This window comes from Stegodyphus dumicola, chromosome 5, assembly GCF_044657685.1.
Source record: "Stegodyphus dumicola isolate Sdum_Otavi_A_Nest chromosome 5, ASM4465768v1".
Lineage (NCBI taxonomy): Eukaryota > Metazoa > Arthropoda > Arachnida > Araneae > Eresidae > Stegodyphus > Stegodyphus dumicola.
In genome coordinates this window covers 230,946,873-231,018,961 of record NC_140772.1, presented here as the reverse complement: position 1 = coordinate 231,018,961, position 72,089 = coordinate 230,946,873, and the positions used below count along the sequence as shown (strand labels likewise).

The following is a 72,089-nucleotide window of genomic DNA, read 5'->3' as shown; positions in this document are numbered from 1 at the left end:
ATGCCGAAACGAAACATTCCAAATTCCTGTCGTTAAATGTTACAAATTCTTAGATTTTTAAGTACCATAGTTCCGTGTGGTAGCGCGAAATCCACACGGAACATGTTTTTATTGTTCACATCGGCAATCAAATTTTGTTTTACACAAACGAAAACAACCCGCAGAAAAGAAAAGTAACATAAAGTTAAAATATGAAATTAAAATAAAAATAAAATCTCATTTTATTGCTTAGAAAATATAAAACATGCAAAATCGCAAGCGTATAATTAACAACTTTTATTTAAGATTAAATTAAAAATATTCAGAAATATATTCAATTAATTCAGTTCTCACTTCGCGGCAAGGCAAAAATACATAACACCTCAAAATATCTTCATTAAAAATTGAAAAATATAGAAAAAAGCACCATTAAAGCAATTTAAAAAACAATTTTTACAATTAAAATTAGAACTTCTACGCAAAAACAAGCAGTTCCGCTCACAGGCAAGAAGGCAGATTTTTCGCTGCGCAAAGCTGAGTTTCCTTTTCGTCCCGCTTCTGGAAAAAGACACTGATGGTGCAAAAACTGACTTCATTCACTATTCTGCTCAGTTTCAAATATGAGGAAATACGACTGCTATGGTTTAAAAAAAAAAAGAAAAAGAAAAAGAAAAAAAAAGAAAAAGAAACTTAGGCTTAGCCGCACTTTAACAACTCTTAAATGGTTGATAATTCTACAACTATTGCATGCAGATTAACTAAGGCATAAAAACCTTAACCGGAACATACTAGCAACATAATTCAATCATTTGTAATGATTGAATATTGTTGCTAGTAATAATGATTGAATTTAAGTTAACAATGATTGAATTTTTAATGTAATTCAAAAATGCACAATTTACCAACATGTAGGAATATAAAAAATCTGAGCTCTCCGAGCGGATTAATAGAGTGGGTATATCTATCTAGCTCTCTCTCTCTATATATATATATAACTTTTGATGCGGCAGATTGCAACCAAAAAGGAAAGTTCTCTGAGCTTTGAATTGCGTTTTATTTGATGTTTTAGTAGTTTAAAATGTAACTACTGCGTGATATTGTACCCATATCTAAGAGAAAAAATTCAATATTGTGTTTTATTTCTTGTCATAAAAATAAATATTGGCGCCCCCTGGCCCAGGCGCCCTTGTGCGGTGAACAATTTTCCCACCCCCGCGTGGCGGCCCTGAAGAGCACAGCTCCCGACCTGGTTCGGACGTTCTCAGAGCTAAAAACACCCAAGATAAAACTCGATGATGCACTAACTCGCGATACACTAAAAGACTCTCTGGATGCACTCGATGACCAACTCGGCGCTAGACTTCGAGACATTAGCTCAGACTGACCGACTATCAACTCGCTAAACGAGACACTAAATGACTCTTCGCGTACCAGGAGTATTTATATAGCTTTTGACTTGTGTTCGAGAACATTGTGGGCTAAACCAGTAAGAATTCTCACCAGAAGGTTCTCCATCCGTCTATTGCATATCGCCGATTTTGTCGTTGTTTTTTTACTTCCTTGTACGAAATAAAAAGGAAGTAATGTAATCGCGAAAAGTTTCAGGCAGCATATTTCAACGAAAATATCCATTTTGACCGCTATCGAATACAATTTAACGACGTTTTTGCGTGATATCTGTACGTAAGAACAGAATAAAATACTCTTTTCCTTAAAAAAAAATTATAAAACTGCTTTAAAATTAATTCTGAAGATAATTTTTCCTGTCGTCTGTAAGAACGTATGTACGTACGTACGTATCTCGCATAACTCAAAAACGAGTAGCCTCAGAACGTTGAAATTTTGTATATAGGACTGCTATAACATGTAGATGTGCACCTCGTATTTTGGTTGCAATCGGCCGCACCAAACGTATATAAATATATTTATATATATATCCACTCTATTACCCGGCTCAGTGATCTCAGTTTCTTTACTCTTATATGTTTGTAAATTGCACATTTTTTTCTTTAAAAATGATTAAATTATATTGTTTTTATCTTCCGGTTAAGGATTTTATGCCTTTAGTAAATCTGTGTGCAATATTTTTAGAATTAATCAGCAATTTTAAAGTTGTTTAATTGTCGCTAAGTCTGTTTTTAATGGCGGCCATTGATGTTTACATTTGAAACAGGAGACTAGTGGATTTGTTGCCAATCTAAAGAAACTTAGTTTCGCAACAACAAAGATAACGCATTCATTTATTATTGCCAATTAAATCATGCTTAATTCTTTCTGGAATTTTTTCGAGGAAATAAGTGTTTAAGATTTACTTCGTAATTTTTAATATTAATATTTTGAGTTTTTATGTATTTTTGCCTTCTCGCGAAGTGAGAACTGAATTAATTAAATGAGAAATAGTCAATCGTCTGTGAAAAATTGTTTCTTTTTTGTTTTGTTTTCTTAATTTCTTTTATACATCATTCTAGCTTTATTATAGTATTTGAATAGGGCATGTGGCAACGATTAGATAATTCTATTCTTGAAATGATATAAATTTTGTGCATTATGAGTTATAATATGAACGAAATCTATAAGTTAACTGTTATATAATTATTGGATTATATAACAGTTAACTTAGTTTCCGTTATATAATTATTATATAAATTAACTGTTATATAATTATTAATACTATTAAGTGAATCTAGCGCCAGAGTGTCGCTATGGTAAACAAATACTAGAGTGAATTTTAAAGAATGCATTTATTCTATTGTGGTTTATGCGCTGTCGGCGAAGTAGATTTAATTCAATCCAATAAGTTTAAATGAAATGAAATTTGAATTTCCGATACACAGTCTCGCGCGCTGGAGATATTTTCTTTTCTTTTCTTTTTTTCCCCTTGCGATGTTGCCTGTGCTCGCTTTGAAATCGTTGAGTTTCTTAATCAAAACCTCATAAATGCTTTACAGAATATGAAATAGATAATAAAACAAATTCCAAATTAGGGCTTCCAGATGCCGATATTCTTACGGAGGCCTACGTTATTCAAAATTTGATAGCTCTAGGTACCATTGTTCTACCACACATTAATGCAGATTCTTCATTATTTGATTTCTTTAAATATAATACAGGGCTGTAATATTTGGTGGCAACAATTTAAAAAGTGGTTCACCCTTTATAATGAATCAACTCAAAATGCCATAACGAAATTAATAGCCCTTCTGGGCAAATTGCCCCTTTGGGCTATTAAACTGTTACAATGGTAAATAAGCTCGAAACATCTTGTAATTATTCGATCATCTCTAAATATTTTGTTTATTTCAACTTTTTAATTAATAAGCACTAGAAGGAAGCATATAGTTTATTGTACTGTTATGGTTTCTCAAATAAATGTCAATCGCTTTTCATGTAGAATTTTTGAAATTTTTAAAAAAATCCTCTTTATATTTTCTAATTAACATGTTAACATTTTTGTAAAAATTTAACACTTTTGTAAAATAAAATTACTTTTCTCAAATACCGATAATTTATCTTTAATGTTTACGAAAATTAAAGCAAAAAATGTGATTTGTACATTACGTTTTTTTTAAGGTGCTTGGAATGTATTTGAATACCTTAAAATGAGGTATGCTTATAGATAAACATCTTAATTAGAAACTTAACCCTCTGCTTACTACGTAACAATAATCCTGACGTGATTTGTAGTAAGCGACAAAACAAAGAAACAGTTTTAGGAAGCTCTTTTGAAAGCAACTTTTCAGTTTTCAGTTTCAGTTTTGAATGATTGCATAATAATATCGTAAAGATTATGGATTTCGAACCGGATGCATATGTCAGTTATCTTCATAAAATGCAACCTTCTGTGTCGACGTCAAAATACGCATCTGTTCAACATCTGCTACTTCCAAGTATCGAGGTTTCCTAAACGACTTTTATGCTTTCCGAATGTTAAGTCTAGCCGCAAAAAACATTAGGGCAGCTTTCTTATGTTATAATAATTACCATTTATTAAGGTAACTTGGAACATATTAAACGCAATATTTTTATGTATTTATTAGCCAAAAGGGACAATTGCCCAGGAAGGCTATTAATTTCGTTTTAGCATTTTGCGTCGTCCATTATAAAACAGCTTTTCACTTTTCAAATTGTTGCCACCCAATATTAGAGCCCTGCGTTTCATTTTAAGAAATTAAATAATGAAGAATCTGCATCAATGTATGTATGTTTCATGCACTGGGAAAAACAACGGTACCTAGAGAAGTCATATTTTGAGTAACGTAGTCCTCAACTCGAAAATGGGAAGAATATGGGCAACTGAAAGCGAAATTTGTCGTATTATCTATTGCATGTTTTATGAAACTCTAACGAAGTTTTAATTAACAAACTCAACGATGTCAAGCGAGAATTGGCAACACTGTTCGGGAAAAAAATTATCTTTAGCACTCGACAATGTGTATAGGAAATTCTAAAGATATGCTCTTTTTAAATATTTTGTAATATTGCTGTTAATTTCGTTGAATTTTATGGTTTAAATGAGAGGAACATGACATTTAATAAATAATGGTAACACACAAAAAATTTTTAAAAACGCCCCTTTGGTTTAATATAAAATCTGAGAGTTTTTTTTTTTTTTTTTTTTTTTAATTAGCCCAAAGAGCGTTAGCCCAGAAGGGCTATTAATTTCGTTTTGGCATTATGTGGCGTTTCATTATAAGTGTCGGTTCACTTTACAGATTGTTGCCACCCAAAATTAGAGCCCTGCATTATATTTAAAAATGTTAAATAATGAAGAATCTACATGAATGTATGAATGTTTCTGGCACTGTGAAAAAACGACGGTACCTAGAGCCATCCAATTTTGAATAACCTCCGTCTCCACCTTAATATGGGCATCTGAAAGCCCAAATTTGGAACTTATTTTATTATCTAATTCTATTTTGTAAAGCATTTATGAGTTCATTGTGTTATAACCAAATAGTTATGACACAAAGGACGCATTTGGATGACATTTTACGTGGTAGAATTATTGGCCGTCTGGAATGTGGGCGTACCCAACTGGAAGTATCAGAGGAACTTGGAATTGCCCAGAGTGTCATCTCCAGGCTTTGGCAAAGATCCCAAGATGATGGTAATGTGAGTAGACGTTACAGCACAGGTCGCCGCAGAGTTACAACGCCGAATGAGGACGGGGTTTGGCAGTTACTGCCAAAAGAAACAGGCGGAGCACAGCCTCAGACCTGTCTCGTCAGCTCTCTTCAGCCACTGGTACGACAATTTCAAGGCAGACCGTGTACAGACGCTTAGAGCAGATTGGTCTATATGCTCGTAGACCTGTCAGATGCGTTCCACTTACTACTGTCGCCTGCGATTAGCCTGGAGTAGAGAGCATGCATTGTGGACACCGCAACAGTGTGCTTGTGTGATGTTTTCCGACGAGTCCAGGTTTAGTCTGCAGTCTGATTCTCGCCGGACATTCAAATGGAGAGCTCCAGGTACCCGTTACCACCAAGAAAACATCCTTGAACGACACCGTTACGGTGATGCAGAAGAGCTCATTTGGGATGGAATTATTCTGGGTTCCAGAACTGACCTGCATGTTCAAATTGGAACCATGACAAGCCAAATCTATCGGGACGTCATTCTGGAACAACATGTAGGTTTGTTTCGGGGCGCCATGGGCGCACAATTTGTGTTTATGGATGACAACGGCCGTCCTCACCGTGCAAACATCGTAAGCGAATGCCTTCAGTCGAAGGATATCATCCGTATGGACTGGCCAGCATTCTCACCGGACTTGAATCCAGTAGAGCACGTGTGGGACATGCTTGGCCGACGAGTTGCAGCTCGTCAACCTCCTCCTACATGTCTACCGGAACTTCGGAGAGCATTGCTTTTTGAGTGATGTAATATCCCCCAAGATCAGATGGATAATTTGATACTCAGCATGCCTAGGCGTTGTACGGACTGTACTGCATCGTCTGGGAGACATACAATGTATTAACAATCATACCAACCATGTAATATTGGTTTTTTTGTAAATAGTTTTTTTTTTTTTTTTTTTTTTTTGTAATTTGCTCCTGGGAGAAAAAATCGCTAATTTTTTTAATAATATCAAACATATAGCATCTTTTTTTGCTCTTTACCTTTTGTTTAATAAATAAGCTTTACAAATAAGTCAAATTTGTTTTGCTTCTAACTCTTGCTATGCCTGATTTTGCATTATCCTTAATTTATGGACAGAAGTGTATTTTGGGATATTGCTGTTGAGTTGAATTTTATGGTTTAAGTGCGAAGAACATGATATTTAATAAATATAGGTAACACATAAAACATTAAAAAATCCCTCCTTTGGGCTTAATATAAGATGTGAAAATTTCAGATCTTTTTATTATTTTTATTTATATATATTTAAAAGTTTAAAACTTCCAATGAACAAAAGTGTTGAAATAACAAAGAGAATCTGAAATATCTATGATGTCAAATTATAGTTAAAATTGAGCTATATCTGATATCTAAAATGAACTGTGATAAAAATTTCGCTGGAATAAACAGAGTAATGTTACGTCATCAGGTATAAAAGCTACTTTTTGTATCAAACATTTTGATAACAGATTAACTTGTAACGGATTTCTGGCTTTTTATATAGCTGTATATCCCAAAAACAAAAGTGTTTGTCTTTCATAATATGAAAGTTCTATGAAAGTAAAAGGTCAAAACAGAGGTTTTCAATTTTTTCTGGATCACCGCCCACTTTCGAAAAGAAGTTCCAATACTCTTTCTTCCATTTAACCAAATATTAAAATATTGGCTGCGTGTTATATATATGCCTGTGTCCATTATTTCTCAGTAGTGTGCACCAAGCTCTTAAATAAGAGAGCTCCAGCACTTAATTTATGAACTGAAGCCCAATTTTAGCAGAAATTTTTATTTTTATTTTGTGAAAATTTCATTTATATTTTTACGAAAATTTTATTTTAATAATAAAGCCTGCCTTAAAAATCGTTTCTAACATCTGAATGGTTTCTCTGAGAAACTGATCAAGACTAGAAAAGCCCCTTCTGCATGTCAAAGGACTTTTATTCATGAAGTGCAATGAATTTAGGAGAGCCGGTTTTCAGTTCCCGAAAATGCTAGAACTGGAACTTTTAGAAGGATGTAATTAAATAAAAGGGTGAATATAATAGTGAACTAACAAATATATATATATATATATTTCGGATTTTAAATTACGTTCAAAGGGGTGTTTTTTTTAAATATCTTTGCACTTAAACAATAAAATTCAGTTCAACAGCAATGTGGCAAAATAATTTTAAAATGATCACATCCTTAGAATTTCCGATACACAGTTCTGCGCTCTGGAGATAAGAAGTAGATTTCGTAGAGTGCCGCCATTGCTCGCTTTTAAATCGTTGAGTTTGTTGATTCAAAATTCGTTAAAGTTTTACAAAATATGAAATAGATAATAAAACAAATTCCAAACTTGCTCTTCCAGATGCCCATACTACGAAAACCAGCAATAACAGGATCAAACCCAATTCGAACTCCTTGTATTCAACACTTTTAACCACTTGGCCACTGGTGGAATAATAATAATAAATAAAACAAATTCCAAATTAGGGCTTCCAGATGCCCATATTCAGTGGAAACGTACGTTATTCAAAACTGGATGGCTCTAGGTAGCGTTGTTTGATCACAATGCGAGAAACATACATTTATACAGATTCTTCATTATTTAATTTCTTTAAATCGAATACAGGGCGATCATATTGGGTGGCAACAGTTTGGAAAATGAATCGGACATTTATAGTGAACCATCGCAAAATGCCAAAATGAAAATAATAGTCCAGAGTAAATTGGCCCTTTGGACTAAAAAACACAGAGTTAAGAATTTACAAAACAATGCGTGTAAATTAATCTATAATTGAAACGTCTGAAACATTCGAATTTCTTTCAGATTTGTTAATTAATTTAGTCACAGAAAGCGAAGAAAATTTCCCATTGGACGTTCGTTAAACTTTTTTCTACCGCGAAATATCAGATTTATGCTTGTCTCAGACAACAACAACAACAACAAAAAAAAAAAAAAAAAAAAAAAAAAAAATAGAAAGAAAGAAAGAAAGAAGGAGACGAGAAATTTGCAGAGAGTAGCATGTTGATAACAATTGACGCAATAAGGAGATAAACAATACTACGAGTTTTATTTTTGTCTTGAATTCATCTCGTCGGAAAGTATTACTGCGACGATATAAAACAAAGACAGTATTGATTATCACGCTTATGCAAAGACAGACAGCATCGATTATTACATTTATGCAAAGACAGACAGCATTGACTATCATATTTATGCGACATGATAATCAATTGTCTGCATTAAACCTTTCTAATAAGCTTGTCGTCTAAAATTTCACAACATATTTCGTGATAGCAGCGAAGGATTTATGTTGACACTTTTAATTTATTTCCTTTTCCCTTCTGTTGTTGTTTTCGCTAATGCTCACTTGTCTGACCTATAGTCAGCCCAAGCTCACGAAATTCCTCGTCGCAAGTTAACGCCTGTCGTTGGCAACAGCCTTCAGCACCTTACAGGTGATAGTGCAATTTGGCTTAGTTCCGCACCCCAATTTTGATGGAGAGCACCCCGGCAGGCGGATCAGCACCTCCTAACAGAATTTCGCACTCCTTTTCCCCTACCATCAACCTCTCGAGAGGACTTTCGGCTCGTCGCATATTTACAGTGCCCCCATTCTGCACGGATACTATACACTTGCAATTCATGCCATCTTCGGGATTCGAGCCCGGGCCCTTCGGCACGGCAGTCAGCGACGCTAATCACTATATCGGTTGGACGGCCCCTCCTTCCGTAATATACTCGTAGAGTAGAACCTCAATTATCCAAAATAAACCAAAGTGGCAAAGGCAATCGCTTTCTTTGGCTGCAGACATTTGGACGGTGCTCGGCTAAGTTTACCTCAACAGCTACGACACTGCAGTGAAGCGACAAAATGTGAAATACCAAAATATTGGTCTATATCATTAAACGTTGTTGTTATGAAAGCGATTTTTTAACACACACTTATGTAAAATCTTAAGCAGAAAATCCAAGTTTCTAAAGAAGTGAAAACACTTTTAACTGATTATTAAGGAAGTGGATTTAAAAGCGCGCAGTGGTTAAGAATAGAATTAGATGTCGAACCTGCAGTCTAAACTAAACCATTCAAATTCGACAAAAGAAACGAATGCTCGATAATAAATATCCGGATGAAGCTGCATTAAATCTGCCATCAAGCACGTCAGTGAAAGAATATTTTGAGCAACTCAAACAAGGGGGATATACACTGATTTATATTATTATTATTTACGTGTTCCGCACAACACGGAAGGGAGGTATGCCTTCGTGGAGGACTTTCTAAGGCAACTGGCTCTTATTAACACGTTTATACATCTTATTAAACCACGAAAACGCCCATGCAGCCAGCCCGTTCGCGGGGTTCGAACCTCGGACCCAACTACCAGTGTTCAGGACTTTACCGCTCGGCCGCTGGTGGACCACACTGATCTATATGACCTTGAAAAATAAAATAGGAATTAAGTAGTTGAAAAATCAACTTGTTTTAAAACAAACGGCCGACCAGCAGCCGAGCCGTCGGAGTTACCGAACACTGCCACTTCGACCAGGGTTCGTATCCCGGTGGATGGGCTGGCTGCATTTTTTATTTTCGTGGTTTTTCTCATGTGTATTGTGAATCAAAGCCAGTTTCCCTTAAAACTCCCTCTACGAAGTCCTCCCTCGTCACAGTCAGAAAGACCTCAGTTCGCTTTCCCTTAATCAATTAACCTAACTTAACCGTAAAAAACGATAACCGAAGGAAGAATAAGTAGTCATTAATTAGCGCTGAAGAGATAACCACGGAATTGTATAACTTGAAGTTCCATGGTTGTATAGAACGGAAATGGGATTCTACAAGAATCCCATATCCACAGCAGCACAGTTACCAAAAGAACTGCCTTTCTAACTTCACATACACATCTATATGTACGTGTACGTACTACACTTTCTTTAATTAAAAACATTTAAAAAAAACTTTTCAAACTTAAAATTAAATTACATTAACTTTACTTCAAAAAAATCTTTTCGAACTTTATTTCAAAAAAATTTTTGATTTTTTACAATCCTTAATAGTTTGCAACTCTATTTTCACATTACCGTAACAGTTAGCAATTTTTAAAGTTTTTTACACATTTTTATAATGCTGCACAGTTAGCAACATTTTTGTACGCAGAACACACATTTTATATTACTTAAGAGTTTACAGAATAGGTTTTTACAGTATATCTTACAGGTAGCAGCTTAACACTCAGCTTTAACTTCTATTAGCGCCCTCTATTTATACAGTTAGCAGAAACAAACTACCCAACCTCACTTAGTTTAGCAAATGCTGCTCTACTTTCCAAAAATACAAGTATAATTTGTAAGTTAAATTAAAACTTACTATTTACTTGCCTTTTTAGTATTATTTATGTACTTTTTATTTTTGATTTACATGCATAAACAGGTAAAGGTTTCTAAATTATTTTGGTTTTCTACTCTTTTTACATTGGCAATTTACATTTAATTATTATTTTGATTCTTTGTCAATTTGCTTTCTAAATTTCTCAAAATTCCTTTTGTTAACATTTTTTAGTAATTCACTCCATTTGATTTACTTTTGGTTTTACATTACCATACCCATTCCTATATGGATGAACAAACACGAATTGAGTAATTGAGGAGTTAGGTTTGGAGGCAACTCCCCCTTGATAAGATCTGTCTCCTGCCTGCTCAACAATTATTCACTATGCAAATTAATTTAGTCTTAGAATTTTTTATAAAATTTTTTAGGATTAATTTTTTGGAATATTATATATTTATTCATGGATTTAGATACTTGCACTTAATTTACATATGCTCTCAGAATTTAAATGATATTGCAGATTAGTTCGCAGGAATAATTAATCATTTATTTGTATGCAATTAAAATTTCATAATTTAAAATTAAATTTTAATTAACTTTAAATTTGCTTTTTACGAATAGAAAATGTTTGTTAAATTTAAATATATATATATACACACACATATATATATATATATATACCCACTCTATCACTCCGCTCCGTGAGCTCAGTTTTTTTTCTTATATGTTGATATTTTTTTTTTTTTTTTTTTTTTTTTTTTTTTCAGAATTCGAACCTCCGACCGATCTACTAGTGTTCAGCGACTTTATCGGTGGGTCGCTGATAGGCCTTCAATGAAATCTAGACAGAGTGGGATTTTTGTGCCTTTTTAAAGTTGCTGTTTCAAAGTTGTCACTTTTCTGATGTAGTCAGCCCAAGCTTACGAAAGTCCTCGTGGCAAGAAGCGCAAGATTACGCTTGTTGTTGGCAACAGCCTCGAGCACCTAACAAGTGACAGTGCGATTTGGCTCAATTGCGCCCCCAGTTTTGGTGAAGAGCATCCCAGAGGGACGGATCCTAAGGTCTCCCACCTCTCTCTCCTTCTACCAAACCACAAGAAAGGACTTTCGGCTCGCCGCATATTTAGAGTGCCGCCATGCCGCACCGACACTATACATTGGCAAACGTCCATGCCTTCTCCGGAATTCGAACACGGGCCCTTCGGCAAGGCATTCAGCGACGGTAACCACTGTAGTATATATTAAGAACCTCACCAGTCGTATTTATTATTTTGTTCCGTTTCATTTTACTAACTGTTTTGTTACTCGGTGCCGGAGATTTGTTTCTCGGATTCTTTCGATATTATTTAATTGATTTTTACCTTTTAGTGTTTGGGATTTTTAGCTTTTTTTTTTTTTTTTTTTTTTTTTTAGTTTAGGAATGGTCGGAATACTGACGAATCCTGAGTCTTTTGTTGTTAGACGGGAAGGCCCTTCACTGCTTTATGGCCTTTTTTTAAATTGGCTCGGTGAGCCTCTGGCTTCGCCCTCGCGATTACCGGTTAGGTGGCGCGTTTTTTAAAGTATTTCTGTAAACCTTCAGTGCTGACAGCTACTTAAGAATACGGCTGAAGTAACCTCCATCTCGTCCGATATGAATAAACAGCTGATTATATATTCAAATATACACTCTTTTGAAAAAAAAAAAAAAGAAAAGAAAAGAAAAGAAAAAATAAATAAAAAATTGAAGCACCAAGAAGGGTTTTCGCGATCGTGACGAAATTTGATAAGCAAAAACATATTGATCGAACATGCAAATGATCAAAGTTTCAAGGCAAATGAACAGGAAATGCGATTATACAGCGCATTTCTAGTGCTCAATTCGCAAAGTATAACAGAGGCGGAAAATTTATCTTTTTTCGTTGCAGCCATTGTAATTCCATAAAGAAGCAAATAAAGATGCTATTAGGACGATATCGAAGACCTCAGAGACAACTAAACGACTTCGAACGTGGTCGCATTGTAGGGTTGCGGAAAGCTGGGTGGTTACACCGGGCAATAGGCTGCCAACTGCAGCGTACAGACACTGCTGTGCAAAGATGTTGGCAGCAATGGTTGTTACAAGGAAACTGCCGACTAAATGAAGGCTCTGGAAGGCCAAGGAGCACAAATACGAGACAAGATAGGATGATTGTTCGCCAGGCCCGAACCGACCCAGTCGTATCATTGTCGACTATTCAACCCACTACAGCCACGTCTATAGCTTTGGTACCTTCCACCATCTCACGGCACTTGTCTGAGGCGTGGTTACGCTCACAGAGGCCTTTAAGATGTTTGTCTTTGACCCTACAACATCATCGGAGTCGTCTGGAGTAGTGCCATCAGACTGGCATCGTATAGTGTTCAGCGATGAATCCCGCTTCACTCTTGAAGCAGATAACCACCGTGTTCGTATCTGGAGAGGGCGGGAACAGCATTTCCAATCAGCCTTTGTTTTACAAAGGCATACATCCATAACCCCTGGTGTGAAGATTTGGGGCGCTATTTTTTATGACAGCAGGTCATCTTTAGTCATTCCTCTGTACATCTTTAACAGCTCAATGTCATTTATTTGTTTGCAATTAAATTTCATTAACTTTTAATTTGCATTTTATGAATAGAGAATGTTTGTTAAATTGAACAGCTGAACAATATGTTGATACCTTCGTGCGGCCGGTTGCATTACCCTTCATGGCACGCTATTCTGGGGCCAATTTCCAACAAGATAATGCCAGGCCACATACCGCTCGCATATCTCTGGACTGTCTCCGTGCAGTTGATACTCTTCCTTGGCTAGCAAGGTCATAAGCCCTTTCACCAATCGAGCATGTCTGGAACATGGTAGGCCGCCAGATTCGGGCACTGCAAAATATCGCAGATCTGGAGCGACAACTGATGAATGCCTAGCAGAATGTGTGGAACCTATACTGTCTGTCTGTGGTAAGAACAGCTCTCGCCAATTTGTCTGCATTGTCTGTTGCCGTAGAAACGAGCCCTGACCCATTTTTCGTAGGGGTGTCTTCCAGATTTACTTCTCCCTTTGCCACCTTGGCGCATTCAAAGATGATTTGGCGATATTCACATTTTGTTTTAGTTTCAAGTAAAATGCTCGTTGACCCTTTGCGTCGACCCCAGCATACAATTTCCGAAAATGAAAATTCGATGGCGTAGATAAAGCTTTTGCAGTCAAGAAGTCTTTGATTTTTCCATGTGAGGTACAAGTCGCTGAATTTGCCATCCTTCTAGATGTACAATGAGTAAAAATATATCAAAATAACTTGTAGAGAAATAAATTTAAAATACCGTGCTTATTTTTGAAGAAAAATTTTAATTTTTACATTTAAAAAAAATCATGCTATTATTTTGCTTCTTTTTTTGTTTATTTGTTTGCTTGCAAAATCCTAGATGACATCTTAGAAATCTAATTGATTGCCCTATTCTCTGTAATATAGTATAGACGCACTTCATAAATGTAAAATAAATTAAATTATTATAGTTCTCCCCTCTAGCTAATCTACTGTGAACATTCAAAGCAATTTCTTCCGTCTTTAAATGACGTTCTGCTATGTTTTTATTTCAAAATTTTCTGTTAATTTATTGCTTGTGCTTTAATAATGACTAAAAATTTCATCATTAAATGTATATGGAATCATCTGAAAATAAAAGCGTTTATTTACATACGCATGCTCTCAATAAATATTTTTTGCGAACATTTCTTCTTTTCCCATACCTTCAAATTAAACCAAAAGCTGGTCAATTTAATGGCGAAATTAAGCGAAGGTGAATTAAAATCAAAACTGCTTTTTCCTTAATTACCAGTGGTTTGGGTTGGTTTATATAATTACGGAAAGCCTCCAGAGTTAAATGCCTAAGAAGAGGGATGCCTTCGTGGAGCGCTTGCTAAGAGAAACTGGCTCGTATACACGTTACACAGGCGGAAAACGCTCATGCAGCCAGCCCGTTCACGGGATTCAAACCTCGGACCGAACTACCAGTGTTCAGTGACTTTACCGATCGGCCGCTGCTGAGCCCCTTAATTACCAGCGCCCATTTATGTATTATGCTGCTTTTTATAGACACTGTAATAGCCAGTAGCATAATAAAATGTTAAAATCAGAACAAAATTAAGGCCTCTTAAATTATTCAGTTACCTATTTTATATTTAAAATTATACGAAATTTATATAATTATACAAAATTTGGCTTTTATAACTTCAGTGAGCTTTGTTGCATTAACATAATTATGTATTAATATTTTCATAATAAAACGAAACTTTTTTAATTTTCATTAAAGATTAAAAATTATTTGTTAAGCAAATTATACCGTAGCTTGTGGGTTCCCAAGAACACAGTAATGAGAAATGGAGCAACCGTTCAGGGTTCTTTATTATCCACAAGGGAGTTTCGTTTCTGCCGAAGGCTCATTGTTGCCCACTTTTGGTAATCTTTCATTTACATAGTGGCAAAGAAAATACTGAACCTATAAATATCCTCATAACTTGACAGAGCTATCAAATGAAGAAGAAGGATGCCTTCGTGGAGGACTTTTATAGAGGTATAACATCTGAAAAGTCGTCTGAATCACTGTCGCAAAATTCCGTTTCTTCTGAATCAGAATCGCTGCTGCCAGTTTGAATTATTAATTCGTCCACTATCTCTTCTAGAAGTTCGTCCTTGTCCCAGTAAGAATTTTCAAGTTTTTCTACGTGGTTGCAGTGCGCCTGCCATTCTTGAGAAGTGACTTCATCCAAAGCTTTTTGTGTTAAATTTTTCAAATTTTCCAAGCTTAAGTCTCCAGTCACATTCCTTTCCCTGATCAGTCTTTTAACTGATGACCAACTTACCACTGTGTTTAGATTACAGTGGTAAGGAGGGAGACGCACAACATGATGCCCATTTTCATTTATGATGTTGTCAATTTTATAAATTACTTTTTTAGGACGATTGCATTCTATTAAGTTAAACAGTTCCGCTTTTCGCATTTTGGGATTGCAGCATATCGTCTTCTTCATTAGCCAATTAACCATTGTTTGCTTTGTAGCATATTTCGTGGGTGTTGGATCTTCAATTTTTGTGTGATACGGGGCATTTATCCATGCATGCCACACTTTGTCGTCGTAAATTTAAAAGAAGCTTTTCCAACACCCATTTTTCAAAATTCCCATAGTTCATTTGCCCATGGTAATCCCCGCTTTGAGCTGATGCTTTATGTACAAGTTGGGCACCTGGAATAAATTCAGCGTTAGAGCCAGCATGGATAACAATCCGTCTATTTTTTTTTTAACTGACATTTATTTGTGCGCCCAAAACCGAATCATGCTGTCAACATTTCTTAAAGGTTGAATTGCTGTCAATCCATGTTTCATCGATGTAAACGATGTGGCGTCCACTTGCTCTGAGTTTCCTCATTTCGCGTAAATAATTGTTCCTCCAAAATACAATGTGAGGTCTTTCAATAAGAATTTTTCTTTTGTTAACGCATGTCTTGCAGCGAATGAGAACATCGCATTAAACGCAAATTCATGAATTTCATTGAACCAACCTACTTGCATTGAACGCAAAACTTTGCACAAAGAGTCTTTTTGCCACAGGAAGTCTATTTTTTGCCTCAAGACAGGCAGTAGTTTCCGCACAGATGGCACTTTCTTTTCTTTTGATGTAAAGGTCTTGTATTGTCTGCCGTATAACGCATTTGTCAAAATCGTCAATTTCGCACTTATGATTAGCAGGTCTTTTACGTTTGTTTCCAAGTGTATTTAGAAGTTTATTTTCACCCATTATTGATACTTCGCGCTTCATTTTTTTAATTGTATACTCCGACACTCCAATAGCTTGCGATGTTCTCTTCAAAACTTGAGGAAGAGGAACTACTAAAGAGTTCGCCGAAGTTTCAGAAGCGTAAAATTCTGCGACATTGTGCATGATTTTACGATAACTTTCTTCATTTTAATTTTCAATTCATAATTTTAACACACTCTTGAGATTAAATTTATTCACTGTTATGTTTCAAAAAATTAATAGCACAGACTTAATTTTTTTTACATCTTCTCCTATGCTTAATTATTATGTATTATGCTTACATGCTTAATTTTTTCCTAGTAGGCTGAAATGTTTAGTATTGTCTGCAAAACAGGACGTAAGTCTATTTATGTTTCTTATTCGGTATTTTATCATTAAAAGCACCTGTTGGCTGTAGAGGATTTTGATCTTTTACACTGTGCTTTTCAAGAGAAGAGGATGTGAGATATCAGATGCAGTAAACTGTTGAACTGAAGAGTATGATCCACGATTATTCACCTATCATTCAGTCATTTTTAGGGACTGTGTTTACATGGGCGCTCACCGCTGCTGGAGCGGCTTTGGTATTCTGCTTTTCGACAAAACAGGTATAATTAATTTTTTGAAGAAGAAAATTTGTTTATGAAACATTAGTTTAGTACCGTATACTACCTTTGTGGAAGTCGTGTATACGGGTTACTTAATATTTCACAGAAATTGTATTATTGTTTTTCGCAATGTAGTTTATGTGTTGATTCTGTTATTTATAACGGAATAAAAATTATGGAACTAGAATTATAAATGAAATATTTATAATTATAAATAATTATTTTATATTATATTGCTTGCAGTTACTTTTTTTTACCCCCCCCCCCTTGGCGGTCCTTAGCCGACTTAGGTTTGCCCGCTACCAAGGTCGAAAGTATGGAAGTATTTTATTATGAAAGCACCTAATAGATAGGTCACCGTTATTTCCTATGAAGGTACAGACAATTACAGCCATGCCTTCTCCGGGATTCGAACCCGGGCCTTTCGGTATCTCATTAGGCTCCCTTATCCACTATAGTGTCTGGGTATTTTAAAATCCTGCATTTCGCACATCATTGTATATTCTCTGGAAAGAAACAATGGAAGGGAACAAGTTATCTTAATCTGGTTAAGAATAAGTCATTGTCGACTGACTCGCAATTATCTGCTGAAAGGCTAAAAGAACCCCATTGCGCAAACTGTAATGCAGATCTGACAGCCCGCTGTATTTTATTTGAATGTCGTAGTTTTAATTATTTTCGCCAAAAACATTTTAATTGTTTTAAATTAGATTTACAAAACTTTAGGGAAAAACCATCATTACAATTTGTTGCAGTTTTTAAAAGATATTGACTTTTATTTTAAACTGCATTCTGTTTTTAGTCTGTTTTTTACTTCATCTAAAATATATAGTAATTGTCATGAAACTTCTTTTAATTACTTTGTAATTGCTGTTTTTACTGTTTGTTTAATGCAGATAACCTTAGATAGATATGGTTTTGTACCAGAAATTACAATAAATCAATGAATAATAAATGCTACAAAATGTATTTTCTTACATACATTGTTAGAATAATGAATTAAAGCCCGCTGAAATTCCTTTAAAGTTATAATTCTTTTATTCTCCAAGTTTTCTTGTTAGAAAGTTTTATAAATATATGTATATATTTTCTTATAAGTCTTCCTCTTTCAGCATAAACTTCTGGATGGCAGTCTGGGTTTTGCAGCTGGGGTAAGTTTTGAAATTTTTTTCTAAATAAGCATTTCTAATTGTGTTGCATTTAGATATCTACCAACTTTCATGCATTCTATGTAAAATAGTAGGGAAACGTGTCACAATATTTTACATATTTGCTGTTGAATATATGTATGTTTGTATATATGAAATCAAGATTTTAGTATTCATATGTGACTGAAATCTATAAAAATGTAAAACTACCTTTTCCAAATTTAATTTTTCTGCCTTAAAAATGAAAGTAAGCATAAAATTTACCATTGCATGGGATATTTAGAATTTGTTTAATAATGTTTTAAGAGCTGATCATTGCTTAGGAAGAACTGGTTTATGTAAAATTGTGCTGCAGTTCAAAAAAAAAAAAAAGTTTCTGCAGAGAGGGCTATTGTGTAATAAGTTATGTTGACAGTGCACAGTGAAAGTGCTAAAATTTTACTGATGCATCATCTTCTTTGGGGTCAAGTTGACAAATATGCATTAAAATTATGCAATTTACTGGCTATTTATCATGTTTGATTAATCAGATGAAAAATTTTGTGGTATATGTAAAAATGATAAATGCTTTTAAGTATATACACAAAAAAGGAGACATTTTCGAAAGTACCAACTACAGGGTAATCTGTCTCCTTTGTGTTTCCTACAAACTATTTTACAATATACTTTCTAGTAGAGTAGTAACTTATACAGAAAGTACTGTAGGTGATTACCAATGTGGTTTCCGCAAAGGAAGATCTACAGCAGAACAAATCTTTAACATTAGGCAAATTTTGGAAAAAACTAAATGTGGCATTGCAACGCACCACCTTTTTGTTGATTTTAAGACTGCCTACGATTCAGTTAACAGAAAATATAGTTGATCTTTGGATTATGATAACTTGGCGATGTTTTTGGTGAAAATTTGGTGACCAACTCTACTACAGCAACCCTCTATTTGTTTTTCGCCGCCATTTTGTCTTCACGAAGTAAAGACATGTTTCTTTTCTTTTTATTTACTGACCACTTTTTCCAACAATCTACTAGCCAAATTACACTTATGCTAGAAATTTTATGTAACAAAACTGCTTAATCATGACAAATATTAACTGCAAAATTGGGAAAAAGTGCACAATACCATACTCCTTACGCGTTTTTCAAAATAACACATACGCATAAACCATGTACACGCCGACTTATTTTTACTTAAAAAAACATCCCAGAATTGCACAAAAATGGCATTGCACACACTCTTAACTTTATCCATCTACACTGCTATTTTCTCATAAATTAGAAAAATTTCACGAAAATGCATGAAAATTTTGTGAATCTTTAAATCTGTTAAAAAGAACATATATGAAATTACCTGATCGCAAAAAGTATATACCCTTTCCAAAGATGAACATTTCCACGTATAAAATAAATAAAATATCCAAAAACTTTTACCTCTAAATTATCTATTATATTATAAACGTCACCAACGAATTCATACCGCAAACATTACAAATGGTTACAAATACTTAGTGTCAAATATTTAAATTACTTCCATGCACATTTACTTCAACTGAAACGTATACCAAATTCCTACAAACATAAAATTCACAAAATAACTATCATTTAATTAAAATATCACTAAACCATGTACACGTCGACTTATTTTTACTTAAAAAACATCCCAGAATTGCACAAAAATGGCATTGCGCACACACTTCACTATATCCATGTACACAGCTTTTTTCTCATAAATTAGAAAAATTTCACGAAAATGCATGAAAATACTCAACGTATTCTACTCAAACGTATTCCAAAATACTACAAACATATATAACTCACAAAATCACGATCATTAAATTAAAAAACACTATTTAAAATATAAATAAGCACATACATTAAATTAATAAAAATTAGATTACAATCCTAATTACTTTAAACTAAATCATTGCTAATAATAATTTTCCAATAATACCATATAAATTTATTTACTCCTTACATTTAGAACACTGCATAAAAATAATATCCTCAAATGATTAAAAATACTAACTTACCTAATCTTCAGAATCTTCGTTACGTGGCACGCACACTTCTACTATTTCACACAACACACAATAAAGCTTAATACAAAATAATATAGTACTACAGTTTTCCAAGTTACCCCCCCTTTTCCGATTAAAGAACTGTAATTCGTCCATTAATGTCACATGACATATCTCATGATCTCTCATTTCCCTCACACAAAATAATGCGTAATCGGAACTGAGTACTTCTCACGTTATTATGAAAGTCCTAGGTAGTAACCTTTATCACCTCCAAAATGTCGCCAAACTACCAGTTACCATATTCCAAAGATCAGCCAAAAATATTTAATTGAAGCTATGAGAGAATTCGCAATGCCTGAAAAACTTGTAAATTTTGTCATCATTACTCTTATTGAAACAAAACTTAGGGTTAAAATCCGGAATAATCTTTCTGAGCCTATTGTTGTTTCAAGTGGGCTCAGACAGGGTGATGCACTGGTCTTCTTACTTTTTAACCTTGCCCTCCAAAAAATCATAAAAGATTCCAACATTAATGCCCGTGGAACTATCTTTAACAAGTCTGTTCAGATTTTTGCATTTGCTGACGATATTAACATAGTCGCACGAGTCCCGAGTCACTTAGAGATTCTTTTATGTCTCTAGAGGCTGCAGCCAGCAAAATGCATCTAGCAATCAACCAAAATAAAACTAAATACATGCCATGTGGTAATAACAACAGCCCCTATTTTTAAATTGGGAATTACAAATTTGAAACTGTTAGCAAATTTAAATATTTAGGATCAGAAGTTAATACTCTCAATGATTTAATGCTCGAGATCCGTAGTAGAGTCACAGATGCTAACAAAGTTTTTTGGTCTAAAAAAATACTTGAAGTCTAACTTCACTAGCAGAAAAACTAAGATTTTAATTTACTAAAGTTTAATCAGACCCATTCTTACATACTCTGCTGACACCTGGACAATGACAGAAAAAGCTAAAAGTATCATTTCTGTCTTTGAAAGAAACATTTTGAGAAGTATTTTTGGTGGCATAAAATGTAACAATATCTGGAGAAGAAGAACTAACTCAGAACTCTATAAAACCATTAAAGAAATAGATATACAGTACAAAGTCTTTAATCCGGACTCGCTGATTCCGTATTAGGGGTTTTTCAGGATTATAGATCACCAGTTTAAATCTGGTAAGATGGCATGCAGAAATTATAAAATTAAAAATATGAAACTCAAATTTATGAAATAAAGAGCAATTATGATTTAAAGGGTATCAAAATTTACAAAAAAAAAAAAAAAAAAAAAAAAAAACTTAATATTTATTTTTTTTACTTTATTAAACATTTCTTTCAATGTAAGTTGTTTAAATTGCTTCGTTGTGCTAATACTTTCTCTGTAATTCTATAAACAGACATAATTTCTTGTTCAGTTCCTGTAATTGCTGTGTCGAGAATACCGACTAACTTGTCAATTGAAATTTTTTCGTTTCCAATAACCTCTCTGTCACTTTCTTCACTATCAGAAACGGTACATCGAAACATGATTTCACTTTGTAGGTCCTTTGGCAGCTCCAGAATCGGAAACTCTTTTTGACATAATCGAAAGTTCAAGCTTACTTTTTATAAAATTGCTCTAACAGTCTGCAAAAAATAATAAGCCAGATCCAATTAGAAGATTAAGGAACAACACAATCTGCAACATTAACTGAAATAGATAATTTTAGCCTTGCTTATACCATCCGTTATACATTAAACGTGCATGCGTAAACACATATGCACATGCGTAAAGGTATTATGCATATTCGTAAATGCATATGTGCATGCTTAAACGCATTATGCATTTATGCATACGCAGAAAGTTTGTAGCTTTGAGGTCCGGATTATAGATCATTCCAGATTATGGATGTCCGGATTAAAGACTTTGTACTGTAGTAAAATATATAAGGATTCAGGGAATTAAATGGGCAGGATACCTGTGCAGAATGGATGAAAATCTAGTAACTAAAAAGATCGGTTGATCTTTACATTATGGTAACTTGGCGATTTTTTGGCAAAAATTTGGCAACCAACTCTCCTACAGCAACCCTCTATTTTTTTTCCCCACCACCATTTTGTCTTCACGAAGTAAAGACATGTTTCTTTTTTTTTTACCTACTGAACACTTCTTCCAACAATCTAGTAGCCGAATTACACTTATGCTAGAAATTTTATCAAACAAAACTGCTGAATCATGACAAATATTCACTGCAAAATTGGGAAAAAGTGCACAATACCATACTCCTTACGCGTTTTTCAAAATAACACATACGCATAAACCATGTACACGTCGACTTATTTTTACTTAAAAAAACATCCCAGAATTGCACAAAAATGGCATTGCGCACACTCTTCACTATATCCATGTACACTGCTTTTTTCTCATAAATTAGAAAAATTTCACAAAAATACATGACAATTTTCTCAATCTTTAAACCCGGTAAAAAGAACATATATGAAATTACCTGATTGCGAAAAAGTATTTACCCTTTACAAATATGAACGTTTCCACATATAAAATAAATAAAATATCCAAAAACTTTTACCTCTAAATCATCTATTACATTATACACGTCACCAACGAATTCATACCGCAAGCATTACAAATACTTAGTATCAAATATTTAAATTATTTCCATGCACGTTTATTTCAACTTAAACGTATACCAAATTCCTACAAACATAAAATTCACAAAATAACTATCATTTCATTAAAATATAATTAAATTCAAAATCACTACTTAAAATATAAATGAGCACATACATTAAATTAATAAAAATTACCTTACAATCCTAATTACTTTAAACTAAATCATTGCTAATAACAATTTTCCCAATAATACCAAATTCCTTTCCACCTTACATTTAGAACAATGCATAAAAATAATATCCTCAAATAATTAAAAATACTAACTTACCTAATCTTCTTCAGAATCTTGATTACGTGGCGGATACACTTTTCTAATTCATTCAATAAAATTATTGAAAGATTTTTTCTGTGAATTTTTCCTCCATACTTCCTCCGCTAAATAAAAAGCAAACTTCTCTTTACCACAATGCCTAAATACCCATTTCGAATTCACTTTAGTTAGGGCCATGGGATCCAAAAATTAAACAACACTGTTTCACACAACACAGAATAAAGCTAAATACAAAATTTCCACATTTTTTCCCGATTTCCCCCCTTTTCCGATTAAAGAACCATAATTCGTCCATTAATATCACATGACATATCCCATGATCTCTCATTTCCCTCACGCAAAATAATGCGTAATCGGAACTGAATACTGCTCACATTATTACCAAAGTCCCAGGTAGTAACCTTTATCGCCTCCAAAAAGTCGCCAAACTACCAGTTACCATATTATAAAGATCAACCAAAAGATCTTCTCGGCCTGACCGTTTGGCACCCGAAAAAGAGAGAGACCTAAAGTTAGGTGGCTTGACTGTTTGGAAACAGACTTAAGAATTTAAAAAATAACCAAGTGGATGTCCATGGCCAGGGATGTAAGAGCTTGGAATTCGAGTCTGAGGAAGGCAAGGGCTAATCCTGTGCTATCTGGCCATTGAAGAAGAAGAACTTTTTAAGTATAAGTTTTGTGAAAAATTGAAATTTAAAGTAACTTTATGTGACTGTCTCTTCCCGGCCCAGTTTTAGCTGTTTGGCAAGTACAGTTGATGGCTTTATGTAAAAAATATACCTTTATTTAGTTGTCATTCATGATAACAACATACCTCATCAGAAGCCAAGTTGTAAAGTACAATGTTAAGCCAGGGTGGTACTACTGCACTGTGGTAGCTCGGTCTGAGTTTGAAAATACCCATGCAGCCAGCCCATTTGCCATGATTCATAGGTTTTCACATTAACTTGAATATAAACCAGTTTCCCATAAAGACATACTATACTATTAACCTTTTCGGTTCTAATGGGCACATCCATCCCAGAGATTAGGTTTCATACCCTCTATTGGGTAAATAAAACCCACTTTTAAATGGGTTTTTACATTTGCAGTGTTTTTAAGGAATAAGGTAACAAATATATGACTAAAGAAACCTGCCAACACTTTTAGATTGCAAATGGCTCACTTATATTTTTTAGCATGCCAACAATTACTTAAGCTTCAATTTGTCTATTTTTTTAAATTACAATTATACAGAAATACAATTATATAAGTATAATTATGTTTAAGGCATATTTAGTATGAAATAGTTCTTATTTAGTAGTAATTTAACATTTTTAATGTCAGGTATAAGAAATTTTGAATAAATTCTTTTTATGGGATATATTGTCTCAATCATATTTAACAGTGAGCTAATATGTCCTACCAGTGATCAAATTACTACATGCTGATATATTATATTATGTTTGCGTTTATGAAACGTATATGACACTTTCTGTCGGATATAAACTAGTGCATGTGATGGAGTTTATGTTTTGTAATATTCATATATATTACCTACATTATATATTTATTATACCTTACATTATATATTATTAATATATTACCTTAAATTTTAGTTTTGTTTTTTGAGAAAGTGTAATATCCTAGACTATGGTTTCTTAAACTTTTTTCAGTCACGATCCCCTTTTATCAGTGAGATTTTTTCGTGACCCCAAAACCCCAATTACATTTACAAAAATTTTGTGGGACCACATAAGTATTGTGCAAATCCGAGACACACGCGAGTGAAACTGTCAAATTTTTACTTGTACTGTAATATCCTATTGCATTTTAGGTCATTAACTTTAATTTCTAATTTTAAGACATAGAACAATGTGAAAATTTTAAAAAAGTAACAGGCGAAATGACAGCGTCACGTGCAAAGAAAGTAAAATGAACGTTTATGTTATAAAAAGAATGCGTTGAAACTTTTTTTTTTGTCTGTATTGCCTAATCTTTATCTGTTTTCAAATAGATTGTGTAAAAATAGTTGGTAATTATAAAATTATTATAATAAGTTAAAGAAATACCCAAACTGCTAAAATTTTTGGCGACCCCCTGCTGCAGGTCCCGCGGCCCCCAAGGGGGTCGTGACCCACAGTTTAAGAAACCCTGTCCTAGACGATTGGAACAAATAGTCCCAGTTGATTTTGGATTTTGATTTTGGTGGATTTGGGAACTTTTGATTTGCTTCTTTAATTTGAAGAAGTCTGCCATTGAGATGCTTTACTTGTAGAAGAAAAAAGACAAGAAAGACAAGAACTTGTAAAAGACAAGAAGGGAGTGGGAGGATGAAAGTGTACAAAGACATGGAATTGGAAGCATTATTGAATGAAAATTCGTGTGAAACACAAGTAGAACTTGCATTTACATTAGGAGTGACTCAACAAACAATTTCACATTGTTTAAAATCATTGGAAATTATTCAAAAGCAAGGAAACTAGGTTCCATGTGAACTGAAGTGGAGAAACGTTGAATGCCAATTTTTACATATGAAATGCTGCTTGCCAGGCATAAACAAAAGGGTCTTTTTACATTCTGTAGTCACTGATGATGAAAAATGGTTCAAAGAAGATACAATAGTCCAAAGAAGAAAAAATCATGGGGACCACCTGGCCATACTTTAGCATCAACAGCCAAGCCAAATAGTCAATGGGAAAAAAAATCATGTTGTGTATATGCTGTAAATAACCTGGTATCATGTATTACGAATTGCTCAAACCATTGTCAAACACAGTTGATGAGACTGAGCCCCGAGTGCTCAGAGAAAAATGCGCCCATTACTACTCCAGACATGACAGAATTATTCTCCTGCATGATAACACTCATCCACATGTTGCAGTGCTGGTCAAAATCTATTTGGAAACACTCAAATGAGAAGTTTTTATCCTCACGCTGTATTCACTAGACATTGCTCCTTTTGATTACTACTTGTTCTGATTGATGACACATGGCATGTCTGAGAACTTCACATCATACGAAGATACCAAAAATTGAGTTGATTTGTGTATAGCTTTGAAATGTACCTTTGTGTATACACTCTTCTGATGTGGTATCCATATGCTACCAGAAAGATGGGAAAAAGTAGTGGCTAGCTATGGACAGTGCTTTGAATAAAGCATAACATACCATTCTTTCACAATAAATACCCGATTTCACAATTAATTTTTGATAATAAAATGTAGACTTATTTTTACTTCTGATATTTTCAGCTAAAGCATAGCCAGATTTTAAATTGGAGTATAAAAATCGTAATAAAAAAATTATTTAATTCTGGACTCTTCAATAATTAGCATATGTTATTTTTCTAATTTGTAAAAATTATTGTTTTAAATTAAATATTATTTTCATTGTAAAACATATATTTAACAAGCACTGTAAAACATATTTATAAATTTTATCATTTTGACTGTGAATAATACATGTTATTATCAGTTTTAAAAAGTAGTTTTGTAATAATGTTATGCTAATCCTTGACAAATTTTTATTTATTACTGATTGTTATAACTTGATTGTAAAACTGATAATCATTATATTATAATCCTGCTAAAAAAAGAAGCAGTTAATGGTCTTTCACTTTTTGTGAAAATGACTGGCCTTAAGTTTAGAATTCTTAAAAAATAGGTAGCAATGTTTATGGAGTAACCTTCAAATTTTTGCATCAAAGTGAAGTAAATGCACTGTGTAATATTTTGACTAAAATTAGCAGTTAACTGAAATGTTATTTCTAGAAGAAATTTTTATAAATTTAAATTTTTACTAATCAGTATTTTGTGTTCAAAATAGATACATTATAATTTAAATAATTTTGTCACATTACTAAAAAAATAATTTGATTTATTTCAGGTTATGATGGCTGCATCATACTGGTCCCTCTTAAAACCAGCTATAGAAATTGCCACCGAATCTCAAAATTATGGTGCCGAGGGCGAATTTGTAGTTATTCCCATTGGATTTGGTTTTCTAATGGGTGCATTGTTTGTGTTTTTGGCTGACTTATATTTACCATGTTGTGTAAGTAACTTTTTAAATTTTTAATACTTTCAAATTTTATTTGTTTTTTATATACATGCATGATTTACTTATTCAACAGCTTAGGGGCCATAGCACCGTCAAAAACTGGAAATTATTAAATGGTAAAAAGTCATTTTAACAGCCGAATGCATTTTGGTTTCCAAGAAATATACTTAAGTCATTACTATAAATGTATTAAGTAACGTACTTTGGTACTTTTCTGTTTCACTGCCACAAATCTCGCCAAGCAGACTTTATTGGCGACAACATACAGTATACACATAAAAAATGTTAACAAATGTTAGTTCTTAACAATTTTTATTTTGAAGGCATAAACATCTTAATATCGTTTAAAATTTTGTAAAAAGCCAATAAATAAAGACAATAAATTTGTAAAAATACATGAATTTGAGAATTTACTATGGTTTTATGGTTCAACATACTGATTCAACGGTTCATATTAAGTGACCCCAAGTGATCTCATCTCACGTAAACTATGCTACAAAAGTATAATTCTCTGAGTTATTATCTACATTAATTTCAAGTTAAATCTTAATTTGGAATACAAGTTTAAATGAAAAAATTATTTCAATTCGTACGAATTACTTACTCAGAAACTATGTAAAACTGCAGTGCTTTACTTTGCTCGTGCATTCTCATTAGAATTGATGAATTTAACCCTTGACTTTGCCTTTTCTATATTTTTACCTTCGGGTGAGCAGTATGATTGCATCCTAATTGACTTAATTACCACAAATTGCTTTAAGGCATAAAATTGAACTATCTGGTAAAAATGCTATGTAATTGTATGCCAGTATTGAAAGAAATAATCAATCTGATAAGAAATATCTGTGACTTGTTTTGAAAATGAGGTGTAAAAGATTACCAGCGAAAATATTCCATTTGTTTGGCATCAGCTGTACTATTATTGGCAGCGCCGGCAAAATGGAAAAGCACCCATACTTTTTGTGTATATAAAAGTGTGGTAAAATGAACAAAAGGATATCTTTAAGTTTCCAAAACAGAAGATATTTATGCATTATTTCAATTAAACAGTTGTTTATAATTTCAGCCTTTACTAGAACTTTTCCTTTCCATTTTCCCCACCGGAATATAAATGAGTTAAGCTAGTATTTAAATCGAGGTTTTTGCATTTGAAGACAGCTTGTTTCTGGACTGCACATGCAGCTACATTTAGTTCCTGCTAGCTTTGATACAGTACAAAGTTGGTAATCCGGACTCGTTGGGACTTCGGCGATTCCGGATTATGGATCATCAATTTAAATCTGGTAAGAGGGCATGCAGAAATTATACAATTAAAAATATGAAACCGTAATTTATGAAATAAAGAGCAATTATAATCTGAAGGGTATCAAAATTTACAAAAAAAAAAAACAAAAAAAAAAAAAACTTAATATTTATTGGTTTACTTAATTAAACATTTCTTTCAATGTAAGCTTTTTAAGTTGCTTCGTTTTTTAAACGCACATGCATAAACATTAAAGGCGCATGCGTAAATGCATTATGCGCATCCGTAAGTTTGTGGCTTTGAGGTCCGGATTATAGATCATTCCGGACAATGGACGTCCGGATTACTGACTTTGTACTGCAGTTTTTATTATTTGCTTTGTGTTGTCTTGCTGCTGACAAATTGATTTTGATGCTGTGGTTGGAATTACTGAGCCAGCATAGAGCAGATTTAAATTGCATTGTCTGTGGCTGCTATTTATGTCTTAACTTGAATTTGACTATTCTTTTAGTTGCATCACGATGAGCTGTAGTTGATTTTGTTAGCACAAAACTGAGCATTTATATTCTAATTTCTGTTTAGTGAAAAAGGTTATTGAAACTTTTTCATGGCATGTAATTACTTTCAGGCATAGAGATTATTTGCTTCATGTCTGATGGTGTTAATAGTTCCATGTCAAGTAAAACCTCATTATTATGACAATATTTAGAATTTATTAAATTTGTTTATAGTACAGAGTTCGAAATCCGGATAAGTTCTAAAGCTTTTGCCTGAAATTTTGTTGCTTAATGCTTAATTAAATTCTAAAAATTTGGTCACACTGTCTCTGGTGCCAGTTTTGACCTTATATGATTTCATATTTATTCTCTATACTCATATTATTAAAGAAATAAAATTAGCAGTTTCTTCTATACATTCTAAGTACAAGCAGTTCTTTAGAATATCAAAAATCTTTAATTAATTCTGAAATGAAGAGGAAATTCATTCAAAAAGAAATTGATTTTATAAAGAGAGAGAAAAATATTCTTCAAAGGTGCATTGTTGAAGCACTAACAAATTAGAAGATGAAATGGAGATTAATGGGAACATAGATTTGTTTATTGAAACAGACAGACTTAGAAAAGATGCCTAAGAGAAGGAAACTGGTGTAAAGTAGCTAAAATATCTGCAAACTTTCAAATTAAAAAGACACATAAATATTTTATTATTTGTTGTTGCTACAAAACATTTATGTTTTGTAGATTTTAATGTATAGTTATACTAATATAATTTTAGAATGAATCAATATCATAAATTGTAACTGCTGTTCTTAGTGCTTTTTTAATGGGTATTTTTTAAAAACAAGCAAATAAAATGTAACCATGTAAATCTATCAGTAAGAGAATCTAACTATATAATTTAATTATTTGTAACTAACTGCTCACCCTTAGAAGTAATGTCTAGATTTTAAGGTGTGTTATCTCCATTCCTTAATTCTTAATGTGAATGCAAGATACAACACAAAAGTGTAAAAATTAACATAAAACATTAACATTATTCCTTACAGCTAATGAGACTTAAAACAAAACAACTTATCATCTCTGGTGCTTCAGCGTCTTATTAGAACTTTATGTTAAATACTGTATATTAACTGTGTTATAACTCCAGCAGATCTACTTGAAATTACAATACTACCTGTGTTAGACAAAGTGCAGCTAACTTTCAACACTTGCTACCATACCAATGTCAGGTGTTTACATTTGTTCTGATCAGCCATTCTCTAAGCTGTGGTAGCTACAGTCAAGCTTCTGTTATGAGTCATGCTGATTATTATTTTACCTTTTAGTTTAACTTATGCCATTTGATATGAAATTTGCATATACCTCTGGACTTAGTGAGTATACATGCAAAATGAGGCATTAAAGAAAGAATCAGTATAAAGCTAACTGTTAATAAAATTTAAATGAAAAACCACTAATCTTCTTTAAAATATGTGGGACTATTACAAGTGTAAAGTAATATAAATGTTTCAAGAAATTTTATTATTTAATGTTAATTACTTGAAAAAATTTATTAATTTTATTCTTGTATTTGTTTTACAAATAAGTTAAATATTAGATTATGTTTAATAATAATGCATCCTACTTACAGGTTTATTTTATGCTTACAAATTACATAAATTATAAATAATGTTACAAAAGTGGAGTTCAGGTGTAGGTAATTGCTTGAGTTTATTCAGTTCGTATTTCCTTGATAAGTCCATTATGTTTATCAGTTATGGTTCTTAAAAGTCCTTAATTTCCATCTGCAGAAGTGTATATGAATCCTGTTAATTACAACACCTCATGTCATTTTGATTTTGATAAAACTACCTTCATCACTAGTTGTAGCTCCTCGTCAGTCAATCTGCCTCCCCCCAACCCCAAAAGGGCAATTTGCCAAGTAAGGCTATTTAACTCATTTTGGTATTTTCTGATTCAATATAAACAGTGAATCACTTTTTAAATTGTTTCCATCAAATTTTGAATTACAAATTTAAAATAATTGAAATTTTGAATTGAAATTTTGAATCATATGTCTTCACTTGAATATGGGCATCTGAAAGCCCAAATTTGCAATTTTATTATCTATTTCTTATTTTGTAAAACATTTATGATTTTTTTTATTAAGAAACTCGATGATTTCAAAACAAGCAATGACAATACTGTACGAAGGGGATTATCTCCAGCGCGTGAGACTGTGTATCAGAAATTCAAAAGATATGCTCTTTTAAATATTTTGTGATATTGTTGTTGAATTATTTTTATGGTTTAAGTGCAAAGAACATGATATTTAATATATAAAGGTAACACACAAAACATTTAAAGAAAAAAAAAACTTTAGGTTTAATATAAAATCTGAAAGCTTTTTTTTTAATAGCTATTAATATTTAATGTCAGAAAAAACTATTCACATATAAAGATATTCCCAAACAAAGTGATTTTTTTTTATTGCAAAAATGTGTAACTGAGAATACTTAGCTTTTTATAAATATGGAAAAAGGTTAATCATAGTCTATATCTTCAAATCTTTGAATAAGATTTACATCACAGTATAAATAATAAGCTCCATTTGTAGATTATCTGGGGTGTTACCCACATTCCCTTTTTTATTATGAGGAAAATAGTCTAAAATTGGACACTAGTTCACTAAAATATTAAAGTTTTCTTCAAATTCTTCTCAGAATAGTACTAATTATTAGGAAATTTGTTCACAGGCTGCGTAAAATTGCTTTGAGGGATGCATTGTAGCCCAAAGGCTACCAATTTGAAGCTACTTCTGTGCAGGATATATTGTTAGTTGCTATGACCAGATTAGCCTTCATGTGGTGATGATGTATCAGAATCAACATGAATTAATTTCTTACATAACAGATGATGTTTTCATAATTTTTTGTAGAGATTCTTCCATTGTGTTAACATCATTGATGTATTATATCAGTAAGAGAAGATTTTCTCTGAATCTCAAATCTTATTCTTAAAATAATAATAAATAAAAATTTTTAAAAAGTGAGGTGTTTGGTACTAATACAGCTGAAAAACAATTTGAAACTTTAGTCTGCTATTAAAATTTCTTGTAAATCAGTACAGTATGTGCTATTAGACAAGCTAATCAGATTAAGTTTTTTTTTTCCTTCCTCCAATGGCAGATTGTGAACAATTACAAATGTAACCCAGTCCATTAATCTATACAAGGCCAGATGTGGTGGTCTCTTTATTATGGAGGCACCTAATAGGTGGGCCATCACCTCCTTTAATCAGATTAAGTAGTCTTGTTAAAAAAAGGCTAAGATGAGTAATGAGCATATAGTATAATGTAAAGTTCATAGTAGAAAATTCCGTTACAAATTATAAAAATCTGCTATTTACATTTAGATCTTTTTACTGTACTCGTTTTTTATTCTTGAGAACAAAATTTGTTGCTCTTGCCTTAAATATTACATTTTATTAACTTGAACATTTTTTTTAAATATTTTGCTTTAATATTGCTGATCGTTATCAATCAATATGTATCAGAGTTTTCCAGTCCCCCCCCCCCCCGTGGCTAAAAAATCTAAAACATCTAGTGTCAAAATATTCTCAAATTTATTTTGATAAATGTACAAATTTTAATTTAAAAACATTAATTATTATTGCATTAAGTTATGTATTGAAAAATATTTTCTATTTATAAAATTTACATTGCTGATGATGCATATGAAATTATAAAGCAGGAAAATTTAAGTATTCCCATTAATATTCCCATTAAAATGCTATTTAAATTAATATTAAAACATTTATCAACTACATAGGTTTGAATGCCCATTTTTTATGTAAAAATTTGAAATTACCATATATAAAAATCAAAACCAACTGAAGAAGATTTCTCTACTATTCTTGATATAAAGTAGGATTCTTTTTTTCTTCTTCTTCTTCTTTTTTTTTTTTTTTTTGTGTGTGTGTGTGTGTGTGTGTGTGTACATTGTTCAAAATGAAAATTACTATCCTGCATGTCTCTTTTATAAATCAACTTAAAGAGAAAAGAAGTAGTCAACGAGTTGAGAAAAAAGTATGCTAGTACTAAAAGAATAAATTAGCGCAAAGTGCTAAAGTGCTGCTAAATTATAATTTAAGTTTAAAAGTGTTGTTAGATCTAACTCTATGTATTAAAAAAGTTTAAGATGAGTAATGAACATTTATAATTTGTTCACATTTTATTCTCAAGAATAAAAAAATGAGCACAGTAAAAAGATCTAAATGTAAATAGTGGATTTTTAATTTGTAATGGAGTTTTCTACTGTGAACTTTACATTATAAATGCTCATTACTCATGTTAGCCTATTGTTAGATCCAACTCTCTAGTTCATGTATTAATTTACTTGGTAAAATTCGGGTCTTATTGCTGATGACTTGGATCTAATGGTACGTTTAAACTTATAAATCAACTTAATGTAGATTTTGTAAAATTAGACATAGAACAATAGATTCACAAAAAAGCTTTATTGTATTTTAGGAAAATTTTGCAAAAGTAGCTCTCAATCCTGATATTTGTCAAGAAATGGGAAAAGATGGTTATGTGGTAGATAGGAAAGATTCTCAAAGACATAAAAGGCATCGTGAGTATCAAACTTTCTGTCCTTTTCTTTAAAACATTTTAATTTATTTATTAACTGCATTTAATAAAGTCATTTGTATATTAGTATCACTTTATTTTTATTCTAGGACAAATAGAGATAGATATGTGTGTGTGTGTGTATACACCAGAATATATATATAGAGAGAGAGAGTATATGTGTGTAATGAAATAATGTTTGATGATGACATAGATGTCAATGACAAAAGCTGATTCCTCAGAAAATCGTAGCAGTTATGGCTGATTCAGTAATTTTATTTTTTGACAAAACAATTCGTAACAGATGGACACAGTTTAAGGGTCACACTCTGCTTTGCCTTTTTATACTTTTGTAATAAATTTGAAGAAAGATGCAGCAGCAGCCATCAGCAAGCTAGAAGGAAGGAACACAGATAAAATGGCCAGTATGAAAGCATGTTTAAGAATAAATCATTTTTGGGTTAACTCATTCTGATTAGTTAAAAGGTGTTTCAGTTTACAAATCTCAACATGGTTATTGCCTGAAATGTAAGTGTCTGCATCATGAATCACATGGCAGGCATTAATCCTAAAGTGATGTAGTTTAGAGACATTTATAAACATATTAATGTTTTTAGGGCAGAGCGAAGAAATAAGCTGTTAAAAAGGACAGTTAAAGGGCAATGCAATTTAAAGTTAGAATTTTACCTTACCCCCTTTTTTCCCCTTGCATATCCTTTCCCTTTCAAAGAGGTAAAAAACAACAACAAAAGAAAAACTTGGCTTTTTTTAGAGAGTGTTAAAGCAGTAGGAAAGATGATTATGATTCTTCAGGAAAAGCCTTTCATTCTTTTTTCACTTCTATCATAAAATGCAACAAAGAAAAGTATATATATGAACTTGTAGATATCAGCTTATTTTAGTACATCATAATAAATCACAAAAATGTACAACATTCTAATTTTCATGTTTATAACCTGCCTTTTAACATCATAAATACTATTAATATTTTGTTAAAATTTTTGTTGCATTTCTTATGTATATTTCTTTTTTATTTCGATTCCTAATTTTATACTAATGAAAGTTTCACAGTTCTTTAATAAACATTCTGATATAAAATTGGGCAATCTTCTTTTACTGACTGGTGGTTAAAGGGTGTTTGAACAGTTACTTGAAAATTCCTCCATTTCTTGTGTAAGGGAACTAAAAAAAAATTCTATAGAGAACATTTATTCTTATAAATGGTAGTCCTCGTTTCCTGTGAGAGTAAAAGGAGCAACTATTTAGATGTAAAAATAATCCTCTAATTCTGAACCAATAGCCTTACATCATACTGTACTTTTTACAGGCAGTTATCTGTTACATGATTTGCAATCATTCAGCATAATTTAAATATTTGTTTTTATTACTCACATTCAATTTTATTATAATTATTCAATTTCATATATTTTTATATTCATAACAACAGTGTTCAGAATGACAATTTTTAGTATTTTCTGCATTAATACTGAAAAAAATTATCAGTTTTGTCACTAATGTTCAAAATTATTTCATTATTACCTATGTTTTATATTAATCTCATTCTCAAAATAATACAAAATTTTAACTGAATACAAAATGCTGATTACATTAAATTTTAGTAATCTTTTCTAACTGAAATGTTCGAAGGATTTTAAAATTCAATAAGTTTCAGTAATTTTCCTTAACTAAAATGTTTGACAAATGGAAAATGTATTACATAGTTTATTCAACATGAACATTTAAAGTTACATTTCAAATGTCATAAAATTGTAATAAGATATTTCCATGTGTACATATATGTATGTACAAGAGAGAGAGCTCTTTTTTCACCTTATATTTAAAAATATTGTCTTTCTTATAGTTGAAATTAGCAGAAATTACAGATGTAGAATATTTCCTTTATGTGATTTAAATACAAAGGGGGCTAAAATGGAAATCAAGAAATTTATTTTGTTTTAAATGCATTTAAAAGTAAAATTATTTTTGAAAATGATACATGTAAAAATATGCCACTTGTGTTCCTTATGAAAAAAATTCTTTATGATTATATGCACTCTCCTGAAAAGCGTTCACAAGGTAACACACTATGTTGCCATTGTATTATTATGGCAGACTAGCTATGCACACATCCGCTGTAAATAAGTGTGGATTTCCACCTTCAGTCGTTTTTCTAACTATTGTTTATTTTTGTATTGAGTGCACTTTTTTCATGTAAGAAATCATAATTGAATTGCTGGGTTTGCAGCTGATGAAAGAGAAAGTGTTGCATTTCTTCAAAAATGTACTGTTTTGCACAAAAATAGAGAAGGCAAAAATTCCCATTCAGTGAAGTTATGCTTTTTAAACGATCAAATTTTATAGATCAAAGTAATGGCAAATTTGTGCAATTATCTGATTTTTTTTAAGAGCAAACAAATTGCTGTGTACATAGAGAATACAACAGAAAAAAAATTCTTTAAAAAGGTTTAGTGTTTTAATACAGATGTTTCTTGCTCCCCCCCATTTCATTGATTCGTTGTTCTTTTATGGAATTCTTAATGCACTATCATTTTCCCTATTGCTTTTGCTTTTCACATGTCAGCTTAGCAAAAAATGAGTTGCCAGCAAGATGCTGACCTTTTGGAAGGGTGCATGGATAATTAAAAAGTACCAAAACAAGCATAAATATGAGTTACTTGGGGGGGGGGGAAAGTAGGATCCAAAATGACTGTAGTTAGTTTGGTTGACTAAAGTTCTGCGACCAGTAGCATAGCTAGAAATTTCAGTCCCTTAGGCAAAATACAATATATTACTTTGCAGCTTTAGTGCAAGTCATAGGTTTTTTAATTACTTTATTTTGAAAAAATATATATCTATATATATAAAATAAGTTAGTTATAAATCATTTAGTATGTAAATATCCTAAATGTTTATCTGTGTGTCAGTCAGTCAGTCTGTCCATCTGTTCTGTTTTATTCAGGCCCATTTGATTTGCCTTTTCATGTTCGATGGCAAGACATAAAGGATAGTTTAACTGTGTTTGTCCGGCCACATTTTTTTAATGTTTAATAATTTTTAAATGTGGGAACAATCTTTCTACTGTAGCAACAATTACAGAAATCTCTTAAAAAGTAAGAAAAGTGTATACATTTTACATGAGTTGCTTTCCAGTGTTAGTGTCTTTTAACTTTAAGTTCTCAAATTCTTCAGTGACCATATTTTCTTTAACCTCTTCAGCATTATGAATGGAAAGTTCCATATGAAGGAGTCGCTTTCATATTCATTACACACAAAAATTTCTGCCAACTTTCAATGTGTCACGTTTTAGGTTGATTGTATATTGGAAGAAAAGAAATCAAGGTACAAAGTGAGAGAGTCATTTTTAAAATTATAATCAAGAAAGTACCATTTATTCATGACATTTTAAGGAACTTTAAAATCTCAGCCTTAAACCTGCAATGCTCGAGAGTTAATGCCATCTTTACGCAACTATAATACATTTATAAATTGCAAAGTAAATTCTGTTGACAGTATTTTAGAATAAATATGTATTAAAATTGTCACATTTTTGTATTAATTTTGTTTCCTTTCTTATGGATTATAAAGCAAGATTCTAAAAAATGAAATCAATTTCTCACATTTGGCATGCCAGTAACACCATAATTTATTTGTTCTAAAATAATGTATAAAATCTTATTTTCAGCCATTTCTTTTTTTCGATCCGCTAAAATAAGTTCAAATTCATTTCATAGCTTCTTTGTATTATTTATACAGGCATTATTTAAAAATTGTGTGCCTTTGTTTAGACATGATTTATTGTAATATTTGTAAAAATAAGTTATTTCATTTAATGCTTTATGCACAAATATGCAAATGCATTAAATTCAAAATTTGCTATTTTTCTTTTTAACTGCAGCACTTCTTCCCGTTCCCTCTTTTTTATTGCTTTTAAGGTGGATTTAGGATGTTAACATAACATAATTTTACACCATTTTGCAAGGTAATCTGCCCTGCCATTGTTGGTCAACAAGTCAGATTTAGTTTTCTTTAAGATACTTCTGTTTTGCTGTAAAATTTGTTAACACGTTGACTGCATTGGGGGTCACCGGTGGCCGGCACTCGACTTGGCTACAGAGCCATGGGGGCCACCGGTGATGCAACCAACAGTAAAAATATATAATTAGAGTAAATATCGATACAGATAAATTTTTAAATAATAACCATTGTTATTATAATGTTTTGAAGAGTAATGGATCACAAAATTTTAAATAATAAATCACAAAAATGGTCTGCAGCGCCTCGGGGTTGAGCAGTGACCCCCACCAGGAAAAATGCACTAACACAATTACATAACTCACCTTATCTTCTGTTCATAATATTTCAATATAGTATGCATAATAAAGTAATAAAAAATTCATGTTGGCGCTATGGGTGAACCATGTAAAATGCGCGTGGCATTCATTCAATGTGTTAATAAATCTTGTTATTTTATACTTTTCCCACAGAAATAATATATACTTTGTAATATCTAAAAAAATAATGCAATTTCTCTACAACTACTTATGATATCATTAATAACAAGGTTTAAGTTGTACATATTTTGCATTTGGCTGAATAGTTTTTATGTTTTGCCGGAGGCCATTACAGACATCATTCAGAACACAAATACCATTAGATCCTTGTCTATAGCATTTTAAAATGTCTTTTTATTCAACAAAATAAGAATGAGTTTCAATTCTTCAGTGGAATGGTCTTTTATAGCATAAAATCCAAGAAATGTCTCTTTAATTGTAAAATTTATGGGTTCTGAATCTCATGCAGATGAACATCTTAAAATAACACTCATGCAGTATGAACATATCTTAAAATCAGTCTGGTTCACCGAAATGTGTTCTAAATTTTGACAGCACATCGAATTAATTCGTTATTTATAGTAGATCTCAGACATTGTACACTTCTTACTAGCATTTCAAAAACTAATTTCATAACATTGTCATATTTACTTAATAATTTATCCTACTTTAACAAGTTGTCATTATAACTAATGTTCGTATCTTCACTATGCTCACGAAATGTTAACACATTTTTAACAGCATAAATGTAATGCTAAATAATGTTCTAAAACCATTTTCCAAAAATTTGTCTCGTGTCAAATTTATTCTTCGAAGTCATTCTCGTTAGTCATTTTTTTTCCATGCTTCATATGCAGCTCTTATTTCCACATGTGATTTAGAATATTTTTTTAAACTGTGGATCGCCAAAAATTTTAGCAATTTTTATATTTCTTTAATTTTACAATTACCAAATATTTTTGCATAATGTATCTGAAAATAAATAAAGATAAGGCAATACAAAGAAAGAAAAAACAAAAATGTTTTGATGCATTTTTTTATGATAGAAACATTTATTTTACTTTAAAAATTTCAGTTAATGACCTAAAACTGCAAGAGCATTACAGTACAAGGGAAGAAACTGACAGTTTCACTCGCACATGTGTCGAATTTGTACACTTCTTAAGTAAGTTCCACAAAGTTTTCGTAAATATTAAGGGGACCCCCACACCAAAAAGTTTAAGAAAACTTGATTTAGAAGAACAGTGGGTTTTAATTCATATCACTAATTCTAGTCTCTAATACCTGGACACCAACTATTATCAGAGTCAGGAAACAATCAACACAGAGTTTGCAGTATGCAGTATCCAGTAGTTTAGAATAGCACAACCAGTATCATGATGCTTCTCCATACTTCACCATTGATGTATCAGTTGGACACTCATATGCATCTTAGTTTAAAATTACCATAATGTAATTTTACACAGTTTTGTAGGGTAATCCTGCCTGTTCAATGAGTCAGATTTAGTTTTCTTAGAGATATTTCTGTTTTGCTGTGATTTTTTTCCTTTCTGCACCGAAATTTCTATTTTCTTATTTAGTATCTTTTAGAAATGGGTCCACAGGTTTTTGTTCATTTTCATCACAATTAGAAATCTTATATCACCAATAATATTTTTACCTACATAATTACCTATATCTGCTATATCTGCATAACTGTTTCTCTTGTATGTGTTTTGTCATTCTTATAGGTAGAGGCAACTTAAGCCGACAGTATAGTTTACAGTTTTTTGTTCAACCTCTGGCATAGATGATATCTATTGAATATATTTTTTTTAGTAGTATAATGTTTTAATAACGATGTTATTTAATTTTGGGAGCTTTTTCTTTCTTCTGCTTGTTCTCTCTTTTCATTTCATTTTTGGGCTCCACTCCTTTTTTATGCTATATATATATATATATAGCATTATTATTATCAATTATTACAATTATTTTAATATTTCTTAATTTCCAATTTTATTTTTCAACAATAACTAATAAAGCAGTTCTTAAGCATTTGTAGAACTGAATAAAACACACGGACTATTATAGGATGTGTTGTTTACTTAGCGGTTCTGGTTGCCCCTTTCATCATTTGTGCATGTGCAATGTAACCAGAACTAGCCTATTTGGTTTGTCATAGCAATTTTTTACTATACTTCTTATGCTGAAATATAGAAAAACACATTAAAACAAATACAAAATGATTATCACAAACAAAACAGGCTATTTCTGGTTACACTGCACATCTGATGACAGTGCTGCTATATTGCAGATGGGTCATTGCATGTAAACAAAAGAAGTCATTACGCAGGGGCACTAGGATTAACAGCGAGCAAGATAGGATGTTTTGGTATTCAGTTTGATTTCTAATTTTTATATTATTCAAAAATAAGATATAAAACTTTTATAATTAATAATTTATTGACAAAATTTAAATTAATTTGACAAAATTTAAATTTATTGACAAAATTGTAAATTATTTTAATTGTAATTTATTGACAAAATTTAAATTTATGCTTATAAATATCAAAGGCATATTTAGCAACAAATTTATTAATTCATTATTCAATATTTTTCAATATTATTCATGATAAAAATGATGATAATTCATGATAAAATTATATATTTCAATATTACAAAATAAAAAAGTAATGGACCCATAGGCATTGCCTATCTATGCCACTGTCTGAGATTAATAGAATCATCATATTTAGTTGTTTAACTTTCAGAGATGTGCTTTGTTCAACAATTCTAATAATCACATCAAAATGAGATATTCCACCACTGTATTAGGCACATTTTCAAATTTTCCTGATTGCTGTCCCAGAAGAAAAGAAAGAAAATTCAAGATAAATTAATATTGAGTTAAATTATAGATCATAAAGATGACTATACTATAAATGCATTTCTACAATTAAAAATATTTTAAAAAATCAATTGAAATTTTTTAGATATAAATTTAATAAAACAAAAATAGTTTATCTTTCACTTCATGTCAAGTCCATTACCTCGCAATTATTTTACCCACAATTAGTTTGTAAATCTGTAAAGGAGGCAGTACATATTCAGTGACATAGATAAAAGCTTGACCAGTTTATCTATGTCACTAAATATGTACTGCCCTGTTGAGAGAGATTTACAGACTACTTGTGGATAAAATAATCTCAATGACTTGGAATGAAGTGGAAGACAAATTATTTTTATTGATTTTCTAAAGTAAAAAAATCTATAATTAATTTTTATCATGAATATAACACACTAATAGTTCATATTTAAAATAATTAAAAAAATAAATTAGGTTACAAAATGAAGAGGCTGAATAACATAAAACTTGAAAGGGACAGGCATGTTTGCCTGTGATCACATTTCTTAAGATTTATATCTAAAAATCTTAAATTGATTTTTTATATTTTAAATTGTAAAAATATATTTATAGTCATCTTTATGTAACATATTGCTCAAATTAAACTTTAAATATTAATTTATCTTCAATTTTCTTTCTTTTCAGGACAGCATATATAAGCAAAATTTGAAAATGGATCATTAGTTAAAAATTATTATGCATTATCTTTATGATATTATTAGTTAAACAAAAGCCAGTTTCTAAAACGTTTTGTAGTTACCTTTGTAAAAACCTACAGCAGTCATAAAAGTGAAATCTGCATGTGAATTTTTGCCAAATTTCCAAAATGGTTAAATTTAAATATAAATTTTCTCATCAGAAATTTTTCAAACTAAGAGAGAAAGGTATTATTTTACTATCATGCTTATGAAAGATGGAAGAGTATACGAGTATATATACTATATGTTCGGCTTATAATGCGCACATGTAATTTCAAACTACATTTCTTAATTTTTAGGTATGTTTGCCCTACAATGCACATCTTTAAGAAGAAATTTGAGGGATACACATCCAATGCTCTTTTCTTTTGAAGTCATTCATTTGAAGAATTTTCCCAGACTTTCAAAAAGTGGAATGCTGAATTGATAGACAATAAATGGGAAAAATGTGTGTGTGGAGAAAATGCTTAAGGGAGTAAATAATTCTGAAAAGAAAGTGAGTTGTAATCAATACAGGTGTGCACAAGAACAATATTCTTATTATTGAGAAAAGGGGAATAAATAAGTGAACATTTAGGCTTTAGTAAATCACATTTTCTTTAATTGAAATAACAGTTGGTCTATTGTTCCTTTTAGTAGTATGGCTCCTGCCAAATAGAGTGCTAATGCTTAGATCCAATCTAACACCATACAGACATGGCAGTTATTCCAGCCAGATTAGCACCATTAGTTCAGCCTTTAGTCATAAAATGACTGTGGAATACGTGGATGTTAGAAGGTGAAAATATATTTACAGAAGGAGGCCAAATGCAGTCGAGAAGTAGTGTGTGAGTGGGTAATAAAGGCATGGAATGAAATTAAACTCAACATAATTCAAAAGTCATTTAAAAAATATAGTATATCTACAATCTAGATGGAATGGAAGATGATTATTTATTTATGGGTTAGAGTAACAGTGATGGTGAAAATGAAACAGAATTCGATGATGCGCCTGAAGATATGACAAATATGGGGAGCTTTTCATATTGTCCAATAATGAAAATTTTTAAATTCAAAAGATATATCTTTTCTTTTAAATAAATAGCATTTAGGTACATATAGAAATCTAATTTTTGAATGCTCATCTTTTCCTTATTTTTAAATCTGTCATTTTAATATCCGGCATATAATGTGCACCCATGAATTTCAATCTTATTTTTTTCATTAAAAGTGGGCGTTATAGAGTGGAATATACGCTATGTGGGATTTCTTTAACTGAAAGAATATAATGAGTTTTTTCACAGATATATGATAAAATATGTGAATATGTGAAAATTTATAAATTTTCTCTTTTAATTTCTGCAGTTTTTAAAGTATATGTATATTAGGATAAAAAGGGGAAAAGTATTTGATTGTATTGCAAACAATAAATGCAATTAATAGAATTTGCATATAGCAGCATTTAATTGTAATTTTCGTTATATTATTCTTTATAGGTACAAACTCTAAAAATGGACTTCACAGGCGTTACAGACCTAGCAGTGATAGTGATGATTTTGAAGTAGAGCCTGTCACAAATAATTTGCTTGATGTTAGATGGCGGAGAATTTTATTGCTTATAATTGCCATAACTGTACATAATATACCTGGTATGTTATGATTTTTTTTTATATTGAATTATTCTAACATTTCTAATGCCATATGTTCTTACCTTATACAAAAGGGGGAAAATTATTGTTTTTAGATTTGTGTAGTTTTTAGTCATAATTTTTTAGAATATATCAGAAACAAAAAAGAACAATATAAGTTTTCTTGAAAGAAAAACACAGTCTAACTGTGCTTTTGAGTCATATGTATCTATGTACACTCTGTCAGCTATATATCATAAAAGTCATTTCTGAAATGAATTAACAAATGAAAGGTACAAGTTGTTGCATTTGATTCTGAAATAATAAATGTAATGTATCTCCTTTATTTGCATGTTATGTTAGTGCTATATGTTGTCTGTTTAATGGAGTAATTGATTTCTGTGTTTTTTCTTATTTGTCAGATATAAAACAAAAATAAAAAAATAATAGATTATCATTTTTATATAAATATGAAATATTAATATTTGTGTTCCATCTTTATATAAAAATAGTGTAATTTCATTTTTGCTTTTACCAAACTTTCATGAAATTACAGCTGTTTTTATTAATAATTATGCAGGGTACTCATTCGCATGAAAAGTCGAGGAAATAAAAAATGTCAGGAAATATATATATATATATATTTTTTTATAATAGAAAGGCTTATACTTGAAACAAAAATTGCTTCTCATGAACAGTAAGTAAATTAAAACTTGCTGTAATTTTTTTTTTCCTTGCAGTTTCTTGGAAGTATTGTACCCACCTCGTAGTTGTCGTAACAATGTAAACTCAAAACTCACTAAATATGAATCAGCAGTAATAAAACGATTTTGCCCGATAAAAACTGTGCAGAATTTAATACATGAAAATAATGTAGTATTCTTTAACTCTTTGTTCTACTTAATGTAACTACAGGAATGATCCTCCGTGTATTTGCAGTATCCACAGCTGGCTAAAGTTGTATAAACTAATGAGCTTTTTTTTGGCAGTTGTCATTTAAATTTGAAAGGAAAGATGTTGGATTCAATATGGTTTTCACTCTTTCGGCTTATTTCAGAGGCTATCACCAAACTGTTCTAAGCTAGACTTTCTAGGAAATTCAAAGATGATGAAAAGAATATTATATCATATTTGAGTTTATTATATCATATTTGAGTTGAATATATCATATTTGAGTTTTGTAATTAAAGAAATGTGAATGCAAGAATCCACTTCAACAGTTACTGATCTACTAACATATCTGTCTTTTGAATGACTGATTGTTTGCTTCAATTGGCATAAATCGATTTTTTTCTTTCTCAGGATATCAAGAAAATAGTCCCCCCTTTTTTGAAGAGAAAAGCCTAAATTAATTTAAGGATGAAAATGTAGAAAACCTCAGACACCCATCCCTCACACATAATACTGTCAATCAAGATTTGTATATAGCTTAGGCAGATAGGCCTTTTGTGTTATATCTGTCTTGGGTGCATTTATTTCAGTTAAATTTGAGAATAGTCACATTGTGTGTATTTTGCTTATAAGAAGAGTCTTTGTCTTGTAATCCCACCTGGCTTGCCAAGGTTTTTTTATGACCAAATTAAATTTTGTTTAAGATGTGTGAAATAAATTTTAATTTGATAAATACATATTTCATGTAATTTTTTAATTGCATCCATGGTTAGATCCAAAGTATGATATTTAGAGTTTCTGAGCACTTTAGATCTGCCCTGTGTATCTCTGTTTCAAGATATAAACAATAATAAACAGCAAAATAAAATTTTAAACTAAATCTGAAATAAATTTAATGATGCCACATGATAAAATAATGTTCAAATAAAAGCACAACATGTTGTCTTATGGCAATTGCTATTCTCATTTTACATATCTAAAAATTTTTCTCAATGAAACTCTAACCTGGTTTTGTTTATTGTAAACAGGACAGGGCAGAAAGCAGTAGGTGGGATAACCAGAATTTTCACCATTGGTTGTACAAGTGTAGTCCTTCCACACTAATTTTGATAGATTCCGTGGATCTTCCACCGCTATTTCCCTTCCATCTTTCGACTCGCTCGTTTTTAAGTGTTTCAATGACACATAGGCGCTATGTATGTTTTTTTAAATTTCAAATGTCACATTATAAGACAACTGAATATCAAAATTGGCATCACTATATCTATAAACTCGGGGCATTCTTCGCAATACAGTTAGCTCTCCCAAATTGAAATATGAGGAAGAGCAGAGCATTTGCGGAGATGTCTGAAGTCTGTGTCTTGCACAAGGGGAAAAGAGAGTCAGGAGCAACACTGATATGTTGGAGCTGCTTACAGAGGTGGTCATGTCCAGATGGAACAATGCGACAGATTTCTTTCTATGCCAGGGTTGTCACGCTACCTAGAAACACCTGAAAAGCCAGGAAAAGTCGGGGAATTTAAGTATTTCAGTCAAAATCGGGGAATTTCATATGGCGATCCCCAAAAAAGTGATTTTTGCACCACTGGAAGTGATCTCTTTCTTGGTGAATAAAGCATCGCATGAGCAACTTTTGGACTTCTGGCATAGAGCCAATTTTTGCAGCACCAATCAGATTGTATTTTAGAAAGGCAAAGCAAGTTTCCAGCATCTTTCATTTCTGGTAACCTCCAGAATCCAAAAAATTGCATGCACATGTGCAGTGCATGTTGAACAAGAGTAAATTCTGTTCCATTCTCTTATAAAACAAAATTGTTTAAACCTTTACTTCTTTCTTAAATTCCTTATTTGTCATTTTGAAGGGGGAAAAAAACAGTCATCTAGGGTAACCATTTAATATATCTATGTTCACCAAAGTACAGTCGATTTTTATAATTTAGTTTTTAATCCTTAAGCAATTAACTTTATTTTAATGTTACTCATATCATTTAATGTGTCCTCTTCCTTCTAAATTTATTTATTACTATTTAATAATACTTTCAAATTTCTGGCATACTTGTGAAACTAATTCTAGCAGTATGATGACATACCATCACGAAATTTAGTACACATATTTTTTACGTAATGCATGCTGCTAAATAAATATCAAATACTTGAACTTATTTTTAAATATCATTAAAAAGATTTCTTTGTTTCTTTACCTTCAAAATGTCTGCAGAAAAGACATTTTTTAATCTCGATTGGTCAGATTCTAATCTCAATCCTCAGTGAAGGAAAAAACTCTGATTATAGTTATAAAAGTAATATATATATATATATATATATATGTGGGTTCTTGTGTTTGACAATCACAATTCATGTTCAAACAAAACACATTTAATGAAACATTAACACATATATAACATCATTCATATATTAATACAACATCTATAACATCATATATATATTATCATAACATCTATAACATCTTACATATATTAATACAACATCTATATCATCTTGCATTTCCTCTCATAAAACAAAGTGGCGAGAGTTCCATCAATTTCACTAGTGCAGTCAACAGCTAAAAAGTAGACATCGCGCGAGGAAACATATTAAGCTATGGATTTAAAATCCCACACTTGGCCTTTCTGCTATGCATCAACCTCAACGACATTATTCTACTCTTGACATCATAAATCATTGGTCATCTTACATCTTCGTTGTCTTCGGTAAAAGGATCATCATCATGAATAAGCCGAAACCTGAAAAGAAATACGAAAGGAGAGGGGGAAGATTATGTGCTAAGGACAATATTGAAAGGTCCTTAATTGTCCTTCATCTTTCCAACAATAGCATCATCAACAGTCCCTTCTATTTTTCAGAAATCTTCATCTGAAACGAAAAATATCTTCAATCTTTAACATTTTCGGAAAACTTAATTTCATCTTAAAATAAAATTATCTAAAGTAATAGTCATTAATAGGTGAAAAATTACAGTTCGGTTATTAGTTGTATCACTCCAGGTTAAAACGTCGTAATCAGCATTATTTTATACATCTTCTTGTGCTCGAGTCCATTGTTTTAAGTATTCAGTGCATGTAGTTGTTTTTGTGGGTCCTTCATGATCTTCTTTTACAACATCATAGGTGTCATTACCTTTTATTTTTACAATTTTATATGGGCCTAAATACTTTGATTTTAACTTAAAGTTTGGTCCAAACTGAGTTCTTTTGGTGGCTACTAAATCATTACTTTTATAACATTTTGTAGAACGTCTTTGAAGTTTATATGTTTTCTTATTTTCTTCCTGTACCTTAAATATTTGTTTCTTTGCATCTTTTCGAATTTCTTCTCAGTAAGTTTCAAAATTGTTTTGAATTTCTGAGTCAATTATTTCTTTAAGTTTAATATTTTCTTTAAAATTCATTTTAGTTCCAAATAATAATTCAAAAGGAATAGTGCTTATGCTTCTCTGATAAGATGAATTAATTAACTGCTGCACTTCATTAACGTATCTGAACCATTTCGTCAGATCGTTTAATGATAATTTTGAAAGAATAGATATTATAACTTGATTTAGGCACTCAATCTGTCCATTGGAATGAGGTAATCCAGTAGTGATTAAATTATGTTTGATATTTTCATTGGTACAACTCTTTTGATCTTTTGTCTTGTTTTAGGAATAAAATACGATTGTTTGAGAATTCCTCAGATCATTTAACATTCACATATCCCTTTTCATGATTATTTCCATCTGCATGCCAGATGGTATAGGTGGAACTTCTCTACCTTCAATAAATTTGTATAAAAGCCCATTTCTGTCAAAGTAATCTTCATAATTTGATGTTTTAATTATTTCTTTTATTGCCCTTATCTCATCATCATCATTCCGAGAAGCTTTTAATCTGGATAAAGGCAACAAGACTTCTACTCAAAGCATCGACATGAGTCATTGTCGAGCCAGATCTATGCTCTATGACATGACTGAATTCTTCTAATAGCAGAGCCCATCTAGCAACACATGTAGTTAAATCATTTGTATATATAGTTTTTTGAAAAGCAGCACAATCTGTAATAATTTTAAAAGGAATACCCAATAAATTCGGAATTTCTTCAAAGCTTCTATAACAACCAAAACTTCAAGTTCAGAACTCAAGTACTTTTTCTCAGCATCTGTAGTTTTCTTACTCGTATAATATACCGGATGAAATTTATTATCCTCAGGAGACTTTTGTAAAAGTATTGCACCATACTTATCTAGACTAGCATCTGTATGAACTTCTGTTTCATAAGTAGGATTATATATATTTAACACAGGTTTTTGGGATAATATGGTTTTGATTAAAAGCATACTGTTGTTCTTTATCAAATTTAAATTTACTGTCCTTCTTTAAAAGATCGCTTAGAGGTTTAGCAATAAGTGAATAATCAGATATAAATTTTCCAAAGCAACCTGTTAAACCTAAAAAACTTTGGATTTGTTTGAAGGTAGATGGTTCTGGAAATTTAAGAACTGCTCTTGTTTTTAACTCAGATGGAAAGATACGCCCACGTTCAATTACATGTCCTAAAAATTTAACTCTTTTCTGCAAAAGCTGGGACTTTTTAAAATTAATTTCTAAGCCATGACTACTAGCAATATCCAGAACTTGTTTTAACCTTTCGATTCCCTCTTCTTTATCAGTAGATAATACGATAATATCATCCATGTAAGGTAAAACTATACCAGTTACTATTAAAGGACGAAAAACAGTATTTATGAATTTCTGAAAATACTGCTGGTGAATTACATAAACCAAATGGTACTTTCAAGAATTGAAACTGACCATTGTGCGGAAGAAATGATGTATAGTGTCTACTGTTTTTATTTACATCAATATGAAAGAAACCGTTTTTAAGATCAATGGTGCATAAAACCCTTGATTTTTGCAACCTATCTAATACATCTTCAATTATGAGTAGAGGATATAGGTCTTTTACTATGACTTTATTCAGTTTACGAAAATCTATGCAAACTCTGTAGAACCGTCTTTTTTCTTTACAATGACTAGAGGACTGGAAAATTTGGATGAATGCTTTTCTATTATACCCTCTTTAATCCATTCTTCAACTTGTTTATCAATAGTTTCCTTCTCAATAACTGGTTTTGGTCTCAAAGAAATAATATTGGTCATCGGTTAAATTACGAGGGCCATCCAGGAAGTAGATTACGTTTCCGTCTGTGTCCGCTAGGGGCGGGGCTAGCGCGGCCATCTTAGGGTCAGAGTGTTGCGCAGCTCAGTCTGCATCTAGCCGTGCTAGTGAGAGGTTCGTGCTGTGCTCCGTTCAGATACTGTGACGGTTTGAAATGTCTGCGTTAATTGAAAATCCCGCGAGCTGCGAGGTGCGCTCAGTAATAAGGTTTCTGACTGCAAAAAACTGTAAACCGATAGAAATCTATCGGCAGCTTCGTGAAGTGTATGGGGACAACATTATCACTGAAGGTGGAGTGCGTCAGTGGGTCATAAGATTTCAAAATGGCCGAACCAATGTTCACGACGAAGATCGAAGTGGGAGACCCAGCATAGTGATTGCCGAACTTCTCGAAAAAGTCGATGCTAAAGTCCGTGAAAATCGAAATTTCACAATAACGGAACTTTCTTTGAGTTTTCCACAAATTTCGCGAAGTTTGTTGCACGAAATCATCAGCGAAAAGCTTGGTTACCACAAGTTTTGTGCAAGATGGATTCCAAAAATCTTGACAGAGGACCACAAAAATCAGCGAATGGCTGCAGCGTTGAACTTTTTGGATGCTTACCATAAGGATGGTGACTCTTTACTCGATCGCATCGTTACTGGTGACGAAACATGGGTGAAACATGTGAACTGTGAAACGAAATTGCAATCAATGCGTTTTGATGACGACGCACAGCTGCAAGAAGAGGTAACGAAGTGGTTGAAGGCACAGGCGGCCGAATTTTTCGACGAAGGAATTTCCAAGCTTGTACATTGCTACGATAAATGCCTTAATTTGTATGGTGACTATGTAGAAAAGTAGTATTTGAGTGTGGCTTTCATCTGTATATAATAAAATTTGTTTCCTATACTTTGTTTATTTTTTTATTCCAAAACGTAATCTACTTTCTGGATAGCCCTCGTAATATGCATTTTAATATTGGTAGTTTTTGTTGTGTTAGGAATGTAATTTTCAATTGTTTTACTTTCGACCTCTATGCTTATATCCGAACAATTATCTAACTCATCTTCTTGATCTACATTTACATTTATTAAAAATTCAATTAATTTTCATCTTCATTTTCATTTTCATAGATATGCCATTCTTGTTTATAATAATTTCCATTTGCGAAAGCAATTCATTTCCAATAACAGATAATATATAAGTATTGATTTAATTTCGCAATAACATATAAGTATTTGATTTAATTTCACAATCATCAATTCGTATGGAACCTTTAAAATAACCAATAGGCTTTATTATTACCAAAGCCTACTAGAATCAAACTGGAAGAATTAATATTAGGTGAACCAATTATTTTATAAATATTTTCAAATACTATATTTATATCACTTCCTATACCAATCAGAACTTTTTACTTCTACATTATCTACCGATACATTTTTATGCATATCATTCAACTGCTTCTTTACAAATATATGATTCACTTCGCCAAAATTGTTTACATTTGTCTTATATTTTGTACATTCTGCAGGTACGTGTCCAAATGCATTACAACGAAAGCATTTTTTTTCCCTTGCTCTTATTTTTGCAGAAATTCTCCGCATGACCAAGATTTCCGCACTTATAGCAATGAATATTTGTTTTTATTTTACTATCAAAATGGTCGCCTCTGGTTTTAGAATTAGGCTTAACAGATTTAGTTTTATCATTATCTAATTTAATTTTTTCATATATAAGTTTTTCCTGAAATTCTGCCAAAATTTTACCACCATAAAGAATAGCTTTATTAAATGTAGAATCGTTTTTACCATTAATAACATATTCAATTAAAGTGGCATTTTCAATATTACCTTTGGAACATAGATTTTTAATTACCAAAAAAATATTCATATAGAGATTCTTTTTCCTGCATTTTACATTTTGATAATAATTCATGTAACTGAGCAGAATTATACTGAACACCATGTTTATTTACTAATAAAGCCTTAAGTGCAATTCACGAATTAATTTTCGTTACACTTTCAATAAATAATTTTGCTCTGCCAGTTAAAGATCTTTTAGCGAATATCAGTTTCTGAAATTCATTTAGTTTTAACAAATTAGATAATCCTCAAAGTTTTCAATGAATTTGTCAACTGAATTATATGGATTACCATCAAATTTAGAAATCAAACTTTCAATATCATTAAAATTTATATGCATATTTGAAAACTGTGAAAATGGATATTGAACATTTGACTTACTAATATTTTGTTTTTCATCATGATTTTCATCAACAACAGCAAAAGAAGTGTCACCAAAAATTTGAGCATTTGATGTGTTGATTCCACTATCAACAGAAATATTCCATCTTTCGCCTAATATTGCTTCATATTTCTCCATTTGTTGCTTGTATTTTGATCCCGATTCTGACACCATTTTTGTGGCTTCTTGTGTTTGGCAATCACAATTCATGTTCAAACAAAACACATTTAATGAAACATTAATACATCTATAGCGCCCTTCATATATTAATACAAAATCTATAACATTGTATATCTATATTAACATAACATCTATTAAATAAAACATCTTTATCATCTTACATCTCCTCTCATAAAACAAAGTGGCGAGAGTTCTATCAATTTCACTCATGCAGTCAACAGCTAAAAATTAGGCAGTGTGCGAGGAAAAATATTAAGCTATGGATTTAAAATCCCACACACATATATGTAGTCATATATAACTGGAAATTTTTTTTTTCAAGTGGTACCATAATTAGTTTACTCTCAGCACAGCCAACGCGCACTATGCAGATATCCTGAATTTTCTCGAAACACACCTGAAAAAGTCAAAATTTCATTCTTCTGTTTGAGTGGCAACTGTGCTATGCTATTCGGGTACTTTATTTCTGTCTATTATTCGGGACTCTGTCTAAACCACTATTTCTATCAGCACTATATATGTAAAAAACATACTTTTCTTTCGTAGGATTAAAATCACGCCCAGTGATAGGAAGCCAGCAGCACTAACTTCTGTATTGATCATGGCAGCTGTTTATCATAAACATCTGATATTCAGATTACTGATGATGTGAGTTCATTATAATGCGCATGTAATTTCATCGTGATTTGGTCCCTTCTTACCTTTCAAAACTGTCTAGTTAATATTTTACCTTCAGAAATTTTTATCTCAAAATTCTCTCCAAAGCTAAAAACACCAGTTTGGAAGTCCTCCCACTTCCTATCTGGTAACATTGTACTGAGCACTGTTGCAGTCATTCTGAATGCATGACTGAACTGTATAGCTGATATGAAGAAGCAATGACATGTGCTTCAGTGGACTGTGTAACAGCTTACCTGGGATTAAATGCAGAATCTTTATTGTATTCCTAAGATCAATGTATATTGTTAATCAATCAATTGATCAATGTATATTGTTAATCAATCAATTGATCAATGTATATTGTTAATCAATCAATTGATCAATGTATATTGTTAACTTATAATATTTTGTTAATTAACATACTTCTGTATATATATTAATTTTTTTTCCTTTATTGTGGCAACTGGTTCATTTGTTGGTTTTCTCATTATTAGTGGTAAATCTGACCATGGAAAATCTTTGTAATGTACTCTAAATGCATGCTTATATTACATATTAACCCCTTCCCGTGCCATTCACCTCGACAAAACTCGGGCCCAAGTGTTATGGGTCAACATGTGGTAAACAAGCCAGACTGATGCTCGAGAACAGTCACAATGCAAACCGAAACAAAAATGCTTGCATTATAGTCAGTTTTGAGTGAAGTAAACTTTAATCCCTCTGCCTTTCGTGGACATTATAAATATATTATATTTTGTAATAAATAACACTTTCAAGATTATATTTCATAAATAAACATTTTAAGTAAATAAACTTTAATCCTTCTGTCCTTTGCAGATATTATAAATATATTATATTTTGTAATAAATAACAGTTACTACGAAGTATTAATACTGCCTAGTACTGAATGTACTTACTATGAAGTATTACTACCGACTTTCTGTTCACAATCATGGCTCATCACGAGCCCGACTCATTAAAGCACGGGAAGGGGAGGGGTTAATGGTTAATTTAGCCCAGGGTTTCTTAAACTGTGGGTAGTTTTAATATTTCTTTAACTTATTATAATAATTTTACAATTACCAAATATTTTTACACAATATATCTGAAAATAGATAAAGACAATACAAACAAAGAAAAAATTAAAATGTTTCGAAGCATTCTTTTTATAATATAAACGTTCATTTTCCTTCCTTTGCATGTGACACAGTCATTTCGTCTCTTGCTTATTAAAAATTTCACATTATTCTGTGTATTAAAATTAGAAGTTAAAGTTAATGAACTAAAACTGCAATAGGATATTACAGTACAAGTGAACAAATTGACAGTTTCGTTCACGCGTGTTTCAGGTTTGCGCAATACTTATAGGGTCCCACAAAATTTTTTAAAATATTATGGGCTCCTGGGAGTCACGAAAAAAATCTCAGTGATAAAAAGGGGTCACGATTGAAAAAAGTTTAAGAAACCCTGATTTAGCCTAGTCATGATGAAAATAATTGCCTCCATTTTTTATCCAAGTACTTTTGTATGTTATGTACTATTTTTAAGAATTTATCAATTGTTTTATTTCCTTTATAAATTAAAAAATTTTAGAGGGACTTGCTGTTGGAGTAGGGTTTGGAGCTGTTGGGAAAACCAAATCTGCAACTTTTGAAAGTGCGAGGTAAATAAATATTCTTATACATATCTATAGATATATAGATTATGTTTTAGTTTTATTATTCAATAAGTTAAGAAGTAATGAAAACATAAAGATATATTCTCTACTTGTTTATTTTATAACTTCTTTAACTACTCAAAATTAGAATCTAAAGAATAAAAAAAAAATGTTTCCTCATTTTTAGGAATCTTGCTCTTGGTATAGGAATTCAAAATTTTCCTGAAGGTTTAGCAGTTAGTTTACCATTACATGGAGCTGGTATGTCTAGATGGCGAAGTTTTTGGTAATTTAAACTCATATATATATATTTTGTTCCCTTTAAAATTACTTGATCTTAGTCTAGCCCACATAATATTCACTCAAATCCTTTCCCGCATTATAATTAGCCTATTTCAAGGCTTATGGTGTTTATAATTTGTTTAAATTTAATATTTCAAATATTTGTATAGGTGTGCTATATTTAAGAGATTGCTGCTCTGAAAACTATATTTATTAAAACAATAAACACGACTCGTATGAATAAATCATGTGCAGTAATAAAGAAAAAGATTTTTTCCCCCTCCATTTCATGAGTACCAAATATAATTTTTGAACTGTTTACAGAAGGGTGAGCATTATCATTGAAAATATACCTTCTTCATAGAACTTAACCAGATTAGGTAATAACTAGTGGAATTATGTATCCTGAGTTAAGTAACTTCAAAATAAATAAATAAATAAATGATAAATAACAGCCAGGCCTCTGTGTCAATAATTTTTGCTGAAAATAACTTTGCTAAAGAATAAATATGTAACAGATGCTGTGTCTTTGATATGATTTAAATCAAGTTCCTCGTCATTATAATTCGCTTCCGATAGTGAAAAAAGTGACTTAGAGGTTATTGAAAATGAAAAAATTTCGATTGACAAATTAGTTGGTATTCTCGACACAGCAATTATAGGACTTGAACAGCAGAACTTTGTAACTAAACAAGAAATTATGTCTTTTTAATAGAATTAAAGAGAAAGTATTATCACATGAAACGAAGCAACTTAAACAACTTGCATTGAAAGAAATGTTTAATAAATTAAGCAATTAAATATTAAGCTTTTTCTTTTTGTAAATTTTGATACCCTTTAGATCATAATTGTTCTTATTTCATGAATTACGGTTTTATATTTTTAATTTTGTAATTTCTGCATGCCATCTTACCATATTTAAACTGATGATCTATAATCCGGAAAGTGTAGATTTTTGTCATAGACAGGCTATCATTTTGAGTAGATATAGACTGGCTATCTAATCAATATTAGATATAGACTGTCATAAACTGGCTGTCATTTTGAATAGATTGAATTATTTCAAAACACTGACGTTTTAGAACCATCTTTGATAAAAGAGAACAGCCAAGGGGAAAGATATATGGCAAGTAAAATGGTTGGGACATAACAGAAATTTGTTTTTAATCAAAGTTTCCTTATTGGAATGCCCTTTATTCAAAATGTGGTACCTTGCAATTGATTAGGAGATGTTTTAAGTCTGTTTGCCTTATAGTTCAGACTTTGCTATCCCAAATGATGTCACTTCACATATTTTTACTTCCTTGTACAAAGTGAGGGAACTGTTGTAATCATAAAAATTTTGGGGTATCGTATTTAAATGAAAATATACATTTTGACTGTTATCGATGTGCAATTTAACAGTGTTTTCGCATGAAGAACTGTTTTTTTTCCCCCCAAAATGGGTTGCAAAAAGGATTTAAAATGGATTCAGAAGAGATTTTTTTCATGATGTCTGTACGTATGTATGTATCTTGCATAACTCAAAAACAAGTTGCCTCAGAACATTAAAATTTGTATAGGACTGCTATAACATGTAGTTATGCACTTTCCTTTTTGGTTGCAATCTGAAACACCAAAAGTATATAAATATATACTCACTCTATTACTCAGCTAGGTGAGCCCAGTTTTTTATTCTTATATGTTGGTAAATTGTGCATTTGTTGCTTTAAATAATTGATGTTCTTATGTTCCAGTTAAGAATGCCTTTAGTTAATCTGCATGCAATAGTTTTAGTTTAACAGTTGTAGTCAATAGTTTAAAAGTTGTTTAAGTGCAGCTAAGCCTAATTTTTTTTTTACCAAAGCAGCCATATTCATTTACATTTATTAAAACTTAGCAGACTAGTCAATTAAGTCAGTTTCTACATCTTCTGTGTCTTTTTGCTGAATGGTACCGAAAGCAAACTTTCAGTTTTGTGCACTGAAAAAATCTTCCTTCTTGCCGGCTGGACAAATTGCTTGTTTCTGGGTAGAAACTCTAAATGTAAAAAATTTTTAAATTGTTTTAACTGTTTTTGGTGTTTATATTTTTCAGTTTTTAACAATGATATTTTGAGTTTTTATGTATTGTTGCCATGAAGTAAGAACTGAATTAATTGAATGAGAAATATATGTCTAATGAAATTTGAGGAAATAAGTTAAATGAAGTGTATTTAGAAATGTGTATAATTTAATATTCCAGGAAGTCATGGTGTACACATCAGAATTGTTTTATAAAAATTATGCTAACCTTTTGTACCAGCTAAATTCAGTTGCTAGTTTTATGCACATAACTCTTCTGCAAGCTTTTTAATAGAGAAATATTGAAGTATGTATCAGTGTTATTGAGTGCTTTAGTGAAATATTTGATATATCTTATTTGTAGGTTTGGTCAGTTAAGTGGCCTGGTTGAACCAGTAGCAGGGTTGATTGGTTGTGTAGCAGTCACAGTAGCTGAACCTATTTTACCTTATGCTTTATCCTTTGCTGCTGGAGCTATGATATATGTTGTAGTTGATGACATTATACCTGAAGCTCAAGTACAGTAAGTATTCAAATCAATTTTGAATTTTTAGGTACTTTTTTTGACAAAATAGAAAAACTAGCATAGCTCAGCCTTGTTTTAGTATTACAGGATATTGGAACAGTTAGATTTTGAGCATAAATGAACTCAGAAATACCCAGAAGACTATACTTACAAAAATGGCAGTCAGTCTACCTGTATTTCAGTACCATTACTTCATAGCTAAAAATACTTATATGTAATATTATTTATTTAAGCTTAAAAGAAGTCCATTTCAGAAATTGACCTTGTAAAGCAGAGAGGGACACCAGAGTTGTATATAACTGTAAATAGATTTATGCAGATATTTTTATGCATCTATTAGTATTTTTATACTTTTACACCAGGGTATTAAAAAAGCTAGACCCCATTCAGATAATCTAAAATTCGGATAATTGGATTTTTTCTGAAGAAAGGAGCTACGTACACTTTAATTAAAATGAGTGCTGAAAGAGGTCATTGCATGCTGAACATCTCGATCAAAGCAAGCTGTTTGACTGTTTTCCGCCAAGACAGTTTTATTTTCTGGACAGAAAGGTTATTTGTATTTGGCATACATTATAAATTTGAAAATAATTAACAAATTAATGTACCTTTACTTTTAGCATGATGAATCCATCTTTTTAAACAATAAGAAAATAATTAATATTATTTAAGATAAATTTTACTCTTAAAAAAAATCTTTTAAGTTAAAAACTCATATTTTTATCACATTCAAGAAAAAACAGAAGGTGACGGTAATTGAGGTTTTAACCTATTTCCTTTTTTAAAGTGTTAGATAAATAAAATACAATAGAACTCCAATTATCCAAGTCAATTGGGACCGGACCCCATTTGGATAATCAAAAATTCAGATAATTAGATTTTTCTGAAGAAAGAGTGTTTTAATGTTTTAATTAATTAAAATGAAAAGGCAACACTTTTACGTACATGTTATATAGCATACTGTACAGTACTTAGACAAGTGCTAAAAGTCATTCCTTGCCAAACGTCTCGATCAAAGTAAGCTGTTTGACTGCCTTCGTCTGTTTTCGGGCAGCCAAGTCGCACATCCACTCGGCAATGAGAAGTTGCGTTTGGTCACACTGGGGCTGACGCTCCATCCACTTCAACGCAATTTCAAGGCTGGCAAACACCTCACTAGCTGATGATCATCTTCTTCCTCGACATTTTCTTCTCTCACACTTTCAATAAGTTTATCATCACTTAGAATTTGAAGCGCAAGGTCTGACAAATCACACACCATACATTTTGCTGTATCCTTAGCACTAGCTTCTGAACATCAAGAAATTTGCAAATGAATGTTTCTTAATTTCTCAAGTGGCACATCATCCTCATCTTCTCCTGTCTCTTCCCTTTTTTGTTTTTGAGCTTATTTTTCCTTTTCCTTGTCTTCTTCAGTTGATTCTGAAATCGATTCAGAAATTTTGGACTTCGGATAATTGGAGTTGTACTGTATTTTATGAAAATGTTATTTCAAAGAACGTAATTAAATCAATATTTGATGTTGTGTATATTATGTGTACATGGGAAGCAGTTGCTCAAAATATTAGAAACTACTGAAGAAAATAGGGTTTTATGCATAGAACTCCTCAAAGAATTTCCAAGTTACACATACAGTTTAGCATTTAGTTATTTCCTTAAATTGATAATTTTCATCAATCTTGTAATTATTTCTTCTGAGAAAAAATATTTGTGGGTTTAAATTCATTAATAAAAAAATATCAAACATTTTTATTTAATCATGACAACCTTCATCAAATATTATAAGATGTGCAAATGTAAGGGCATAAAATGTACGTAATTAATTTAAAAGTAACTTTTAATACAGTCAAAAGTCGTTAATTCGGACACCCATAATTCGGAATGATCTATAATCCGGACATCAAAACTAAAAACTTTCTGCGCATGCGCCACGTTGACACATGCGCAGAGGTGTTCACGCGTGCACGTAAGACCTTTTACGACTGCGCATATGAGTGTGCGCAAGTGCAGAATACGTTTTTGCGTGCGCATTTTATGTATAATGGACGTATAAGCTAAAATTATCTAATTATCTATTTCAGTTAATGTTGATGATTGCATTGTTCCTTAATTTTCGAATTGCATCCGGCTTATTATTTTTTGCAGACTGTAAGAGCAATTTTATAAAAGTAAGCTTAAACTTTTGATTATATCAAATAGAATTTCCGATATATATTTGTTAATATGTAAAGGATCTAAAGCGAAAGTATGTTTTGAAATCCGAAATCTGTTTATCAATTTCACGCTGCTCCGCAGCGGGCGCCTAATGAATTGGAAGTTGATTTGTCAGCACTATCCTTATCTTCAGCGCAGATGTTTTTATTTTATTTGGCTTATAATTACTTACCAAATGTAGTATTTCATCTTGATATGCTCCGTCTTTGATATGATTTAAAACAAGTTCCTCGTCATTATAATTCGCTTCCGATAGCGAAGAAAAGTGACAGAGGTTATTGAAAACAAAAAAATTTCGATTGACAAATTAGTCGGTGTTCTTGACACAGCAATTATAGGACTTGAACGGCGGAACTTTGTAACTGAACAAGAAATTATGTCTGTTTAATAGAATTAAAGAGAAAGTATTATCACATGAAACGAAGCAAAACTTAAACAACTTACATTGAAAGAAATGTTTAATAAAGTAAACAAATAAATATTAAGCTTTTTCTTTTTGCAAATTTTGATACCCTTTAGATCATAATTGTTCTTTATTTCATAAATTACGGTTTCATATTTTTAATTTTAGAATTTCTGCATGCCATCTTACGAGATTTAAACTGATGACCTATAATCCGGAAAAATCGATAATCCGGAATCGCCGAAGTCCCGACGAGTCCGGATTAACGACTTTTGACTGTAATAACTATAAATGTTCACTTTGCTTATTATTATATTATCTTTCTGTGGCAACAGTTGAATTTCTTTTAGAATGTAATGTTTTATTTTTATAAGAATTAGTTTTACTGCTACAGTTGAAAAATAAAGTATTTAATGCGAATACAGTAGTGCTGGTTGTAGTTCATTAAAATGCCATTAAGGTAGTAGTAAGTCTTTATTTGCATTTTATTAATGTTGTCCCAGCTAAGAACCAACAAATTAATTGCTATAAGTACTTTTGTTGCATTCTATGGGTTCGTGGATATGGAGTGATTGGGGGACATAATGGATCTGTATCACGATGTCGTATAGTCTGTTGAGAACTGTAAACGGAGCTCACCCCCAAATGCAACTGCAGTTGGGGAGAAATACCCTTATGATGATTCGGATTCCACAGCCACACCTTGTCGTTTTTCCTGGAACTGATGTTTGGTAGTTTGCATCATGTCCCTTCATCCTATTCGTGGAGATGTTGATCCGATCCCGGGCAAACCTGTGTATGTATTCCAATCACACCCGGATTTCTTGCATGTACTTAAATGTACATCTGGAGGTCGGCCGAATAGCATCTGCGATGGAGAATGGCGGTTTCGTGGAGCAAGCAGGAACAGGGGCAGCTCGCGATCACAGTTTTCTTGGAAACCATGAGCGAGAGGTGGTTTAGGATTGTACAATTAAACCTGTCCACCATGCCATCAGACTGTGGATGTAACAGGTTCGTCTGCATTTTCTTGATTTCCAATAAGTAGCAGAGTCCCTTGAACACCGCTGAAGTCAAGTTCCTGCCGTGATCGGAATGAATCTAGAGGGGGATCCCAAAGTTGAACACCCGATTTTGTATCAGAATTTGGTAAGCTTCGAACCACTCTGTAAAATAACCCATGACAACAGGATGTATTTGTTGCCGTCCGTGGAAAAGGTCCAAGTATGTCAAGGGCAGTTCGCTCAAAACTTGCATTGCATCGCTGCAGCCGTCACCGGCTACGTCAATTCGTTCCTTTTTTGGCTGCACAAGATCGACCCCACTTATCAACATCGATTCTCACCGAACTCCAGAAGAAATGCTCTCAAACCTTGTTTAGTGTCTTCATATATAGCCAAAATGCCCTCCTGTTGGGTTGCCGTGTATTTCCTTCAGAACAATGGGTATTCCATTCTGAGGAAGCAGCAGGTGCTACCTCTAATTAGCTCCATCGTCACTTTCCCATAGTCAATATAAGATTTCATTTCGGAAGTGGAGTGAGTCCCAGAGAGCCTAGTACAGTTGTAGGACTGAAGAGGGAAATGTCCTGCCCCTTGGGTTTTGTACTGGATGATTCCTTCAGCTCTATTATTGGCTTAATGTCAGGATCTACCAATTAGTCTTCTCTAACTTTTTTGTCATTCCACAGATCTGGATCAGCTAATGTTGAAGATGTCATTTGCTGGATGCTAGGATTCACCAACCCGTACTTAGCCTCGGCTCTTGAACAAAGCCTGCAGTACTTCAGGCTTTGTTCAAGAGCCGAGGATATGCAGATACTTTATAAAGCCTAGATAAAGTATCTGCATTTCCGGGGGAGGAGTTTTTACAATGTTTTAATCTCAAAGTCATATTCCTGTAGTCTTTGAATCCATCTGGCTATTTGTCCTTCAGGATTTTTGAAATTCAATAGCCAGGTTAGGGAAGCATGGTCGGTCCGCAATAAGAATTTACTGCCACGGAAACAATGACGGAAATGTTCTATGGTCTTTACGATAGTGAGCAATTCTTTACAAGTGAGCTTTCTTTCCCAAATGAAAGATGGTAAAGAGCGAGTAATAGCCTTTTGGAGTAAGTACTTGCCCAAACCGGGAAAGAATTATTGCTCATCTGTAAAGAATTGTTCGCTATCATAGCCATAGAACATTTCATCATCTCTATGGTAGAAAATTCTTGTTGCAGACCGATTATGATTCCTTAATTTTGCTACTGAATTTCAAAAATCTGGAAGGACAAATAGGCAAATGGATTAAAATACTCCAGGAATATGACTTTGGGATGAAACATCGTAAAGGCTCCTCCCACGGAAATGCAGATACTTCATCCAGCACTTTGTCCTTGTCTTGTACAGTGCAGGCATTGTTCAAGAGCTGAGACTAAGTACAGGTTAGCGAAGCCTAGCATCTGGCAAATAATATCTTCAATATCAGGCAATCCAAATCCGTGGTGCGATGAAAATTTAGAAAAGATCAATTGGCAGACTCTGACATGAAGCCAATTATAGACCTGAAAGAATCATCCAGTACAAATCCCCAATGGCATAACATTTCCATCTTCAATCCTACAAGTGAAAGGTTATAGGCTCTCTGGAACTTGCTCCACTTCTGAAATGGAGTCTTATACTATGGAAATTATCCTACTTATACGATGGAGCTCATTAGAGGTGACAGTTGCTGCTTCCTCGATATGGAATACTCGATGTTCTGAAAGAAATACACAGCAGCAGCCCAACATGAGAGCATGTTGGTTACATGACACTAAACAAGGTTCAAGAGCCCTGCTTTTAGAGTTCGGTGAGAATCGATGTTAAGAAGTGTTACTGATCTTGTGGTGCTTGCACAACCAAGAAAAGACCAAAGCGATAAAATGTAGGAGTGACTTTTAAGCGAATTGTCCTTGGCATATTTGGACCTTTTATGTGGACCATGAATGGCAACAAATACATTCTCGTCATCATGGATTATTTCACAAAGTGTCCCAAAGCGTGTCCGACCAAGGCAGGAACTTCGGCTGCGTTCAAGGGACTCTACGATTTATTGGAAATCAAGAAAATGCAGATGACATCATTACAGCCACAGTCGATGGCATAGTGTAGAGGTTTAATAGTACAATCCTGAAAGATCTCTTGCTCATGGTTTCCAAGAAGACTGGGATAGCAAGCTGCCCCTGTTCCTGCTTGCTTACCGTAGTCCCATCCATGACAGCACCTGCTCTTCGGCTTCCCTCTGGAGTACAGTTTATCCCCATACTATGGACTTATTATTATATTTGTTCATCTTTTTACCTTTGGCATTGGACTTCTGACCAAGGCTTCCACTGCTGAGGACATGCAGTCCTTGTGAGGGGACAGTGTTAAGAAATGCCCAGCTACAGTAATATAGCCTCCCCGCAAGGTGGGTTTAGGGTTACCATATTTGGCGATATGCCATGGACAAAGAAAGGATATTCTTGCCAGTTTACCACGGGATGTTCTCAAACGTATATAAACCCTGCCTGTATGCAGAGTAGAGTGTATTGTCAAGTGCATCACGAGAGTTTACCGTCGAATTTTAGCTCGGGTGTGTTGAGTTCCAAGAGTGATTGACCTAGTCGGGAGATGTATTTAGTGCTTTGTCTTGAAGCTGTCTTCACTGTTATAGGTCGTTCATTACAACTTGAACCCCTGATAGCCTGAGGGCTGTGTTGCTGATTGTTTCAGCTTGCTTAAGTTCTTTTACTACTGTTACTATGTTTTTAGAAGTGTCCTGCAAATAAATTGTGTTTTGATTCTTCGTCAATCACTCCAAATCCATGAACTCGCAGAATACAACAATATTTGCTTCTGTATCTGTGATCACTGAAAAGGATGCTTATTCATGTATCCTTCAACAAACAGTCTGTTATCTCTAAGAAATGTGAACTTTCATGGGAGCTCTCTCCCAGTCTTGGTTCATGTGACAGTTCCTGTGACTACAGTCCTTTACGTATTTTTCCCTGAATCTCAGTTCCAGCACATTTAAGACGGCATTGAAGTTCAAAATCTGCTCTTCGCAGAGGACTCTTAAGATGTCTGCAGCATCTCCTCGGATCCACTCTCAATTCTCATTTCTGTTGTTGCATTCTACGCGTTCGTGGATTTGAAGTGATTGACAACAGCACTTGATGAAGAATCAAAACACAATTTTTTCTCCAGTATTTCACGATAGTTCCTAAAACATGGTAAGAGTAGTCGAAAAACTATGATAAACACGCTGAAACAATCAGCAACACAGCCTTCCGACTATCAGGCTATAACAGTGAAGACAGCTTCATGGCAAAGCACTAGCATATACAGCTCCCGACTTGGTCGGTCGCTCTCGGAGCTCAACACACTCAAGATGCTCTTCACGATAAACTCTCGGCATACTGCTACTCCACACACAGGTGGGGTCTGTATAGCTTTTGACTTGCCTTTGAGAACATTGAGATAAACCAACAAGAATGTTCTTGCTCAGTTATGGCACAGCGCCAATTTTGTCACCAAATTGGGGATTTCGCATCAAATCTAGCAACCCTAGCCCCACTTTGTGGAGAAGCTATCTTAGCTGGACATTTTGTAGTCATTCTCATGCATACATACGAAATAAAAACTTAATTCTAAAAATGATAACAATGAATATCAATGGATTGCTTTACCTGTCGTCCACTTCGAGTATGTATTATTTCAGAACTTGAAACAATTCTATCACTGCATAATGTCAAGTCTGAAGGATGCGATTTTGAATCATCACGACTGGGTAATGAATCTCCTCCTTTCATTTTAGGGCATAATCTGGGCTCTGAACTTCCAGCTTTGTCCTGAAGGGTTAAATCTGGCAATGTAATCTGTAAGGGATATAACCACTGAAGGGGACTGATAATTTCTACATCTGCCAGTTTCAATCGAGCTACTCGTTTCCCATCTCATCCTGCAAATAGTTCCATCAGTCTGGCTAAAGGCCAATTAATTTTTTTTTTTTTTTTTTTAAGCTGTTAGATCCTACAAACACAACATCTCGTACTTGAATATTACCTCTTGCCTTACCTCTGAGCATTACGGGTTTAGCCCTGAAATTTCAAAGTTCCTCAAAATGTCATGAATAAGTGATATTTTCTTGATTTTAATTTAAAAAAATGACTCTTTCATTTTGTACCTTGATTCCTTTTCTTCCAATACACATCCAAACTGAAATCCGATACATTAAAAGCTAGCAAAAACTTTCATGTATAATGAATGTGGAAGGGAACCTTCTGTACGGAATTTTCCAGTCGTAACGATGAGAGGGTTAATGGTTGGGTTTCTTACAAGCTCAGACAGACATTCTTTTTGGAATCTATTTCGCTAACACTTTGCAAATATTGTATTCTTTTCTTCACATGACTTCCAGCAATTGTGTCAAAGTCAAGAGTATCACAGTTAGTAAAATTTGGAGTGTCATGTAGGTAATGTGCCAGTGTTAATGGTTCCTCTGGATTCTCCAGCAAACAAGTTAAAGGTCTCTTATTGACTGTATTATCACCATCACATAAAACAATTAATATTTCCTCTCTGCCAAGAATTCTTTTTCAGTAGATCTTTCATACTATGTATCATGCACTCCTACCATTCATCATACCACAGTGCAACTTGGCGAGTTAAAATTCCATTTTATCCTTTTTTAAGTGCACTTTCTTCTTGAATCGCATTCCAGTCTAGTGTTCAAAAAGCCTTTGATGTGACCTTGAAGTTTGTTCCATTATCAGTGTAGATGACCAAAACTCTGCCTCTTCTAGCCGTGAATCTTCACAAAGACAATAAAAAGCTTCTGTGTTATTAACTCTAAATGTATTGCACGGTACACAGCATAGGTGATTGCACGGTACAAAATCCAGGCCTTCACCCCTCCATGAAGGAAAATAGTGCCAGCTAGATCTGCACCTGCTACTTTGTATAAGGAGAAGCTGTCTGTATAATTATGGCCTCAGACGAATGTCTCCTACATGGAATGCAAATAGATATAACCTCACAAATAATTTTCCATCCATGAGGTATCCAAAAGCTTTCTCTCAGCTGTGATTGTTTGTACTCCAGCATGACATAATGATTTGTATATATACTCAATTAAACGTCGAACGATTGGATGACCAGGTAGAACTATACAGCACTTAAAATCATCAGTGCTATCTCTAAAGATACGCCGAGTTTGCACCCTTAATAGTCATTCGTCTAGGCAGAACTTCATTGATGCTTTGTATTTCTTCTTGTCTTTTACTGACCATTCCCTCTGAATGAACTTGACCAGTATAGTTTCGGCCCTTTCTATTTCATCGCTGGTTGCAGACATAAAAACCTTTGGCTTCTCTTTTCTTAAGCAGTCACATAAATTATCCAAAGAGTCATGCATGATAGTTTAAAATATTTCGAGAAATACAACAATCTATAACTAAATGTCACAGTTCCTTGAATACTTGAGGCACATTTTTATTTTTTCTTTTGTAAAGCTTCTGGGAAAACTAAGCAACATCTTTTGCATATAACTTGAAATTTCCTTTTGTCTAGTCATCTTGGGAGCTTTCTTACAGTCTCTACTAAAGTGTGGATGATTACAAAAAAATATATTATTTAGCCTTCTCATGTGTTGACGAAATAAGAGCTGAAGCATAAGGGGTATTATTTCTTGAAGTATCAATTTTTTAACCTTGAATTCCAAAATCCGATCAAGCCAAATTTATAATTTCCTCACCATTAACTTCTTACCTTAAAAATTTCACGAGCTTCTCAATGATCTTTGACTGTTTTCAGCAACCTTGTTGTTACCATCAGGAAGACTGGACACTCAGTATCTTTCCCAAGCTCTCAAAACATCTTCAGGAAGACAAGACTTGACAAGGGGAAACAATCTGCAAATTTTTCTTTAGATCTTTCTGATATACCTAAAGCTCTTAAATGTGATTCCAGTTGATCGTATAAAGTAATCAAATCAGTACATTTCATACCACTTAAGCATTTTTCATTACCATTGAGAGTAATCCAAAAACATATACTTGTACTAACAAATCTTCTCTACCAAATCTTTCTTTCAATAATTCAAACACTTTGGGGTAATTTTGAGCTGTAGAGGAGGGGAGGAAACTGTCTATTAAACTGGCAGCTCGAGACCCAGGAGTAATTGCCCGAAAGCCGGCATTTCTTCATCCTCATGAATTCTGAAAAATTGATTCCAAAATCCCAAAAAAGGATTTAATATCTCCATTAAATTTCTGAGTTTCCAATTTTGGCAACCGATACTTTCGATTACATGGCGACTAAATTGACTTAATCATCAGAAAGTTTTTCATAATTAACCTTTAACTTAAAAGAAAAGTACATAATTTTCAGCTTCTTTGAAATCCTTAGCCTACTCTCCTTTGTTTTTTGTCGCCTTCACCAAGTCATAATTCAGAAATGGCATGTTGAACACTAAGCGCTGGAATTTATCATGTAACTGTGAATTTAATTCACAAAGTTTGGAAACATTCACTTTCATTTTCATAATTTCTTCAGCAACAGCCTTTGTTGTATTCATAAATGTTGTATGTAATGTTTTACATTGTCTATTTTATTTTTGGACATTTTGGGGGTGTTTCATTTTTAAAGCCATTTTTACGAATTTACTGGAGAAGGTAAATAGTTATAGGACAGGTTAGCAACATAGTCATTACTTATGCCAATTAAAAGTTGCATAAGGTCCATTAGCCAAGGGATAAGATATATGATCCATGCATTATGTAAATTTGAAATTTTATTACTTGTTTTTGTAATTGTTATATGAATGCATTAATGAAGAATTTTTATTATTATTTTTTATTTGCAGTTCCAATGGAAAATTGGCTTCATGGTTAACAATAATTGGTTTCCTTGTGATGATGTCACTAGATGCTGGACTAGGATGAAAATAATATATATATAGTATAATATTTAATATAGGATATATTTTAACAATCACTGTGAAAGATCTCCTGTTTGAATTATATGTGAAATCGTGTCTTTTGGGGTACAAAGAATATGTGCTGGTATTATTAATATATAATACAGAATTTTCATTCTATGCACATAAATTAAAAACATTTGTACAGAAACAAATATATTTTTATTTGAACATGAGTAATTGTGTAGAAGTTGTCACATTTATCTAAAACTAGCAGAATTGTTAACCCACCTTCTAATATAATTTTCAAATATTAGTAAAATAATTTTTCACTTGAATATGTACCAAAAAATTTATGATATTGAATTATGTTATCAAAGAGTTGAATAAACTCTCAGTATTCCATATTTGAAAATCCTTGAATATTTAAAAAAATAAATAAAAAACTGATGGTAGAAAAAGTTTAGAGATTGCAACAGTAATTAGTTTTATTTATTTATTTATTTTTTTTTTTTTTTACTGACTTATCTTTTTTACCACTGTTATTTAAGTTTATACATATTTTTTTCCCTCATTTTTCTATCATGATGGCAATGTAGAGCATCTCTTGCTAGGACAAATTCATCTAATCTTATGGCCACCCCATTCTACATATGCACTTTTTCTTTTTATGGAGATGTGAGTGAAAAATCTATCTCAACTACAGTTTGACAAAATCATGTAACAAAACATTTCTTTAGTTATTATAATTAATATCTATAAACCTTTTGCTCTATCTCTTTTATATTTTTTATAGTTAATTGTTTTAAAAGTTTTTTTTTGAGAGGGGGTCATGTGTAAACAGATAAAATTTTGATACCTTCTCTGGTGGTTTAATTTACGACTTCAAAATTCCATGATTGCCATAGTAGGTGGAAACATAAAAGCATAATAGCACAGGCCATACATGAGATCATCTCCCTGATACTGGCCTCACCTACTTAAGAATTTTTACCAGAAGTTCATATATCGCCATCGAGGCCTCGTGCAGTAATTACAGGGTTCATATGGCCCTTAAGTGTCCTTATATTTTTTGGAATCGATTTTTGGGTCCTTAAAAGTCCTTAATTTTGGCCAAAACCAGCAGAAGGTTCTTAATTTTAATCATCTGAAATTTCTGTCTGTTTTTACGACTGCCATTTTGAGTGTGAATTAGCATTTTGGAAGAATACATTTGGCGATTCACTGCCGTATGTATGGTTATCTTTTGAATGGGTTCATGAGTTTTAATTTGTTTCTATTTCTAATATAAATCATGGGATACTCGAGTTTCTAAGCAAGAAGTGAAACATAAGCATTTTGAATTTCTTTTTTTCTAATAAAGAGCTCTTAAACAACTTTTCGCTTTTGGAGATGTGAATTCTTTTATTAAACGGTTCTAAATTTGGCAACGCTTCGACATTTTGGCGATTTTAAGATTAGTTTCTATAAAAACTTTTTAATTCCGAGATGAGAATTTTTCGACGATTTTTTTAAAAACATCGTAGCATTGATAAATTTCATTAAAATAAATTTTTTTATTTTTCGCTGTCAAATTATAAAGCTTCAGTTTGGCAACTTACTATACACTATTTTGAATCTGAAAAATAAACAAGGTATACAATTTACGAAACAGTTCTTAGCAAAAGCAAAATTAGTTATTTAATTAATTAAAAAGTCTTGTTTTTAATTTTTTCATAGTAAAGAGTTTTTCCCATGTAATTGTCTCAGAATGTGCATCAGTTTTCTCTATAAAATTGATTTTATACTTTCTCCCTCTTTCTTTCTTTCTTTTTCCAAAATATTTCTGGCTTTTTGCTGTTACAGAAATGGTAAGGATAATTTTTCTTTAGGATTTTAGACATTGCAGCTTGGAAAGTTTAGAAGAATTTGAAGGCAAGATTTATAGACCCACGATTCAAGAAGATTCGTAAATATGTGACAAAATGAAAAATGTCTCCTTGGTGTCAGCACATAATGGATGTATTTTACAGAAAGTTTGCGATGAATTTCTTACTCTTTGGAGAACGTCTGGAAGAACAATGAAAACATAATACTTGAATGTTTTACTTCTGATACTAGAATCTTAACATGTTCAGCTTCCCTTTATTTTCTCTACTTTTCACTAGACACAAACATGGGAAATATCAAAAATGCTTCTAATCTCATCACACGGGCAGGCATGGAAAGGAATTATTTTATTAATAAAGAAATTGAAAAACTTACAATTTAAAAGATTCATCTAATATGTTTCAATGTATCATACACAGAGCTAGCACTAGGCATTTTTTACCTCTGTGGATCCTAAATTCTACTGCCTAGTGCCTTTCTAAATTCTGCTTCCAATGCCTGCTCTAAATTCTAAAAGTTTTGCCATTTCTAGATTTTGCTGTTTGGTGTGTCACTTAATTCTAGACATTCTGACACATCAGCTCTGTAATCGGCCTTTACTATATATATTTCATATTTCTTCTGAATGTTCATATTACTAAAGAAATAAAATTAGCTGCTTATTCTGTACATTCTAAATGCATTTAGTGTTTTTTAGAATAACAGAAATCCTTAATTAAATCCAAAAATACTAAAATGAAAAGGAAACGTGTTGAAGAAAGAAACTGAATACATAAAGAAAATTTATTATTATGTAAATTACCCAATTGTTTATGATTTCAGCCTTTACTATAATTTCCAATTTCTGTTTCCTCATATGATAGAGTTATTGAGCCAGATTAAATTAAAATGAAATTGTATAATCTTTGACCACTAGTCTACATTATTAGTTTGAATTTGACTGTTCTTGTTTAATTACGTCACCGTGAGCTGTAATTGATTTTGTTAGCATTAGAACATGCCTTTATGTTCTAAGTTCTTTTTAAATAAGAGGCTTATTTAAACCTTTGTCTGATATTGTAGTTAATTGCAGACATAGTGATAATATGCTTCATGTCTGTCGGTTTTGGACTTACCAGATCAATTAAAACTTCATAGGTACATTGTGGAGAGGTTGACAAGTTAGGAGATAACGCACACAGAAACTAGCAAGAGCATTGGTTTGCATATTGAGACAAATCTCTAATTGTTAGAAAAGATGCTTGAAGAGAAGGAAATCGATATAAACTAGCCAAAATGTCTGGGAAAGCTTCAAATTAAAATGACGGATAAATATTTCGTTGAGTGTTGTTGTTACAAAACATAAATGTTTTGTAGCTTTATGTTTTGTAGCTTTTAATGTGTAATTATCGTAATATCGTTTAAGAATTTGTGTCATAAATTACATGTATTTTAACCCCTTAACGCATTTGCCGGTGTCTCACACGGGCGAAAGTTTCCGGCAAATTTGCACATGCCTGTGTCTCACATGGGCACCCTTGTATCTCGCGTTATTTTATTTCTAATGCTTGTCTGAGATCCGTTCCAGTAAAAATAAATAGGCTAGATTATAATTAAACTTATTTGACATAGATGGCACCACTATTCAGCATTTTTCTTGTGTAAACCTGGTGCATTTTGATGATTAGCTATAAGTTTGCTAGGAATTCTTTGCTATAAAGTAGTCATTTGGTGTGGAAAAGGTAATATATCAATTTTTATTACGTAAATATAATAAAAGTAAGCAGTTAACTGCAAATTATATTACTAAGTGTTTTTGTAATTTAAAAAAAGTTATCTGATAATGAGCGACTCTGACGATGACAATTTTGAATATGCCAATTTATCAGACAGTTTCAGCGATGAGAGTGATGATTTCTTGAGTGATGGAAGTGAATCGGAAGATAATGACAATGAGATTTTGGATATAGCAAGGAATTGGTATCAAATTAGTATAAATCAACCAAACGTTGCACCACCGAGATTTCGATTTGAAGCTAACCCTGGCTGTTGTTTTACTCTGACGGATTACGATGATGCTTTGTCATACTTTGAATTATTTTTTGATAACTCTCTCATGGACATAATTCTAACTGAAACAAACAGATATGCATTTCAACATCCAGGATCATCACAGAACCTATGGTCACCGATTACTATGGAAGAATTATACATATTTTTAGCCATAACTATACTACAAGGTATAATTAGAAAGCCTGAGATAAGGATGTATTGGTCAAAAGTTGAAATTTTTCAATCACCTATTTTTCCGAAGCTCCTTAGCTTTTGTCGCTATTCTGAGATAAAAAGATATCTTCACTTCTCTAACAATGAAACTTACGATGCTGAGATTCACCCCCATCCCAAGCTCAATAAGATATGGCCTGTATTTGACCATATAAATAAAAAGTGTTCTTCTCTATATACACCGGAAAGAGATATCACGATAGACGAAAGTCTACTACTGTATAAAGGGCGAATGAAATGGAAGCAATATATACCACTGAAACGAGCTTGTTTCGGAATAAAGATGTACCTTCTTTGTGAATCAAAAACCGGTTACTTATATTCATCCATTATATATACCGGAAAAGGAACGAATCTGAGCGATGCATATCGAGAAATGCCGGTATCAACTCAAGTAGTGTTGTCACTGATTGAACCGTTATTAGATAAAGAGTACTGTTTGACGACTGACAACTTTTATACTTCTCCACAATTAGCGGATTTCTTGGTAAAACGTCAAACAGATACCTACGGGACTCTGAAAAGTATCAGAAAAGAAGTTCCATCTGAAATTAGAAATAAAAAATTGAAAAGGGGAGATGTTATAGCGTTTCAGAGAGGAAAAGTCATGGCGATGAAGTGGAAAGACAAAAAAGATGTCTGTTTGCTTTCAACAATCCATAACACACATCAGGAAAATACAAGTAAAACAGCCAATGATGGCACTCAAATAAAGAAACCGAAAGTTGTAATTGATTACAACGATACAATGGGAGGCGTTGATCGGCTTGATCAGCATCTCCACGATTACCCAACAACAAGAAAACGAGGAAAAAGGTACTATAAGAAAATATTTTTCCATCTTGTGGATATATCCGTATGGAATTCATTTGTACTATATAAAAAAATGGAGGAAAACGGGACCATTTGGAATTCCGTAAAATGCTTGTGGAAAAA

At 32.4% G+C, this 72,089-nt stretch overlaps 1 protein-coding gene across 1 annotated transcript; it reads left to right on the top strand.

Annotated features, from left to right (window-relative positions):
• Nucleotides 1-16,572: 16,572 nt before the first annotated feature.
• On the top strand, nucleotides 16,573-67,255 carry Zip48C (Zinc/iron regulated transporter-related protein 48C). The gene is made up of 9 exons (XM_085817766.1): nucleotides 16,573-16,812; nucleotides 17,925-17,963; nucleotides 26,789-26,956; nucleotides 33,216-33,318; nucleotides 42,703-42,855; nucleotides 53,564-53,633; nucleotides 53,815-53,913; nucleotides 56,316-56,474; nucleotides 66,966-67,255. Exons 1-9 carry the CDS (start codon nucleotides 16,705-16,707, stop codon nucleotides 67,042-67,044), a joined length of 978 nt encoding a protein of 325 aa, XP_085673892.1. The 5' UTR covers nucleotides 16,573-16,704; the 3' UTR covers nucleotides 67,045-67,255.
• Nucleotides 67,256-72,089: the final 4,834 nt, after the last annotated feature.

Excerpts from the sequence above, each read along its gene's own strand:
- Zip48C (XM_085817766.1), top strand. The coding sequence starts at position 16,705 with ATGATCCACGATTATTCACCTATCATTCAGTCATTTTTAGGGACTGTG. Across the intron at positions 17,964-26,788 it reads GTCTGGGTTTTGCAGCTGGG|GTTATGATGGCTGCATCATA; the intron begins GTAAGTTTTGAA and ends GATTTATTTCAG. Across the intron at positions 26,957-33,215 it reads ACTTATATTTACCATGTTGT|GAAAATTTTGCAAAAGTAGC; the intron begins GTAAGTAACTTT and ends ATTGTATTTTAG.